We start from the raw sequence: 68,493 nt of genomic DNA on the forward strand, positions 1-68,493 counted from the left end.
TGAATTATTATTAGTGGATTTATGAACTTTAACAAAATATTATTCAATTTTCAAAAATCTACGCATTAATTGTCTTTAATTTATTATACTAGTAGGTGCGGGGAATTAAGCCGAGCAATCGTATTCCAAAAGTGGATTACATAATTTTTAATAAAAAAAGATTATATTCTGATACTACTGAACCGATTATGACCAAATATAAAAATATTAAAGATAGCTGAAGATAACTGATAAGATTATAAAACACTTCAAGAACACTGGATTCCACAAATGCTTATTTTAAACTAATCAAAACAACGTAAACGACATTAATTATTGCTGAACCAGCCGTTGACCGTTCGGTATTTTCTTTTTTTTTCAGAGTCAAATTTATTTAAATAAGTAATAATATATTTTTTTATATTATATAAAAGCCACTTCATTTAATAATACTTACTTACTTATATAAACAGAATTTTATTCGACTTTGCACTCCAAGACAAATGCTTACTTTTGTCAGCAAAAAAAATTGTTTTGTTTTGTAATCTCTATGGTTTGGAGTAAATCAAAGAACAGAAGTGATTATTATATGTGTCTTACTGATACCAATAGAAATATCTGTACCTGAAACGTATCACTACTACCAACCCTCAAAGTGAAATTTTTCTTACCAAAACTAGCTTGAAATTTGTATTGAACTGAAAAATTTACGATAAATAATTTTTTTTTTTTAAATTAATTAAAATAAATTTTTAATCAATTAATTCAAAACAAATTGTCCTCAACACCATTTAAAAATAATTTACATCAAGGAATAGCCCTTGAATGAAGTTATAATTTTAGCCTAAAAATATTTTATTTAATACTTTTATTTTATGTAATAAGCTTAGTAAAAAAATAACATCTTACTCCTAGTATGTTAATTATTATATTCGTCAAATAAAAAGACAAACAGAAACGGAATAGAAAATAAAACAATCAAATAGGAATAAAAAAATAGTACCTAGTTGATTTTATCACCTATAGTAGATCTCTTTCAGATAATCGTAGGATTGGTAATATATATGAAAAGGGGAAAGGTGAATAGGGCGCAATAAGAGCATTAATAACAAATAAACATGTCACATACATATAATTAATTATACATGAACATTTACGTTATATACAGACGGAAAGCCAAAGAAAAACCAAACACTACTCTTAACTATAATAATTAATTAAAATTCATATGAATGCTAGGGATGATAAACGATTTAAATGATGTAAGATTATAATAATTATTCTAATTTACTGATTTTAGATAACCCATATAATTTCGGTGGTTTTGCAAATGACGGTACGATTTATTTTATATCTAAATTGAGTTTTGGACTATATTTATTCAGAGTTTTGTTTCCGCTAACATTTTTTTGTCGCCTGTCACAATAAACAAATGCATAAATGATGTATGTACTTCCTACAAGTTGTCTTTTTGACCGATATCGATAAATTATACATTTATGTGTCTATTTATATAGTAACGCTCAAAGATCGAAAACGCTAAGTGAGCGGAAAAATTGCTGACATTGCCTTGTAGTCATAGTAAAACATCCGCATGGCGAAATCCGTGTAATGGCTCTAATGAAAACGCTCACGACGCGACGCGTTGTGGCAATCAGAGAAAGACCAAATAGCTAAATTCGTGTCGTGGCTTACATGCTATTCGATCTCAATACGTTGTGGCAATGAAGAAAAGCCATGATGTCTTGTGTTAAAAATTTGAAAAACTGTTATCTTTGTTTATTTACACACCAAATAACAAAACAAGAAAATATAGTTTATCGGAAAGTTTTAAATTGATCGACAGACTTTGTTTAAAATCACAGTTAAAAAGTTGTGTGTATGTATATAAACAATATTGACATTTTAAAATTTTATATGAAATATATATATTTAAAATATATGAAAATATTGGTTCACACCCACATCTGGCAGTTCCCATATTAATGCTTGTTTGAGAAAAATATTTTTTTTAATAATAAAAAAAAAAAGTGTACGTTGTATAACATTCGGTTATGAAATCCAAATGTGTATGGTTAAATTGTCTGTTTCAGGTCACACGTGTTTATCACGATTAAATTAAAAATTAAAAAGATGCGGATGTACTCATGAAAAATTTTTATAATAACACACCAGCAATTTCTAAAACCACGAAGTAGGTTAAGATGTCAAAAGCTTTATATTTTATTATGTTTTATTTTTAATTGAAGTCTATTTATATTATTTCTTTTATTATCGAAAAAGTTAGAGTAGTGTAAAATATAATCAAACCATTTTTCCCAGATACATTTCCCGTATACATAATATGTGTTTTTGCAACATTTTAATGTAGAAAACACTATAATTGTCTAATCTTTTTTAAATTGTTTAGTATATGCGGACTCCGTTTTCAATATAAATTCATTGCCTTACTATTTTAGTAATTTAATTAATCGATGTTTACCACATTGTCTCCCACACAAATCATTTCAAAGCATTAGGTGCAAAATTCAGTTTGAATATAAGTATTGTCTAACCCTCTTCAACTATATCATGTCTTTATAAGCGAAGGCTTTGTTATCTTGGCTATTATAATAGCACTTCCTTATAATCACTATCTTAGACTTTAGCTAAGAATTATTTGTATGTTACATAATTACAAGAAATATAAGAATTAAATAAATTTCAATTATTATTATCTTTTATAAATGATAAGTGTGACATCATAGATAAGCAGATATATGCTTTTTAAAAAATGTGCTATACATTTTAAAAGTTAAATGCGGAATTTAAGACTATGCGACGCAGTCTCTTGGAATTAAAATGAGATTTCATTTCAATCCAGGTGTCTTATTGAAAGAGTCGAGACTAAGAAAATAAAACAAGTATTCCTTTGATTCACCGATAGAGCGTCGCTTCGGTCTCATTTCCATTCAAAAGGATTTATTGTTCAGTTTGCCGTTTATAATTTCAAAAGACTATTGTGGTAAAAATTAAGCAAAGTCTGGTGCGATTTAGTCTATTGTTTAGACACAAAAGTATGCATTTACCGTGCTGGTCTTATTGATATCTAATAGTTTAGTTTTTCATTTGATGTGATGTGACGGTTATTATCTTGTTATCTTTTTGTCATGTTATTGCTATCATTTAAATTACAGGGATTGTGTAAGAATCATAAACAAAACAAAAAACATTTAATGAAGCTCTTATTTACACATATACCACGAATTTGTTATATTATCATTTTGCTCCAATCTGCTGTCCAAGTTCTTATTTCTGTTTCTGCAAAGTCCTTGATATATTAAAGAAATGTTGACAACACCGTAACAATAAAAATAAAAATTATCAGTGGTATATGACAGATAACAAGAGTAACTGACAGACACAATTATCTCGTCTTTCCGTTATATCAGTGGCCGTAAATTAACTGAAACGTTGACTTAAATTTAAAATAATATAGTAAATAACGTAGTACACCCGAAAATCATAGTTTCATTAAAATAATTTGAACTTTATTCAAAATGTATTTAAGATGTAATTTACCTGAATTACATTTTAAATAAAGTTCAAATTGATTATATACAGGATTTAATTTATAATTTAATTCTGAGTTTAATAAAAGGTAAATAAATATTAAATTATTGTTATTAAAACATCTCAGGACTAGTTTACTTTGTACGTCCTAATTGAATCTCAAGATGGTTCCTTCAAAATTTCCCAACGAGTTTAATTTCCACTGGGACTAGTTTCTCGAGATGTTAAATTTAAACTAAAATTATGCATCATATTCCGCTATCATATATGAAAGATCTCACGACGGTACATAAAAAGTATAAAATTTAGTACGTTAAAATTCACTTATTGCAATTTTCAATTTATTACCTTCTTTTATTTAGGATTTTGTTTTATTTAGTTTGTAAATGAAAAAAACTAAAAAAAAACTAGGATCCATTGATTCATACGCTTATTATTTTTTAAACTTCAGCTGTACTCATAATTTAATGAATATACAAAGGAATGATTACGTTATATTTTTAATTATACATTACATTATACATTATATTTTTAAAAGAAAAAAGAAATTAAAGCACTTGTTAAGCAAAATTTCATTTTGGGATTGGGATTTTTCTATCTTCTTATAAAAATATGTGGCCCAGTCCGTGCGCATCGTGCCCGAGATCACGCTTGCTGCAAAGTAACTGAAATCTCGGTAGTAATTAGTTTTAAAATAATTAAAAAAACACGTTTTCCTGAATGTCTGCCAATTGATCTAGGAAAAGTTGGGAGTATTTTGTTAAAAATAATTATAATCGCGTAGTTAATCCGAAAAATATTCGTTTTATTTCAATGAATATTCGCAAAAATCTTAGATCTAATGCCCTGAAGTGTTCTATAAAGTAGAACATGGTAGCAGAAACAAATTGCTTACTGTATGAGATAATGTGAGCATTCTTAGAGAAAAGAAAAAGGTGGTTTTAAAAGTTAATATGAAATATTGTATTTTATTATTATTAATATTTGCAAGGACAAATATAAAAAAATGTACAAATGTTTTGAGGTTGTTCTAATTTGCACTGTTAATCCTTGCATAAATTAAAATATAAATTTATGCAAGGATTAACTACTACGGAGAGGAGAAGTAATTGACTTTATATAAATTTAACCGGTACTTAAAAATTATGTATTATGTAATTCGTCCCAATGCGTTCTTTATCGAGAGTCTTGTTAATCTAATATATGTGGCAATCTAATGCCAGGATTGGTAAAGGTTTCTCTTTAGACTGGGCCTGAAACTGGCACCTTTTCTAATTATTTGATTTTAATTACACCCATATCATCACATACACTTAGAAAGTTTTTTTTTGGGTTTTTAAATTATTACATGTTAATTTTATGTGCAAAGTTTATAAAAAAATACAATAAAATATAACATTTCTATTCTTTAATTTAAAAAAATTCAATGAAAGTTTATAAAAATATAACAAGGTAAACTATGGCCGACTATGTTTCTGTACCGACTATGTACACTTATTCATTAATGTTAAAAGTTAAAAAAAAACAAATTTCTCTTCTAACTGTGCTGTATTCGACTATATTACCCTTGTGTAACTAGGTATAAAAATCTCAATTTTAAAATAAAAAGATTACACCAAACTCTAACAGTTCATAGCCTAACAGCTGGTGTCAGTGAGATGCCTATTTGTACATTAAATTTAATTATTACAATATTTTGTTAGAACTCACGTTTATTCGTTATTATTTGTTTTTTTTTTGCTTCTTAATTACACAGTCACTGGCTGTAATCGGATGCAGCAGTTTGTGATGTATTAAACTAACAAATATTTGCTAAATAAACTAGACCTTATGAATCAATTCTTAACCGTGTTTCATATTAAGCTTTCGGAGCTTTAATTACTCAAAACAATACCGACTGTAATATAGATTAACGCGGATTTCCTGTTAAACTGTTTATTTTCGAAATATATTTTAAAAGGTTTTATCACCTCAATTTTATTTTTTCACAAACAATTCTATTGAGGGATGCACTGAATTTAACTTATAACTGCATAGCGGTCACAAATAATACTTTGAAATTTTCCTTATTTTATAGCATTATTAATTGAGATTCCACCTATTTTTTTACGATTAAAATACAGAAACACAAACTGCCGTAGGTTTCTTAAAGTCTTTAAAATCCTCGTTAATTGACTTAGTTGAAAATTTAGTCTTCATTTAAAATGGTTGTTTTTAAAACTGAGTGGCCGATTTTATATTGTGTTAACATTAATTTCAAAAATGAAAAATAAAGAAACAAACCCTGTATTAAATAAAAGCAATAACATTGATATGTAAATCAACTATAACACACTTTAAGGGTGTTTCATCTAAATAGTTGTAGAATAATTAGAATAAAAATACAAAATTCAAAATTGTAATTAATCTGTGAAAAAATCCATTTTGTCTTCCTTTTTCTGATTTCGATACTTTATAATTGTCTTTTTACTCCATTTTTGATCTCACAAAATAGTAGCAATCAAAAATCCTTCTCCTTATGTTAGAGCAATCCTTCTCCTTATGTTCTTTAAATGGCGTTTTAAATGTGAATAAAAATCATAAAATGCAGACGATCTGAATTAAATTAACTCACCATTTCGTTCCAGGTGTCCTTTGAATTTTCAATAAAGCAACGCGTCGGTCGCATTTGCATTCTACAAGGATTTATTTAACAGTTTGTCGTTTATAATTTCAAAAGGCTATTGTATTAAAATGTACGTGAAGTCCACTATGATTCGGTCTTTTGTTTCTGAAATTATAAACCAAGAGTATTTAACAAGTTTGTCTTGGTATTATTATTCTTAGTATATCGACACTACATTACACAGGTTAATAATATTGGATTAGTAGACGAACAGAATTAATGGAACACAGTTTTCCTTTTAATGAGATAATTACCAAAAGCAGAATTTCCTTATTTATTTTTTTGTAATCTTTTTTTTTTATTATTATTATTATTTGAGCATCAATTTGTAAACAATATGACCTTGATTGTGGGATTGAGAGAGAGGGAGAGGAAACGGTAGAAAAAAAGAAAAAGGGCTGGAAAGGGTGGGAAAAGGGAAAGGTCAACGCCGGACGTCTAACTCGTCGGACGAAACTCAGCCCCTTCAAACTACTTCATGCTGCATGCATGTAAACATATTGGTGTTTAGATGAAAATGGGTGAAAATTTAAAACTTCCTCTAATGTACACATTCTTGGTGCTATCTATTCTCGTCGCCCACACATTGATGTCTTTTGGCCACATTCAAGCGTTTTTCACAAGAAGTTTTGTTGGCCCAATAATCAGATCCATGAAACACAACAGGTTTAGTGACCGATTTGTAGATTTTTCCCTGTAAAGCGATTTGTTATTCGAACTAAATCAAGTTTTGCCTAAAAAATTGTTATATTGACTATCTAAATGTACAAAACCCACACGTACCTTTTAATTTTTTTTTATTTCACACTTAAATAAAATTTTGAAATTTTCAGTATAAGTAAAGTATGTATTGAAATGTATTGTATATCTTAAATTATTAAAGCAAGATCACGATGAAATACCTTTAAAATCAGTTTAGTTATCTGAAGACTATCCTGTACTTATAGTTTTTTATATACTATTATTACATCATTTTGACTACTTTGCTTTTTTAACTTAGTATTATAAGCATAGTTATTATTTTTTAATCGATCAAATTGTCTTATATTATTTTAAAAATCAATGCGTACAAGACAAAAAGATAATAAAAAATGTAACTTTCTAACAAAGAAAATTCAATACGTGAACAATTTTAATTGCCATAAAAGGCACAATCCGTGTATCATAAGATAATTTAAAAGCAAATAATTATGATAAGAACTATATTGAGAGTTACAAAAAAGATAACAAACGGTAGGAAGACTTGCAGAAGACTTTGTAACTCTTGGTAACATTGTCATTCAATAACACTATATTTTTTCAACTTACTCCTTATTTTATTATTCTAATTCCTTAGAGACGTTTTGATTACGAGTAATTTTCTGCAAACATCGCCCCTAGGAGACGAGTTGAAAGTATGGTCAGTTCGTCTTGTTATTATTGTTTTCCCTTCACTTAAGAAACCAGGTCATTGTCGATTACATAATTCGATACATTAGGTAATAATGAGTAAGTTATCGATGTTGTCCTAATTTACCGCCAACTGTGTTTAACTTTTTATCTATATTTTTTAAATATAGTGTTGCGTATGCTAAAATATAAATATATACAGTTTTATGTTCTCTCAATTAACCAATATAACAGCAGCTCGACTGTATTCATGACAAAAAATTTGAAGCAAGAAAGAAATTTTTAAGGATATTTTTTTTATTTACATTGACATTAACAATTTTTTAAATTATTTTTCATAGATAGTTAATTTGGTTGGATCTTATGATTATCTTTTTTTTGGAAACGTAATAAAGTTGTGTTCAATTATATAAGTGTAAAATATTTATTACAAGGACTAGAATTTTATATTTGGAAATAAAAGGGGGACCAACTTATACCTTGGTCGCATACCGCCAATCACATTTGTAAGCTATTAAACCTGTGTATTAACAATTAAGGTAATAGTGATAGATTGATGGTATATTCAAATAAAGACTAGAAACAGCAAATATAAATTGATAAATAGAAGTTCGTCAATAAGTCGGTGAACTGGATTTGCTTCAACAATTACGTTTAAAACAAATAACTTAAAAGTACCTTTAAAATATTTTAATTTTTTAGCCAAAAGTTAATTTCGAAAATTTTATGAAAGCATGTACTTGAAAATAACCTATGTTAATTGTTTTGTCTAACTAGCCTAGACTCTATCGCGATGTGATAGAGTTAACGGTTAATATTGTTAATCGTTTTAGATATAGACCTACTTTTAAAATAGATCATAATCTAATTAGACCTTTTTATGGTTAAAAATACTATTAGAAAACTTAAAATGAGATGTATGTATGTATGTATGTATGTATGTCGTTATTTTTTCTTGTTTAAAGATGCTTTCGTTTACAATTTTCCGATAGTAAAAATAATATTGTTAAAAAATCAATAACTTGTTAAATCTCATATTTTAATTTAATATTCCATTTAGATATAAGACCTAGTCAATATGAACTATAATGATTTACCATTTCAATCCGGGTGTCTTGCTCACAAAAAGGGACCTAAAGAAATAAAGGGTATAATTCCTTTGTATTACCGATTCATCGTTGCTTCGGTCTTATTTTAATTCTTAAAGGATTTAAAATTCGGTTTACCGTTCATAAGTTCAAAAGGCTTTTGATGTAAAAAGTAAATTAAGTCAAGTTAGATTCAGACTTTTGTTTCTGACTTCAGTGAAATATTCTGAACAATTTAAATTTTCGTATTGGCTACTAAATTGGGTCCATTGGAGAATGATAAAGTTTTCTGTATCTGGAAATTACTGACTATTTTACTTTGGCTCGTGGAATATATTTAATTTAGTTTAACCTCTTTTTTGTGCACCGCAGTCCAAATCTCATTTATATGAAAATATTCAAACATTACAATGTGTTAGCCTCAAATCCGTTGTTTCAGATACGTGTTTTTTAAAGTTACTATACGAGAATTTTTGACTGTTTGCGGCTTTTATTTACTGCATAAGATAAGAAATAACTTGTAGTAAAGAGAGGCGTAGTTGTGCTAGTACGTGGTTGCCGAGTACTGATAAACACCACAGAACAGATATTTCGTGATAATTACCTACCAATATTTTCGTCAGTTGTTAAAGATAAAAATAAAGATTGATAATGGGTATCTTATATCTCTACACAGTTATTATTTTGCTTGGCACCGATTTCAAAATTATAAAATAATTATTTTATATTATTTTCTATCCAACTAAATGAAAATACGTATTACTTTGTACGAAGTAAATTTATTTTTTACTTTTTAGTGAAAAATAAGTTCACTGCTTGAAGTCGGATTTCTTTTTTTGGTTAAAAATTATTTTATTTTACAATTTTATGTGATGAGTAGACCGAGCAATGATCTCCATCATCAGATATACTGCAGACCTTCATTATAATCCATATAGGTGCAAAGTTCTCATCAATATAAATGGATTAAGTCCATATACAAGGTAATTATTGTAAACCGTTAAGGAATTCCCTGCACTATCCTTCGTCTTCATCATCAGACCCATAATGACAGTCACCGTCTATCTATCTGTAAAGTTCTTATCAATACAGATTAATGAAGCTGAAGTTGAATCTGAAACACAAAGTATCTGCTATTAATCGTTGAATAATTCCTTCGACCGTCGCTCATCTCCGTCCTCAGATCTACCCCAGACCTTCAGATCAACCCCAGATCATCAAATGGTTGAGCTTTAAAATACTTAATGAAAAAACTTACAACCGTACTAGTCACCTCTAAAATGTTTGACAGTTTCCCGCGATTTCTCTGATCTGTCATTATCAAACCCCTGTTTCTTTATAATGAGACCGCCTTTGAAATATCTATTTTTCAATAAAAAAACAATAATAAAAATCGGTTCATAAACGAGGAAGTTATCCACGGACAAACATAAAAAAAGGCATATATACGGTCGAATTGAGGAACCTCCTCCTTTTTGAAGTCGGTTAAAAATTACTAATCTGTTAAAAATATTATAATAGTACTGACTTTATTATCTTTAAAAATATAATATTATATAACAATGAAAATCGAGGCCATCTCTATGTTTTTAAATTTATATAACGATAACATCCAAACACGATTAAATTTCATTTACTATGTTAGTTTTTTATACTATATTAAACTGTAACGACGTGTACGAGTATGTTATCAATATAATATTAATGCGGTTTTAAGAACCATAACGATACTTAAATTTATTAAGCAATATGGAGTTGTTAAGAATCATTTGTTTCTTATTTTTTTTAATAAAATGTGAATCTGCCAGAATACTAGCAGTGTTTCCAATTCCTGCGTATAGTCATCAGGTCACATTCCGACCATATACACAAGAATTAGCGAAACGAGGTCACGAAGTTACTGTTATAACTTCACATCCAGCATTTCCTAAGGGTAAAACGCCAGAAAATTTTACAGAAATAGACGTTCATGAAGCAGGAGAAGAAATAAGAAAAGAATTTTTCTCTGAAGTGGTAAAATTTAATGGTTTGATAGAGCAACAAACGATGACGATAAATGTTTTCAGCCGCGCTATGGAAAAATATCTAAGTTTAGGCCTACTGGACGAATTTTTGAATAACAAGACACATCAATTTGATTTGGTAGTAGTGGAGGCTAGCGTAAAGCAAGCTTTAGTATTTTCCCATGTATTTCAAGCACCAGCTATTCAATTGAGTTCATTTGGTGGATACCTCGGAACATTTGAAGCTGTGGGAGCCTCAACTCACCCGTTATTATACCCATCTATAGTAAGACAAAGATTTCAAAATCTAACAATGTGGAATAAGTTACTGGAATACTTTAATCATTATTATATGATGTGGATATATTATCGTGCCGAAAATTATAACAATATGGTCCTTAAAAAATATTTTGGCCCTAACGTTCCAGAATTATCAAAATTGAATAAGAACATTGCCCTACTTTTCTTAAACATCCACTCTGTTTGGGATAGTAATCGTCCTGTACCACCTAACGTTATATATTTAGGTGAATTGAATAAAAACAAACCGAAACGCTTACAACAGGTACTAAGAACACTACAAGTCAAATGTAAAGTTTTCACTCTATGAAAAGCAATGTTATCATTTTAGGAAATTCAATCGTATTTAGATTCGTCTAAGCACGGAGTTATATATGTTAGTTTCGGAACAAATATTAACAAAGGCATATTGACACATGAAAGACTACAGATTATTATAAAAGTATTATCTGAACTACCCTATGATGTATTAATGAAGAATGACGGCGTGGAAGCTATGGACCCTTCAATTAAAAACATTAGACTGTTCGATTGGGTTCCTCAGACCGGTGTTTTAAGTACTTTTTTTAAAAACATTTTATGACTTTATTTATGCATTATTTTAGATTCACCATAATTTTTAATAAATTTTAGATCATCCAAAAGTAAAACTGTTCATCACACAAGGAGGACTGCAATCATCACATGAAGCTATAGAAGCCGGTGTACCATTGATTGGTATTCCATTGATGTGGGATCAAATGTTGAATGTCGATAAATACGTCAAATTTAAAATAGGACTTCAATTAGATATATACTCTTTAAATGAAGATACTTTTAAGAAAAGCGTAGAAACAGTTCTAGGCAATGGAAGGTAAGTAGTAAAATATAAACGGTTATATCTAATCTTTACGATAAATTATGCTAACAAAATAAACTTTTTATCTAAAAGAAGTCCGTTAAAGTTAATTGTTTAAACATTACTTTCAGTTTTAGAACAAACATAGAAAAACTTCGCACTATAATGAATGATCAACCTCAAACACCAGTAGAAAAAGCTGTATGGTGGACAGAATACGTTTTAAAATACGGTGGCGAACATCTTGGATCAGAATCAGCGTACGTGGAATGGTCTGAATATTATGAAATCGAATTAATAGCTTCTGTTTTAACAGCCGTTATTGTTATAATAATATCCGGATTGTTATTGATGAAAAGGTTTCTAAGGTTTACAAATATTGATAAATGATAATGTTAATTGTTATTCCGTTTATTTCATACACAATTTATAGGCATCCTTTAGAGTAAATATACAGGTCACGTCACAAAAAAAAAACTTTTTTTATATTATAACTCCGTAGCATAACCACAAGTCTTGAGTAAATATTTATTAATATGATATAAATAAAATGTTAGTACTTTACTTAGTACTTTTATAACAGAAAATATTATTCTGATATTGAAATAAATATTGGAAAATAATTATAACTCACCTATCAATTAAATGAACATGTTGCAGTTGTCAGAAGTCTTCTAGTTTATTTCAGTACACTCCTCTTACTTTCTATATTCTTTGTAAGAGTTTCGTCTTCTATTGTTAAATAAAGTTATCTTTTCAGTTATAAAATAAGTTATCTATAAGAATAATCTTATTAAAAATACACAATTTTTACGAAATGATCAAACTATTTCCTGAAAAAATGAAACATGAATAAAAATTTATCCTTTTAACCATCTGGGATTTCTCGCCTGACAAATTTTATACTTTATTTTTTTGACATTCACACCATAATATTTATATTAGTTCACTTAAAATATAAATAAACACAATAGCATATATAGGTGTAAAACACACTACAAATCGAGTATGCTAAATTTGAGGAAATTTTTAACGAGATAAAGTTTAACAAAAGAACATGAAATAGAAATTATATACTATTAAAAAACTTATCCAAGATGCACGGATAAAAGATTATTGTTAAATAACAGAATAGAAGAAACTTATAATGAATTTTTTTGCACTACACACACTCATCTAGTAATACTAAAAATAATAAATAAAATGATATATGCATATGTTAAAATTATATCAAGAAACACAGGAGGAAGGAGGAAGAAAAAAGAATGTAAAAAAACATTAAAAGTAAATATTAAAGCATTAAACAGCAAATAATAGAAAAAACGTAATAAGGTGTTCATATATAGAAATGACATAGCAATCAAGAAAATATATGTATTAGTATACCGAGTAAAATTGAAACTTTAGAAAAATTCTAGACTTTAAGAAGAGTTTAAGACAAATTTTGACAGATTTTAGACTGAAATAAAACCATAATCCATGATTAATTACACAATAATGGCTGAATGCATTTAAAACTCGTTGAACTGAAAAGTGTGAGTACAATATAAAATATTTGCTTAATGTATAACCAAGTAACTGTGATAAGTTATGAAGACAAATATAATATTAATTATAAATAGTTAAATATATTTTGCTAGCTACAATAATAATTCGAGGTTTTCTACTCTGTATTTATTTTTTCGTAAGGAATTTGCTCAGTTGGACTAAATGATTCTGTAATCCGCATATAAAGAATGAAATATATAATAAAATATTTATTATTTGTTACAGTGTCTCATTTAACAACAAATTCCGTTGAACATATAAGAATTTTAATGGTGCCTTTGTTTTTGTTACAGTTTTTTGTTCTTTGTAAAAATACAAGCATAATGTTATCTAAGACTTTCGCGAGTATTCATTTAAATAAAAATAAGATTTTCAGATTTTTTTATTATTTTAAAGCTACAATATACACCCGACGTCTCGGTACCTTTGCAGCGATCGTGAATACAACAGATGAGATGAATGTTCATTACATTGATTATGGTATTAACACTATTGAGGTAGCCTAATCTATTTTGAAATAATATTAAAAATGATACATGCATGACAAATTCAACACTACGTAAATAAGCACCACGTTAATGCATTTTCTATTACCGCGTTTATGAAAACTTTCGGAACAAAAATAACGAAAATAATGGTCGCCTCTATCATCGTTGTCTACCCTTGTATAATTTAATTGGACATTAGTTTATGATTAAATTTGTAAGAAACTACATTGTACTATCTTTATATCTTTAAATATATATTTACTTAACAATTACATAAAATTCAATATAAATAAAGAGATAAAATTTTTATCAAATATGTAATGGTTTCTGTTTACATTCGTTTATGTGATGTTTATCTCATCATACTGGTTAGTTTTATCAGTGCATTCACTAAAATAAACCGTGTAATATGTGACAAATAATAATTAATTGATTATAATTTCAACCCACACTATAATTTTAAAAAATGAAGGTGTTGCAAGTGCTTCATATTTTGGTTTTTGTCGGGATATGTGAATCGGCTAGAATATTAGCTGTATTTCCGCTTCCTTCATATAGCCATCAAGCCGCGTTTCGACCATACACGCAAGAATTAGCAAAACGTGGGCACAAAGTTACCGTCATAACGACACACCCAGCTTTTTCTAAGAAAGAATTACCTGATAATCTTACAGAAATAGATATAAGTGGACCAGGTGAAGAAGTGAGAACAGATATTTTTTTGAAATTAGATAAAGCAAATAGCTTATTAGAACAACAAGCAATAGGTATTAAATTCTTAAACGTATTAATGAAAAAATGTTTAGATTCTGGTTTACTAGATCAGTATTTAAACAATAAGGTGCATAAATTCGATTTAGTTGTAGTGGAAGCTACAGCGACACAAGCATTAGTATTTTCGCATGTTTTTAATGCACCTGCTATTCAAATCAGTTCATTTGGTGGAAACTATGGGACGTTTGAAGCAGTAGGAGCTTCATCTCACCCTTTGATATACCCATCAGCAGCAAGGCAAAGATTTCAAGGTCTTACAATATGGAATAGATTGTTGGAGTATTTTTCTCATTACTACCTTATGTGGACGTATTACGAATCTGAAAAGTACGACGATATTTTGCTTAAGGAATACTTTGGTCCTGATACCCCAGTAATGGCCAAGCTAAAACATAATATTGCTCTAGTATTACTAAACATACATCATGTTTGGGATGCTAATCGGCCTGTTCCACCCAATGTGGTGTACCTCGGCGAATTGAATCAAAATAAAAGAAAAGAGTTACCAAAGGTATATATAAAGATAATATTCATTAAATTATTTTTTCATGTTGTAACACAGATATAAATAAATATAACTTCTTATTTAAGGAATTGAAAGAGTATCTAGATTCATCGAAAAATGGAGTAATATATGTGAGTTTTGGGACAAATGTCAATAGAGGTATACTCACACCTGAAAAATTAAAAATTATGATAAAAGTATTTCATGGTCTACCGTATGACATTTTAATGAAGAGTGACAACACAACTGATATGAATTCATCAAAAAATATCAGAATGTTTAATTGGATTCCTCAAACTGATGTGCTACGTATGAATTTATATTCAAATTCCTTGTTTTTTTTTCATGACACCATATACATTTTATCCTTTACTCTTTGACTATTTCTAGATCATCCTAAACTTAAATTATTCATCACTCAAGGCGGCCTGCACTCATCGCAAGAAGCTATAGATGCTGGAGTGCCTCTGATCGGCATTCCAATGATGTGGGACCAGTGGCTTAATGTAGATAGATATGTTAAATTTAATATAGGACTTCAATTAGATATAAATACACTCAACGAAGAAACGACGAGAAAAGCTATAGAAACAATTCTAAACAACGAAAGGTAACTTATGTAATTATATACGTAGTTATATGTTTATAAAATGACTTTTTTATCAGATTTTTAATATATACATTTCAAATTTTAATACTATAAAACATAGAGATAATTATATCATTTATAAATATACAAAAATTCAATGATGGAATCTCTTTGTTGACTTATTCACCGATTTTATTTTACAGCTATAAAAATAATATATTGAAATTCCGTAATTTCTTATATGATCAACCTCAAAAACCGTTGGAAAAGGCTATTTGGTGGACGGAATATGTTTTAAAATATGGCGGAGAACATTTGCGTACCCCAGCGGCAACAATAGAATGGTCAGAATATTACGAAATTGAGATAATAATTTCTATTGCATTGACGATCTTGTGTGTTGTGTTTGCTAGTGTTTTTGTAGTAAAGAGATTCATAAGTTGAGGTGATAACTTCAGCATTTAATTTCTAATTACCATTGACAAAAGAAAAATATATGCGACAAAAAGCTTAAAATGTAATCGTATTCTCAGTTCAAATTGTAATATTGCTGTTAAATTTGAAGTCAAATCCAATAAACTTTCATAAATTACTCTTTTAAAATGTACTTAATTAAATATTTCAACATTTTTAAAAGTGGCAAATAATTCTGATTACTTTTTTATGGTTACTTTCTTCTATTGGTGCTTTTCTTGTCATTGCTTGAACTACGATGGCTGGCTTAAAATAAAATTTTTATTGTAACCCGTAATATAAATTTAAAAAAATCCTTATTGCATTAAAAAAGTTGTATTTTACTTTACTGAGTAGAGTAAGAATTTATTTGTGTGTCTTCAATAAAGTACAAAAGACTGTAGAATTAAAAAAAATATCAGTGGTTTAGTTTTTAATCTACTACGAGTGAAAACTTATGCAAAATATTTTGTTATGTATATATAGAACTATAGTTTTTAATAAATAATTTAAAATATTTTTTTTACCTTTTTTCCCATATTTTTCCAAATTAATTCAAATAATATTACAACAAAGAAATTAATGCGTTCATTTTTCAAATGTAAAGTAAGTGCACTAAAATTTATTCAAGTCACAAAAATATATTAATTATGGAATATTAATATATATATTTACGGAAAAATTGAGTCCTTTAAAATATCATTTTGATTTGTTTATCATTTGCCACAGCAGTACTACGTTTGATGTCGTCAATTAGGTTGAAAGTCAAATATTAACTGTAAGATTATAGTCTTTTAATCTTATTATAATTACTTTTTATGTCAACATTCTCTATACTTAAATGATAACAAGTTATCAGTAGAAGAGATACTACTACTAAAATATTTGAAACAAGAGACTATGTTATTAACTGATAAATAATATACCGTGGTCTTTGTGATGTAATTTAAAATTAAACGCCGATCACATGGACTACTTCTTTATAAAATGCGACTAAAGGTTTGGTTGGACATAACCACGCTCATACCAACTTTAATTGAAAACAAACCGATGTGCTTAAGTTTGTTATTTTACAAATAATTGAATAACTTCTTGGAATCCAAAGATGTAACATTCGGATATACCAGAACATTTTAAGACAAAACTACATTTAAATGAAAATTCTTTCATTAAACCCTTGTGAATGTTAAATCAAATATATATTGTTGTGTTAAAATGTTACACATTTTCTGTACAAAGGTTTAGTTCATTATTTCTATTTCATAATATTTTAAATATAATAAATAATTAAATATTGTATTATGATGTATATTTATGGTGCCTTTGACTTAATCTACAAATGGAAAAATAATCCCCTTATTCTGAAATTACGGTTAAGGTTTTGTTTGTAGATAAAAATAAAACTAAAAATGTTTTATTATTTTAATGTTTAGCTATGGGATTTATGCTTTTATAATTTGTAGATACTACGTTGTTTTCTTTTAATAACCAGTCATTATTTTTATTATTACAGATAGATAGTTTATTATGAATTTTAAAAAATATTTAATTATCTCTTATAAATTCCGTGTACTAAACGAAACTATTTTCATTATTTTTTTCCATTTGTTAAGAAAACTTATTATCTCTTGAGCGAAATTACATATTCTGATATAAAATTTTCCTATGTATTTGCCTAAATTCCATTTGGAACATAGGCAAATACATAGAAAAAATCTCTTTATTGAAAATGTCTAAGTCAATTTGAAAAAAAAAATACTTTGATAATACAAACAGACACTTAAGTTTTATTTATGTAAGAGGAATATTATTTTCACTTTTTGTTTATTTTTTGATATTTTTCAATAAAAATCCATTATTCAGATTAATTATCGTTATCATTTACATAGTTATAGCATTTCTCAATGGTTATAAATGTCATTGCTTGTTAAATTCTTACAACAAAGATAACCTTTTCAAACCGAGTGACTTACAAAAACGTGAAGTACCCAATCAATTTAGTTCAAGGTTTATTCATTTAAACATTTTGAACCTCTGAATACTATTGTTTAACCTCAGATGTACACACATTCAAATATTAAGTTGCTTTTAAGTTATGCCCCATAATTTACCGTCACGGTGTTGCTTTTGGGACAAGTCGGTACTTTGTCAACTGTAATTTAGTTGACGAGTCTGTTAATTCTTCTTTATAAATAGTTCATAAAATCATGTCTTCTTACGACTTCGTGAAAATAACACGAACAAAACAAGATAATCAACATTATCAATATTATTACGGATGTTAGAATAAAATATGATTATAGTTCATGTGGTCTCAACACGAGACACTTTTTTGAAGTAATAAAAAAAATGTTAGCTCATTTCTATTTGTTCATAAAAAAATAATGTTTTTTTTTTTAAACACATTAATGTTTCATTCAATATGCTCTCTTTTTTGTTAATGTTACAAAAGTAGAGGGGAAAAACATTTAGTGTATAAAAAAGTAACATTATAGATTTTTTCTATAATTAAATAACGAACTATATGCCTGGAAATAACAATAAATTTATCATTGTTTATTTACGTGAATATCATAAAGAATGAAAAAAAAATTATTGTGCGTGGAGTTCCTCCGCGCGGAAGAAGTGAAACTTCGTAACGTTAGAATGAAAAAAAGAAGGGGTATAAATAGATTTTTAAGAAACTTTTAGTGTTTCTTGAAAACAAACTTTATTAACATTACTTAGAATTCAAAATGGATTGCCTGCATGCATTCGAGCGCCACGCATTCTGTCTCGCTCTATTTCTTTTTATCCCCCCAAAGAGATAAACAGTTTCACTTCAAAAATATAAAGTAAAAATCTTTTTATATATGGCTTAGGGAACGATATGATATTGATATATTGTTTTGTTTTCATTATAGCACGTAAATGTCATGCTACTTAAATTATGAGTCATACACGCAATGCGTGGACAGTAATCGGTCAACTGTTTGAGATAAAGCGGAACTGTTGCCTTGACCAATCATTGTTAAGATTATTTATTAGCGGATTTATTACATGTTTATATTTATTATTTTACAAAGTCCATTCATTCGATTTTCATTAACAGGACAAAAAAGAGGTAAATGTTTTAAAAACGTGACAAAAAAAAAATACTTAGCTTTTTTTTTATTTTGCTGAACTTATTTCCAAACTGAATAACAATTATTATAATCTTTCAATTATATTATAAACATGTTATTTATTATGAGACAAACTAAGAATCTGACATATATTTTTAATTTTTTCAACCGAATTCAAAAAGTAGGAGGTTATTAATTCATTTATATTTTTTTATGTTTGTTACCTGATAACTTTCAACTAGGTGAAGAGATTTTAATGATTTTCTTTATTTGAAAGGTGGTGCTTACCATTAGGTCCCATTACAATTTGGTCCAGTAATTACATGGTTGCCATGAGAAAAGCATACAAGTCTAAAATCAGCATTAAGTATGTGTGCGACAAATTAACGAGTAACTTAAACGTCAACCGATTTCGATTTATTTATTTATAACGTTAGAACTCCTTGATGGTCCTGTGATGATTACATCAAAACCTGATTATGAAATCCTGGGAAAATTGGGGAAATAATTAAAATATGTAAGCACACATAATCCACATAAGTAATGGCATTACTTAAGGTGTATTAATTTTGTGCGAACTTTATTGTCGGAAGACAAATTTCATAATCTTATTATTAACTGACTTCAAAAGAGGGGGTGATTAGAAACTGTATATTTTAAATTAGGTATTAAACAGGATTATTGAAAAAGAAATAAAAATAGTGTTTCTTTATCAACATTAGCCGTTTAGTAGGTTTTTGTGCTTATATTAAGAATTTATTATTACATAGGTTAAGTTAGAAAATAGTATTTAAGTGTAATTTTTTTTTTAACTTTTTAGTTCCTATGTTGATTTTTCGGAGTCGGTTTTTTTACTTTTGTCGGTCATACATAGTTTAACTCGCTTGAATATGTGTTATCGATAATATTTAATCATTTACTTAAAATAAAAAAAAATTTTCATTATTTCAAGTAAATATAGTTTTATTGTAATATCACAAAAAGTGAATATTATTTAGTGCTGATATAATTTGAATAGAATAAAATGAAACCTAAGTAGTATTAAAAAAATAAATATATTTTAAAAATTACCTCAAACCAAACGATAGTTCAAAGCTTTGCTTTTTATTTTTTATTCAATAAATTTTACTAACATTACATTTACTCAATCTTGTGATCAAAAATTTTATTGACATTAGAATGAGCTTTAATATTTTTTTATAATACATATATTGATTAGGTCAGAATTAATTTTGACGATTGATCACGAACAATGATTACTACAATTAATATTGGCATTAAACCAATCAAACATTGCTGTGGTTTATTGAAATATTAAAGGCATTAATTCTGGCAGTCACATAGGGTCATAGGAAATCTATTGCTGAAGTATTAATAAGTCTGAATGATTGTGTAGTGATGACATTAAAACATTTTAGAAAAAAAATCAGGTTTGACTAACGTATCACAGGTTTCTTTATTAAGTTGTATGTGTCTTTTAATTCTTGTTTATGTTTATGACAGGATGAAACCTGATTAAAAATCAACTTTCAACATTATTTAGGGACAACCATTCACCTTGAAACAATAAAACTCAAATGGATGCTCCATGTTAGCTGTGAACTTAACAATCGAAATTGCATGATATTGAATAAGTTGCTCTTAATCCCCTTAGAAACTTTCTATAAATATGAAGATTTTCTTCATATATATGAATTTAGAAAGTAGGTATATATGAATAGTATAAATATGCGTACGTTAAATATTCTCCCGAACCTGGAGTTCACCGATAGCAAAGTACATAAAATCAAATTATGCACAAAAATACGAGTGCTATATATATGGTAAACGTATTTTGGATAACGGCAACATTATTTCACTTTAAAGAACTCCTTACGACCTCATAAGATGTTGTTGCGATATACGTTAAAGGATTTGCTGCTTTATGTCTTGGAATGTATGTAAATATTTACGAGGAAAAGAGACTTACATAAAGCACAGTTAGAAAAAGGTTGTTGGCAATATTATCAATCTTTAAAGATCCTGATATGGAACACGTTATTTACGATTATAATGGCTCGTTTTCAGAAAGTTTATTGCATACATTTTTTTTCTTTCTTTATAAATTATATGCAAAGTGATAGACTTTTGAAGCGAAACAAAAATATAAATTAAATAAAACTATATCTCCGGAAACTGTTCCTGCATTAGGTTATGACAATCATGGTCACAGGAAGCCGTGATGGGACTAGTGAAGTTGGCAAATTAAGAGAGTCTAGGCTCTCTTAAACGTGTCGTGGTCACAGCCGCATGGTCTACAAGATCCTTCTTGTCGAGTAGCCAAGATTCCCCAGCTGTGAGTATGTCTTTTGTATCCAGTGTCGAGGCAGAAAATATGTTTTGTCGGTTAAAGGAGGTCCGGGGGTGATAGTGGCTTGTTAAGTTCCTTCTGCGCCCAAACATCCTAAGCAAATTCTACCCTTACGTCGAAATTTATAAAGCAAGCAACTTGCACCAGGCAAGTATGTTGCTTATAGAAAGATACGCAGGAAGTCTTACGGACTTAAGTTGAAAGACGAGACAGTTCCCTTGATTTTTCCCGATTTCAGATACGGGTTCAAAACCATGCCACCAGGCCATACCAAGACGCAACAAACACTGACAATGTCCCGGATATTCACTCTTTGAGGGTGACGGCAAGTTTCTAACTAAAGTGAACACAAAATCTGACACGCTGATTATTTCGGATTGGAATGATTCCGTCACTAATCAAGAAGTGTTGTGAAATACAACATTTTTCGAAGGTTGCTGCGTTCATTGAATTAAGACTATCCAATGGAGGTACAATTCTGGGGCATGGGTACAGTCTAGTTGTCAATTCCGATAATGAAGAAGGAAATAAATGCCACCTTCAGATTGGATTTAGTACAGCTACAGTATATAAAATTAATAAATGGACACTTCGTTCTATTGTATTCATGGAAGTTGGCCACCCCAAAGCCTTCTGTTATTCATTTTAGGACCGAAAAGCATTTTGTCGAGTATGTAAAACATCGGGAAATAAACGGGTTTATTTTCAAGCTAAACTGCTAACTGTAATCTGCGCAAAAAAACAGAAAACTAATGTAGCATACTATAAAAAGGACTAAACGCAACCTTCTCCCAGAGAAAGTTAGCGTCAATAGTACTAATAAACCGGCAACCGTTATCCAGGACTATCCTCCCAAAGAGGTTGGTTCCAAACAGATACAATTCCAAGGTGATAATGAGTGTTTCGTGGTGATCATCAGATTACCATCTGATCTACTCCCCTTACCATAACAACATACACGCGTCATCAGTTAAAGATCAGCCATCTTTTACTGTGCTACGCGGCGACAGCATGTGTCATTCCAACTGCCAGTTTACCTCCAGGTGGAGGCATTACAGTATTTCAAAGTGCCTTCTTTTTTGTGAGCCTTATTGACAAACTACTTAGGAGAGGAGTAAGTCTTGTATATAAATTGGGCGGAATAAATCACTACTATGCCCTGACGTTGCATTCCGTCTTTTTAGCCGTCGGATTTACCTATCTGCAAAAATGCTAGTTAAATGTAAGTATAAAAGTTTATAACAGTACAATATACAATTGAAATTGGAGTAAATCAAAATAAGGCTATTTGACTTTACCAAAATAAATCACATATTAAGATTTTAAGAACAATTATAATTTGAAAACACAATCACTTTTAGTTTTTATACTCTTATAATTTTTTTATTAAAAGTTTAACATTTTTAGAAGAAATTAATAAAATTTAAGTTAATTTAATTTTTTGTTTAAAGAATTTTAAAATACAGTGTGTAATAAAATACACTAATGCCAAAAATAGCCCCATTGATATTAAGATAATTGCAACAGCTATAATAATTAGTTCCAGCTCATAATACTGCTGCCACGTTAAATTTGCTGCACCAGATCTCATATGCTTTGGTCCACCATGTCGAAGAGTATATTCTATCCAACGGACAGCTCTCTCCAATGGTTTTTCCTTTTGGTCCTGCATTAAAGCGCGTAAGCGCAATATATTTTGGCGATAGCTAAAATAAAATGCTTATTCAAATATTTTTATACACTTATGTTATTTGTGTATGTCACTCATTTTTGAAATATGATTCTTACCTGTTATTTGTTATTACTGTTTCAATAGCATTGATTAAAACTTCTTTAGTTAGCGTAGATATATCAAGTTTGAGGCCAATTTTATGATGTACATACTTCTCAACATTATACCATTGATCGGCTATCATAGGTAAACCTATAAGTGGTACTCCAGCGTTTATAGCTTCATCTGTAGATTGAAGACCTCCTTGGGTTATAAAAAGTTTAACTTTTGGATGTGCTTAAAAAGAAAATAAATATTTTTTTATAATAATGAAATGAATTTCAAAACAGATCTGACAATAATAACGAATTCCCATAAATGAAGTAACTTCTAAGTAACTTATAGGTACCTAATATATTTTTTGATTTCACGGAAAATCCATGTATATAAAGAGAATTATTACCAAAGTTATAAATCTAAACTATCTTACCTAAAAGATCTGATTGTGGAAACCATTTCAATATTTTGATATTTTTCGAAGTTATTTGTATATCTTCATCGCATTTCCATAAAATATCATACGGTAAGCTTGAAAAAGTATTTATAAACATTTGGATTGTTTCAGATGGTAAATGTGACTTCTTAATGTTAGTACCCATACTAAAATAAATGACCCCGCTTTTTGAAGAATCCAATACTTTACTTAAATCCTGTCACATAGAAAAATAATATTTCAATAACAAATTAAATCAAAAAATACTAATACTTCTATAGACATAATTTAGTACTAACCTTTGGCAATTCTTTTCTAGGCTTTATATGTATCCCTCCTACATATATGACATCGGGAGGAACAGGTTGATTATCAACAAATATCGGATGGATATTCAAAAACAGCATGTCAACATTTTTTTTTAACTCATTAATATTTGGAGTTTCTGGTCCGAAGATGTTTCTTATTATTCTGTTTTCTTCTATTTCGAGCTCCTGTCTTACATTTTTTATCCACCATTCATTCATCTGAAGTTCTTTAACTTTTTCAAAAACTGTTAGATTATAAATTCTACGATTCCAAAATGATGGGTATAGAAATGGATGATCCGGGATCCCATATGAATCTTGATTATACGGAACAGGACCCATAGAACTTATCTGGATTATTGGTCCTTTAAAGATATGTGAGAGCCCTAGACACACTTTTAGAACAGCTTCTACTAGTATTATGTCAAAATTCTTATTGACTACCTTGAGTATTTCTTGAACTTGTTCATTTAACATTTGGCCTTCAAACACCTCCAACGAAACCTCAAGAGTAAGCTTTATTTGATTAAGTGTATCCCTTTTCTCTTTATATAAATCAGAATTAAATATTTTTCGGTATATTTTATAACTTAGATCTTGCACATCTATTTCTTTTAAATTGTAAGGGGCTTCTTCCTTTTTCTTATATTGAGGATATGGAGTAATGACCGTCACATTATGTTCCAACAAAACCAACTTTTCAATCAACGGCTGAAATACTAGTTGGTGACTTATGGAGGGATATGGAAACACTGCCAAAATATTTGCAGATTGCGTTAAATTTATTTCAAATAGAAGGAAAGCGACCGAAAATAGTTTCAACATTATCAATGTCTGGTATGATAAAAATTATTTTGTGAAATGAAAGAACACGTCACTTCTGTACTATGTATCGAAGGATTTTAATTAATAAAGAGACACCTGTTAAAAGACAATGAACAAAGTTAAAACGCACATGTGCATATAGACATTTAATATACCATGTTATGTGCCTTGTTGTATTATTTTCTGGTCGAATAAATTAAAATATGTTGGTTAAAAACCCATATTGTCTAATATTTAGCCATGTTTTTTAATAGTAACCCAAGAAATTTAAACTATTACAAATTACATTTCATATTTTGTATTCAGAGATAGTTAATAATATATATGAACCTATTGTACCTTATTTTGTTGTCCAAAAATAACTTATCTCTTATTTTATGTTCTTCCCAATAATATTTGCAGCCCAATTAGCGTTTAGTATTTTTTTAGTTTGGTTTATAGTCCTTTTGTCTGATTTGTGTGAAAATTTATTAGGTAAATATAATAACTTAAAACTTTAGTAATTCCCTTAACCGCCTACTAAGTAGTTTTAATTTTTGTTTATATATTGTTCTAGGTGCTGATAAAAATATAACTAGGGACTTCTTTAAAATAAATAAAACAAAACGCCTTTATTCTATATTTCGTGTTTTCTCCACACAGTATTCTAGATTATAATTCGTTGACATTGGCAAAATATTTCATGATTTCAGTGCGATTGAAGCCATAGCTTAAATTTTGATATATGTATATATTATAGTTAAACAAATTAACAAAAAAAAAAGTATTCTGTACACACACATATACATATATATTATTAAATGAATTATATTATATTTTCAAATATTAATCCTCATTATAGTTTCCAAACGAAACGGAGTATGTGTGACGTCACAATTTTAATATCACCTTATTGCGACACAACTGGTAAAATTTAATTACTTTTAATTGATAAAATTCGTCAATATATCAATAAACGTAAAAAGTAATCATGACTGCTTTGTACCATTATTTAGATACGAATATTAAAAGAAGGCAAGCAAAAAATTATTTGTGTGTCGTATTAGTTATTAATTTTCTTCATCTATTTTTAGATAATCGTTACCAATAAAGACAAACATTTTATACAATATATTAAATATTTTAATTATTTCAATAAAAGCTTGTATATTCTATGTGCTTAAAAATCTCATTTTTTTTACTTTGAACAATGTTCTCAACATTTTACATCAGAGACAAACTGTAAAGCGATTTTTTGTGAAATTGTGCACAATGTCATTTTGTATGTAGATCATATAATTGTCAAATGTTGAAGTGGCAGAAACAGTTCGAAGCTGTTTGTGAAATTTATGAACGTCTGCAACACGGGTTTCTTTTCCTTTCAGCATGGCTGGTACATGTTTATAGTTTTTAGTCATCCGTTTAGTCAAAATTAAAATGTTCGAAAACGAATAGATAACTTTCCTTTAAAAAAAAATAATTGAGAAACCAACTTGGCGCTGTTTCAGTAGTGTGAAATGAATATTCGAATGAAAATAAGAGAAAATATTTTTGAAATTTCAATAATTTCTATATTGTAATGTATAGTTTGCATCGTTAGCCATACATAACATCAAAAATTCTTTTGATATATAGATATTTTTTTTTGTGTATAAAAATAACTATAAATTAATATTAAATCTTACGCTTCAGTAATTGAAGCAATAACAGTAGCTTTATGTAAGTCATTTGTCATTCATGTCAATTTTAGTTAATTAATTATTTATAACAAAGTAAATAATTTCAAAAGACTAAAAAAATTAAGCTGTTACATTAGTTTTGTAATTCATTCTAATGATATTATATGAATATTACACAAACAATTCCTAACAAACTTCTGGTGAGCTCTGCCAATTAATGAGGAAAAAATTTGAAGTTAAATTGGATGTAATTGAAAAAAGATGCTTTCTGGCCGTACCTAAAAGTTATTTTAATTTATGCACTGGGACTTTGTTGATGTTTATGTAAGAATTAAAAGAGGGTTTGTTTGTTTTGAATGTGTAACAAATCAGTTATATGATGTGAATTATATATTAAAGTGAAGAAAGGGAAATTTTTAATTATTTAATTTTTATTAATGAGGGTCTGATTATTAAATTGAGTTTTTTTATGCTAAAGGGGGCAAACGAGTAGTAGTAGGGTAAGTGTAGATAGTGAATATTTGTATCTTAAATACAATAAGCGTAGCAATAGACATATAAAAAGTCTTATAGACAGCTAAAAATATCTAGGTATAAGTACTTACTATGATTGTACTATTTAGTTTAGTTTTGTAATATCTATACTTTACGAAACTAATCAAGTAAAAAATAGGACTAGATAAAATATTTTTCTTTCGTTTCTTGTAATTTTTTCGTAAGGAATGGCACGATGTAAGAAAAGAGTCAAAGGGTTTTAAAGAAAGATAGACTGAACTATAACATATTTAAAATATAGTGGAAATAAGACAGCTATCAATTGAATAGAGAATTAAAATTAAGGAAATTACACCGTTCTTTGTGATGTGATAAAGCTGTTGGATTTGACAGTATATATACAAGAGATTATTAAAAATATGAACAGTGGTACGAGGCTTGTTGAAGGGGACTTGAATTTTATACGAAATATAAACATGACTTTGAGTAAAAGGAATTTGTTGAAGCTGACCTTTGTTGAAATAGCAAGTACTGATGGTATCAACTATTTATAGAAGAAGAAAAGCAGTAAAGTATTCTTTGTAGGAATTGGAAGAAAGTTACTCATCTCTCAGAGCCATGCAGCGAATACACAATGTTTGAAATGTGATGTCGAAACATGGTGTGGTGATATTTCAAAGAACCCAAGTTTATAGACCCTAAAGCATTACTAAAAACAATCAAAGTTTACTTATTATTTGTCAATAATTTCTCTTAATGTCACCATTTATATAATAATAAATAGTGATTATTTAAGGAAGGAATGATAAATTTAAATTTTATTGAAAATTAGATCAATTTAATTTTAGTGAGAACTATCAATACTGTTTTTAGGATAACATAACAATGACTTAGGCAATAGCACTATATAAACAATGTACACAGCTGTATGTAAATTTTGAAACAAGGTTCAATTGTTAACTGGAAGTGTTTACTAAGTACAGTACGTAGTGTGCAAATAATTGACAATAGTGCTGGACTACAACATAGTGATTATTAAACAAAGACCCGCTATTAGAATCTAAATACAATTATGGTTGTAGTTTATAAATTAAAGAAATTAAATTTGAAACAAATATATCACTAAATTTCATAACAGTTGCAGTAGCTCCTAGTAACTATCATAATAATAACAAAAAAAGGAATATTCAAATATCCAATAATATCAAAAATACACAAAATTGTTCTTGAAGCTAACTTAAATTTACCATTTTGGCAAAACGGGATTATATTATTTTTTTCATCTATTTAATAATATATATCCATAACTACATACATACTTTAAATAATTACATTTAATATCTTATATACCATTTTATTAATACTTTTATATTTAAGAATCTCCTTTTCTTGGACACAGCAAAAGGCTATGCAGAAAAGCCTGAAGACATTTTCATAGGTGCCAAATGTGTTCTATACCATAAATATAAATAAGGGTATACGTAAAGAATGTTTGATATCTTCTAGCAATAAAATAAACTATCGGAGAAAAGAAATAATACCTTTTTGATAATATTTCTTTTTTCATAATTGACTTAATGTTTTTGTTATTCTAAACTCAAACTGAAAGTAGTGAGCGTATTCTTAAGTACCACTAGTTAAAAAACTCTTGTGATTCTTAAACAACTAAGACCTTTGAAGACCAAACTATAATTAATAGCAGGTATTTATATTATAACAAAGTAATTAATCGAAGTAAATTTTTATTTAGAGAACATGCAACATGCAAAATACCACTAATAAATACGCTGGGCTATTGAAATTTAAAAACGTTGTAATTTCAATAGAGGAGACGACAGGCAATTATCTAACACTTGGGTTCCGGTCATCAAAATTATCAATTTTCTATACTTGCACTATAAATAGAACCCTGCATACATATATTCACTGTTTAATTAAAACCTGATTACGCATGTTAACTCGTATAACAAATATAATAGAAGCGACAAGAAATAAATAAATCAGTGATATAATCAACTTTAGAATGTAGAGCGCGTTTTGATTAATAATAATCTTATTGTAAAGACAAATTGCAAACTATTAAACATCCACTTGAGAAGCATTACCTATGGCATTGCAAATAATCTTAGCTACATTTAGTTTGACTTTCGAAGGTTTGAATATAGAGCTAGCAAATAAAGTAGGGACTAGAATGTTTGTTTGTTTTCCCACCGGCGCCAATAAAACAAATAATGTAAAGAAATGCTTAAATATTTTTATCATTACATCAATAACATAATATTCTTTTTATTTTCAAAAAACTAATTTGTAATTTAATATAGGATAAACTTATATGACAATTTAATTTACAAATAGGGATGGGAAATATATTTAGGATCTTGATACGACCTAATATGAAATTGATAACATCCTGTATAATAGTTATTGAACCTCGCTTCAATATTTTGGTCACGTACCCTTTAGAAGGTAATTTCATCCATAAATAACAAGGACGATCTAATATTGAAATCTATTATGTGCTTTATTTTGCCTCCAAAATATAAAACATGATTAAAACAATCAACATAAGCTATAAAAAAAATATTAACTATTTTTACAATAACTCATTTCTAAAACGTCATTTAATTATAAATCGATATAACATTTTTGAGTTAAGATTTCATATATTTTTTAGTCCAATTTATCATAAAATTCAGAAGCTTTGTATTATAAAATATAATTAATGATACTATAATTTTATAAATGGAACGTTTTTTTAATTAATTATGTGTTGGGTGTAATTTACATGAAAGAATCACATCATCATGACATGTAATCTGGACTGGACAAGAATAAATTTTACATTAAATAAGATATAGCCAATGACTATACTGATAAGTAGTATATGTTATTTTGCGGACGAAAATTGTTTATGAATGCGTTTTTGATATCGCAATTTTTATTTATCTATAATAATATGCTCGTTCGTTGAAATCAAATTTAATTATATTATCTGTAAAATATAAATATTTATTTATACAAAAATAATACCGATAGATTTGACATAAACCTCTTGACACTTAAAGGTTCTGCATCAATTACCCTTATGAATAGACTGTTATCTTTATTTACCAATAATTAGAATGATTTCATTATTTTTAATAACTCTTATACACAACATATTTTAAATTTTGAAAATTAAGGTTAATTAAAAAGAAAATAAATTTACAATACCGTTTTTTCATATCAAGGCTTAAGTTCTATGATTAACTAAGAGACATCGAACCTAATACAAACTACGAATGACTTGGATTATTGCGTTGCGATTATTGGATTATTGGATTATGGCGTTATATTACATCGATTTCTCAAGTCACTTCACAGTTTTTTCAATTATAATGTTTAATATAATGCTAATGGTCTACTACTATTTTATATGTCAATTTAACTGTTAATGAGAATTTTAGCAGCGCAAACTTAAAACAAAATTTAAATTACACAGCGTGTTAATTCACATAGGACGAAAACATATTATTTTCTTTACAGATACCTTCGAAAATTTCGATACTTTGGAAAACGAAACAATTCGGGTAACAATTATGCAAATTGAAATAAGCCTCTGGTAATACATATTGCGTGATTAAGAAAATACATATAGGGTTTTCCAATAGGGACGCTTAAACTTTGACAGCTGATTGCGGCCATGTTGTTTGAGTGACAGCTGTCAAATGCAGTGTGTTATATTCATTCCGTCCTCCCAAACCACCATGGCAGGTTACAGTGTCGAGCAGCACGTGCAAATCATAAAATTGTTTTATGAAAATGGGTCTTCAGTTCGAGCAACGTTCCGCGCACTTCGCCCGTTTTACGGTCGCGATCATCGTCCTGCCGAGTCGACTATCCGTCGATTGGTGGACAAATTCGAGTCAACCGGGTCAGTTAACAATCAGCCGGTTCCCGTGCGTCAACGTAACGCGAGATCTGCCGAGAATATCGCCGCTGTGCGCGACAGTGTCCTCGAAAACCCGCGGCAGTCAATTCCGCGTCGCGCACAGGAACTCGGCCTTTCGCAGACGACAACTTGGCGAATTTTGCGTTGTGACTTGAGCCTGCACCCGTACAAGATCCAGCTGACCCAAGAGCTCAAGGTTAATGACCATAGACAGCGCCGTGTGTTCGCTGACTGGGCATTAGAGCAGTTGGAAGTTGACGCCGATTTTGGCAAAAAAATCATCTTCAGCGACGAGGCGCATTTTTGGATGAATGGCTATGTCAACAAGCAAAATTGCCGTATTTGGGACGAGACCAATCCACACGAGGTTCACCAAGTGGCAATGCACCCGCAGAAAGTGACTGTTTGGTGCGGATTTTGGGCCGGAGGCGTGATTGGTCCGTATTTTTTCGAAAACGATAATGGTGTGGCCGTCACCGTCAATGGTGAGCGATACCGGTCGATGATAACCAACTTCTTTTGGCCTGAAATCGAGAATATGGATCTGGACAACATGTGGTTTCAACAGGACGGCGCTACGTGCCACACAGCATACGCTACGATGGAAGTTCTGCACGAGCAATTTCTGGACATGGTCATCTCGCGCGGAGGCGACGTGAACTGGCCACCGAGATCGTGCGATTTGACCCCGCTGGACTTTTTCTTGTGGAGTTTTCTTAAGTCGCAGGTCTATGCCAACAAGCCGCAAACCACCGATGCCCTCAAAGTCAACATACGCCACGCCATCGATCAAATACAGCCCGATTTGTGCGCCAGAGTCATCGAAAATTGGACCTTTCGTGTGCGCGCCACCAACCGAAGCCGTGGCGGTCATTTGAATGATGTCATATTCCATACATAATGGGGTCGATAGACCTTCCAAATTAAAAAAAAATTTTGCAAATATCTTTCCTACATGTATTTTTTTTTGCATTTCAAAGATCAAGCGCCCTTAATGGAAAACCCTATAGTTGACGAAGAGGATTATTATTTGTAACACTTGTTTAAATAAAGCACTTTTACTATAAGTGTTCACACGTAACTTTAAAATTGTTAAATAGTGCTTTAAAAGTGTTAACAATGTAAGATCCTAGGACTCCGTCCCCTTGAGCCTCAGAGAAAAATGTACAAAGTGTGTTTAAACAATACATATAGCAATCTATGGTGCAGCCTTTTCATTTTAAATAATCTAGACAGCGACTGCGCGCCAACCTCCAGGTTTATTTGTGAAACTAAAAATCGGGGGCGCCACCCAAATCGTTCAAATCCAGTTCTTAGATCAAGTTAATTATTCTAGAGGGATCTTTGTATTAATGATAGTAGATGTATGTAGGATCTCATATCGCTTTAATATTGGCTGTTAATAAAACCACATCTCATCTCCATTAAGAAAATGTTTATATTTATCAACTATCATAAAATACTTATAAATGACAAATTTATTCTTACTAAAGTGATTATTGCTTACTGCTTTCTAAGCCTATTCTTTCTTTTAAGCCTATAGAATAACATTTAGTAATAAGGAAATTGGTCTGAACCTATCAAGAAAATTATAAATTAACTAAGTCAGCAATTAAACTCTGTTTTTTAGGGTTCCGTAGCCTAATAGCAAAAAACTCGTCATCGAATCGTCATGTTTGTCCGTCCGTCCGTATGTTATAGCCATTTATTTCCGAAACTGTTGGGCCTACATGGTTGAAACTTTGTTGGTTCTGGTAACTAATATTAGAATATTAAATCAAAATTAATAAATTTAAAAATTAAAGGGGGGTACTCCACACATAGTACTTATTAAAAAAAAATTTTTTTCATCTAACCTATACGTGATGGATGTCCATGGATAGAAATTTAAAAAGATATTAAGGTTTCTAAAACCATTTTTCGTCAAAATCAATTGTTTGAAAGATAGACGCTTCCAAAGTGAAAAAATGAGTGCCGCCCTCCCCCAACTTTTGAAATAATAGAGTGAGAAAACTAAAAAAAATATATGCTGTAGATTTCAATGGAAACTTTCAACAAAAATGAGTTTGAACGATATCATTATTAGTTTTTAAGAAATAATAAATTTTCAAAAAACGCATATACAACTTTGTTGTTCATACTGACACCATATTAAACCAAGTTATTTTTTTTATAAAACATCGATCAAAGTTACAACGCACTACAATAACTTTTATATTACGTCATCTACTTCCTGCTACCAAACCCTTCATGGGCGAGTCCGACTCGCACTTGTTTGATTTTTTTTTAATATTATAATTATTTTACTAAAAAAGATTAGGTTGAAGTAACAAACAGCAAGGAATTCCGGTTAATATAAATGTACAACGTTTATTTACATCAATCTTTTTATTTGTCAAACTACTTCTACCTCTTTTTTGGAAATACAAATTTCAATATTGTTTCACTTTGAAAATGTCAATTCTGTTATGTCAGTGTAGAAGATGACTATAACGTAATGTTAATAATTCATAAGAGAGCATTGATCTTCATATAATTTGGATTTTATTAAAAATTTTACAAGAAATGTGTATAATACATGGGCATACGAAATGCAAGTGTTATTGTTATTCATCTTATCGTCTAGTTGGGATGTTTTGAATGCATTTTGTAAGTATGTAAGCATGGCTATTTATTATATTAAGAAACATAAGTAATAGATGGGTTCGCTTAAAAATAATGAAATAAAGTTCTTGTTTAAAATGCAAAGTCTTACGCATCATTTAATTCCATTTTATTTTACATAAATCAAAAAAAGGCAAAAATTAAAAATATCTTTTATTATATTTTTGTTCTTCTAGAAAAGTTAATTTCATAAGATATGTATTATTATTTAGTCTTCTTTTTGTATAAAGTTACAAATAGAATAATTTAAACGTAAATGTTTTGCATATTTCCATATTTGATTTCAAACGGACTTTTACCTGCGGATCGATTGTGTATTTTTAGTTTATGAATAATTTTACAGATCCATTGAAAAAAATTTTAAAGATAAAAATAGGATTTTGCAGTTAAAAAAGACCAAAATTTTATCCAAATATGAATACGTTACAATTTTTATTTTAAATAATCGTTTTTTTTTAGATATGAATTATGAAGATGAAGCTTCTAAACATAGAATACGTAAATTTAATCAAGACCTTAAACCTATAATGTTATCAAAGAATAATCAGAAATATCATACAGAGCCGTCAAAAAATTTCAACTGCGATGAATTTTCAAGCTATGCAATCAATTGCACAATTGATGCTGCTTTCATTTACAACTCCACTCGAATGTCACCGCCTTCGCCAACGAAAATTAATGACTGGTGCCGGTTCGTAAAAATAGCTTTTAAATTGGATTGATATCGCACTTTGTGCATTTATTCGTTGATTTCTGAACAAACGTTATGTGTAATAAGTTTATCGATTTATATTGCTTCAATTTGATTTAAAATTAAACAATATGAATTAAATAAACTTCTTGCTTATTTTAGTGCTATCAAACATTTAACAAATTGTGCGATTGATTGGAACACAGATTGTAAGGATGTAACAGATAGCCATTTCAACGAAGAGAGCATTAAAGGGCACATTCATGTCGTAAATAATATTTGCGACGATGAATGGTTTCTTATACGTAAGTTGCACGTGTTACCTAATGATGTCCCTCTTATATTAGAAACATCTGTAGTTGTTTTATGTTATCTAAAAGTATATTAAATTTCACTAAATTTAATAATCATGTGTTACATTTCATCCAAAATAATAACAATTAATTATATTTTCTTAAACTGGTGATTATTTCAGTGTAGCCATTGTTAATACGTAATTGTATCAGAAATAAAACGATATGACTTTATCTAATTAACAATTCATATTATGAATAAATTTAAATTTCGAATTGTAGTTACCAAACTGAATGTTCTATGTTTTAATGTAAGATGCAAGGGTGGAAATTCCTAAGTAGTTGTGAGTGTCATGTTAACAGCCACAAAGATCCTCGTTTCTGTACGTGATAAAGCTACAAATAATCTTTCAGCTTTAAATTCTACATTCTAGTACACGTTATAACCGAATTTGGATGTAAAGAGATTTTAATCTTGGAGTGTCGTCAAGTATATAAAGTTATACAGGATAAACTTACCAATATAATTTATTTCCTAGCTTAGCATTAATATTTTTTCCCTATTTGAGCAATTATCATTGCAATTAAGGGTACGAGGAACTGGAAGTTTGTATAGAAGCTGCTTCACAGCCTTGGGAGTTCTGCTATTTAACCTTTAAGAATTCTGTGGAGGAACAAAAAAATATTACCCAGGAATGGACGCATTATGAAGTACACTTTAGACTTTGTTGGTTAGTCAAACTGAGTATTATCACTTTATGCAGATGCTTAGCGGTAATGTAGAGTAACAAAGCCAATTTAAATGTTTATTTAACATATTTTAAGATTTTGTTTTATTTTTTTTTAATGTATGATTCACAAAAATGTGATTGTATGATTCACGATAGTAATTATTGCTATTCATCAATTATGTATAAGTCTGATTAAAATAAATTCATAAATATTATTTTTTCTTATGTAATTCCCACATTAAGAAGAAGATGATATTCTTTAACTGTATATAAGTGTACAAGTTTATTTATTATCCGTAATAAATGTTGAAAATAATGTTCTGATTAAATATCTCATAGAGCGGTTTCTTAAGGCACAGTTTTAAACTAAGATTCCTGTTATCTTTATGAGTCTGGAACACAAAAAATGTCGATCATGAATATTGTTTGAGAATTTCCTATTCATACTTGGAGCATTTTTAAAACTCCCAAACTCCGAACTTTTCTATAGTCAAAAAACACCGTTAGTTGGTTTGAATAAAACATGCGAGTTCCAAATGGCCAATAGTGAAGGCAGATTTCTAAAATAGTCGAATTCCGATTGGAATTAGATTTTTCCAATATTTCATTCAAATACCTTTTCACAAAGATGATAATACAGACTATTCAACATTATTTATATTTTTTTTTCTCTATGCTCGTTGTGCAGGGAATAATAAATAGTATAGGATACCTATAGTACGTTCTGAGAAGGTTTTCATAGTTAAATTGTAATAAGCCTCATGTTAAAGCGCAAGAGCACGGTTTCGAAGATGCACTCTTGAAACATTATTTACGCTGCCACCAGAATGTTCTCACAACCATGCGGTTACTTTACAAAAGTTCTCTGTCGTTGTGTCCGAGGGCAGCGTTTATCAGGTAATATATTTTGTCAGATAAAGTTTAAGATAATCCATCTTTACATTGTCTCTTAAAACTCTTTAAAAATCCTTATCAGTCATTATTTACCATATTTGGATTTATGTGTAATCACGATTTTTTCATTATCTTTATCTTGCGATGTCCCCTATGATATTACATACAATCATATTGTGACAGATTATGAAGATTGTTAAAAAAATCAAATATACTCGTATGATACGGAGAAATATTTTTTAACATTTCATTAACTTCTCAAGTCAATAAGACTGAATATAATATTAATTTATCGCCTAAAACATTTCTTAAAACATTATAGATATATTAACGTTATTCCAAACTTTTTAGGAAATGGATTAAATACAATGTTGCTTCATAGAATTCAATTTATAAAAAGTTTTTGATATGGGATATTGGATATGTTTTTTTTTTTATATTTTTGTAGACATAAAAATTTTCAGGACTGCGATCATAACATGATGTATGAGAACTGTCCCGGTGGAGATCCACGGCCAAGCAGTGCGATGCTTAGGCGTCTGATGAGTGCCGACATACTGAGTTCAGCATCCGGTCGACAATATGGGTCGATTATAACTTCCTTATGTGTGTTTATTTTGTTTGTGGTGATAATACAATTTGTTTAGTTTCTACGTTTTTTTATTATTAGTATAATTACCTTATCAATGGTGTTACATAAAAACAGCGTAGTCATATAAAATTCAATGTTAATTTGTATTATTTTATGCATAAAAACATTTAGTTTTACGTGATTCTTCGTCTTAAATGGGTAAAACAAAAAGGAAAGTTATTTTCCTCTAAATTATTGAACAGGATAAAAATGTGTTGCTTTCAAGTAATGAAATGAGACTGTAATAACACTGAGAGAATTTAAGAACAAAATAGCAGTTTTAAATCAGAAATTAAGTTGTAAAATTTACTATTTATTTATTTAATCATTAACAAAAATAAATAGTCAATTACAACTTAATTAATTATTTATTAATAACTATAAATTAATACAAGTTTTTTTTTCTCTTGGTATTAATTACAGCAGTTATCAACATAAATATATATTTTTAGTAAAAAAAATTCTGTATATTGTGTTTTTTTTTTGTTGTGGTTTGAATTGCCTTTTTCATTTATCTATACACACATCTACATTTAAATAAAATTTAAGTGTCTATTTAGAATATTGAATTTACTGATGTTTTCTACTCGCATATTAATACATACACGGTGCATACACCAAACTATTTTTTTTATAATTTTTGTTTTTCTATCTGTCTGTTCGTCCGGCTAATATCTGAAATGGCATGACCAACTTTGACGGGACTTTTATTCGCAGGTAGCTGAGGTAATAAGGAGTAACTTAGGCTACTTTTTATCCCAATCCCGAATCCTGATCCCAAAATTAAGTATAACCACGCGCAAGTGGGAGGCGAGGCGTATGCGGCGCTTATTTAATTTTTTTTTACGCAGACAAAGTTGTGGGTAACAACTAGTAATCAATATAATAATAGAAAGCATAAACTACCTCTTTTATAATTTACAGAAAAGATGGAATTTAACTGCTTACAGAAGATCAAATTAATTTTCTTATAGATTTAATTTATTTGCAATGAAATACATATCTTGTCAAATAATTGAATGCATTATAAAAATCATTTCGGGAAATCATTTAAGGAAATTCATCAAATAAGTGATTTTTTTAATTTCATAATTCATAATTTCATCCAAAAATGTAATTAAACGAAGTCTTATTATAAAGCTTAAAATAATAGTAAGAGGTGGAAAAACATAATTCATTTATGTGAAAGATAGTATAAAGATATTATTATAATTAAGTTTGTAATAAAAAAGCTTCTAGGAAATAAATTTACTAAAAACTGTCACTGATTATGGAATTAATAAGTCAAATAGAATAGATTTGTTCACTAGAACAACTTCTAAAAAGATTGTTTAATTTGGTAACACTAAATCTTCCTTATAAAAAGAAATTAAGGTTTTTTTTTAATATGTTATTACTTTTCTAATATATTATAAGAAAATATATAACAAGACAAAATATTTTGCAAAATAAAAGAATAGTTGCAATTTTAGCCCTGAGCACAGAAGTTATATAAATACTTTTTTTCAGTTTAACGGAAACACGAAGACTTGATAATTTGCTAAAAACTTTATATTTACGTTTTATTTTCTATTTTAGTTGGAATAGTGATGAGCTGGTAACATTTTGTTCGTGCCGTATTTCATTTCAAGTCACGCCTGACTATTCAGACTTATTGAGCTACGTGGCTCGAATTTATCTGGTCATTAAATACTTTTTGGCTTTGGATATTCACTTTCTTTTTATAACCTAAAATGGTGTTCATTTTCAGGATTTATTTGACTGACTTCAATTTAGCTTCAAAATCTTAGAGTACATCGTAACCGTTTTGTTACAAACGGTTAGATTAGTGAAAATAAACTTATTTTTCTTTTTATATAACTACTGACTATTTTAATCATTCTAATTAATAGACCAAAAAGGCCCAACATAATTTTGAAAAAAGAACTGATACTCTTAGAAGCTGGACCAATATTGACCAAACACAGCTTAGAACCAATTCTTTTCCAACAACCAGAATCAGAAAAACTATTACCAGCTCTTCTCCAACTAGCTCTCAAATGGTAAGCCCGCTTCAAAAACTTTTACTACACCCCTACTGTTAACTAATTAAACCGTTAATTAAACAATACTTAACTATAGAGTAACAACCTATATGAAAATATAGAAATAAAGATAAGCAAAATTATAACAACTATAGAAAATGTGACTTAAATAAATGATTGAATTTAGGGACGAATGAGATTTGGTAATAAAAACAATTCAGTCCCAAGAATTTGCATTTTAATTAACACTATTGGATAATGTTGTTTTCACCATGTATGATAATGTCTAATATAAAGTTATATTCGGAATCTAACGTTAAAAGACTACGACATTGTGTACTTAAAATATAATGAATATTAAAAGAATAAAGCACATTAAACAAATATCAATGACAAGAATTTTTAAGAAACAAAATAAATATAAACTTAAATATACATCCTTCAAATATAACAAAAGTTTGTAATGTTGCAAGGACATATTAATGTTTGGTACATTTTGACACACGACGAAAACTTCTAAGCATTCCATGTATTCACCGTGCGGATGCCGGGTCCATCGCGTTGCTGGAAGAGGAGTTTTAAGAGTGCCTGGGATTTGCAACCCAGGTTTAGGTTTAAGGGCCTATCTAATTTGCCTTAAACGCTCACTTTCGCCATCCAAGCTCCTCTCTCTACCTAACCAAATTTGTACAAAACTACTAGAGCTGCCTTTGAAATACGTTCTAAGTATTAATTGATGTTAGTTCTTGACTGGCACAAATCTTCTAGTAGGTTATAGAGAGGGTTAGCTGTTATACCTCCTTCTTTTACCAAAATATACAAATTTATGAGGAATCTATTCATATTGAGTTTGTTAGTTAGTTTGTAATACATATTGATCTTGATAGCATGGTCTTTGTGGATGTTGGTTTTCCAAGTAACCATAACTACTTAAATTGTTTTGATGACACCAAACACTGTGATGTTGATTATAAGAACAAGTCTATCTATTCCTGATTCAAGGCATAAGAATTATATGTGTATGAAATAACGTGGCACATAGTATAAATGTCGCTGCCGTCTGTTTGCCTTATCTATTGTTTTAACAAATTTTATACATTTTTTTTAAAACCTAGTTTTGAAACCCACGCAGACGCAATCGGGCGCAAAAAGCACACTCGTAGAAAGGTACTATTGTTCACACAAATTTCTATTAAAGTTTGACGATAAGTATGAAGAGTAAAACGAGTAAAAGTGCAGATTCTTCCTATAATTCATATTTAAAAACCGAAATGCAAATTATGTAACACATCAAAGGTCAACTTATATTACCTGTAAAGGTTAAACATAAAACACGAGCTGTTGTTCCCTGAGGGACCATCTGTCCTCTGTAATGAATTAACTTCATAACTAAGAACCTGTTCACACATAGAAGCTGAGCGGTCTAAGGGTTGAGTAGATAACCAATTTAACAAAGAAAATACATGCTCAGCAATAAAAAAATATTTGATCTCTTTATTTGTACAGAATGTTTACAATTGCATTTTAATAATACAAGTTGCAAAATATAAAAATAAATTTAAACATAGAAGACGAGGTGTTTTTATTATAGAAGTGTCATAAGGTTTTGGTCAGGACAAAACTTTAATTAAGCGTCCGTTTATGCTCTCAGTGTTGTGTACGCCGACCGTAAGGGTTAATGTAGCCAACAGTAAAATTGAGGGTAAAAATTTTAACAATGTTTTTATGGTGCAAATTAATTAATTAGTTCTAGAACTATTACTATGTAAATATTTAATTAAATGCGAAACTACTAAATATTCAACACGCGAAGTAGTGTTTAAATATGTACATGGTATTTTAGATATTAAATAATTAGTTTAGTATTTGAATAATTGATTGCTTTTATAATATAGCTTTCTAGTTGGAACTTAGAAATCATAACAATTTGTAACAGATTTTTTCAAAAATATACACAATCTGTTATTGACTTTTAATACTAAGTATTTTTCTTTTTTTCGGGTTGGAAATTCCTCTTGGAGTCGCCCTCGGGGTAGGGCGACGGGGACTGTCAGACTCTTACTGACTAAAAACCAACCCGTGTTCCTCATGTACCCGTGTGTCAGAGGGGCCGGTATAGCCGAAGCATTCGTCGCTCCCCCCGACAGGTATTAACCCACCAGATGGTCAGATGGGTCGCATTACCCACTCTGCGGCCGTCACTCAACTATAACTATGACTAAACATAACTCAACTATGAGGTGCGCGCGGAACACACGCCGCCGCTTCGAACTTTGCAACTGTTATCAGACAACAATATGCCACGAATCTGCCGTCCACAGGCCGCGCCTTATGATGGCCGGAATTCGGCCACCCTACGGCGCCCAATGCGTCTGCTGCGGGAGGGGAGAGAGGAGGCAGCCTCTCTCTCCCTATCCACCATCTCTTTTGCGAGCATCACAGCCTCGCAAAAGGTGGCGACGATACACCACCCCGACTCGCTCCTTACCATGGCACACATAACAGCTGGAAGCAAGAGGTTTCCTGCATCACGGCGCTGCTTGACCCAAGCTGGGCACTTGGCCAATATAAGCAACGCCGTATCGTTGTGGCAGTCACCACAATGGTGGCACTGGGACGGCTGCTCCGGTTGTAACTAAGTATGAGAATAACGTCGTATAAATATATATCACGCCCATGTTAAATATAATTACATAGTTCATTATATTATTGTTTTATTTATTTTAGTATTTAATAAACCATATTATTATTTTACTTCCATATGAATTAAATTCCAATTGACGTTTGAATAACAGGAATTTCTAAATGAAGTAAATGTTACTATCTGACTCATGTGCTTTAGTTTATAAGCGATTTGTTTGATTTTCGAAGATTGTGATAATCTTTACTAATATTGTAAAATTGATGATTTGTAGTTATGAATCTATGGATATTTGTTACACTATTACACAGAAACTACTGAAGGAGTTTTACTAAATCTTTACATTAAACTCAGGTCATATAACAGAACCACATCTGGGCTACATTTAAATATCCCTTGTTCTCGCGTATACAGAATAAGAACCAATATATATTTTATGACGTCATGTGACAGACGATAGAAAGCGTTGTCGAATGGTTACATATATTTTTGTGAGCACAAAGGATTAAATTCTCATTAAACTTAATACCGTGGTCCACACGGAGAAAATCGGGGAATAAATTACTACCAAATATTTATTTACATTGGTGGTATTATCGCCGAATAATATATGCCCGTTAATATATAATATAATATGAATGATAACTTCCAGTTTACAAAAAAGTAAAAGTAGTATAATATAAATAAAATAATACGCTCGAAACTTATATATCACAACGCTGCCAAAAGCAATAACTCTTAAGTCAGTGACAACTTCTGTAGATATTCCACCGATTTCAAATCTCAGCTGTCTTCTGCTGTCCTTTTTTGACTATTAAATTCCTATCTTTTATAGGATTTATTTTAATTAAATGTTTTTGGAATACGGTATAAGGTTTGTAAGATTAATCTTTTTAAAAAACGTATTACTGCTTTTATAATTTTATATACAAAGAAAGCATTAAATTTGTGAATACTTGTGGTAAGTGCGTTGAAGTGGCAGGTCACGAAAAAGTTATCAACTCTTTTCATTTTCCGCTAAACTTTTAAGTAATCAAAATATCATTGAACTATATATGTAAGTTACACGTGTTGGTGCCAGTATATAGTGACTACTAAAATGGCGATTCGAAGGATTGATCAACACTTCTATTCGACCCGTTGGACTGAGAGGATTATTCACTAAATCCAAATAGTCTTAATTCTTTAATCACCAAATCGATTTTGTGTTTACGTATCAGATTATTTCTGTAATACCATTTGGCACACTTTCGATTGCTGGGAAATAAATAACAAAATCTTTTTGTAAATAAAATTATTATATTATTTATTTTTTTAAATAATCACGAGTTTCCTTAATAATAAACGTGGTTAAGATGTCAGCTAGGATGACTTCTTGGAAACATATGTTTAAGAAATATGCACCCGTATGTATATAGATAGATACATATACATATGTGCATGTTGATTTAATGTTAATTTTGATTTTCCGTATGTAATATCAAATTCTGATCTAATTATTACTTTGAACAAGTATTTAATTAACAACTGCGTGGAGTAGACAGGTCCAATCTTGAATTCTGACACCAGCCTTCCCCATGACAATCATCGAGAGTGAATTTATATCTCTTAAAGTAAATAACTTACTATATATACGCAATACAAAAATACAGTTTGCTATAGCTATATGAATAATTATAGTTCCTAACTTATATGCATATAACAATTATGAAAAATCTGTTTTTACCTCATTATTATATTAAAGATGAAAAAGTAGTACTAAAGGAAAAAACTAAATACCTATTTTAGGGGAAACAATATAAAGAATAATGATTTAAAATAACATTTTCCGGTGCTATAACAGCAATTAGTCAGGAGTTTGCAATTAATGTAATTTTGGCAATCTTATAAATTTAAGAGAATTTAATTGATCTACTAAATTGTTAATCTTCATGGATGTAATAATTGAATTTTGTATGGGGTCTGAATAATATTGATTTCGTGAGACCGTCACTATGTCTTTACAAGTTTAAGGATGAATAATCAAATTCATAAGTAATACTTGAAATTTCAGAAAGATACAAAATGAACTGTAAGTGAATATTTATTAATATTTCAATAACAATCGTTCAGAATCGTTACATCCATCTCTATGATGTAGGAAAATGTTTGTTTATTTTTCTATGATAAGGTAAACAAATATATCTTAAATGTAAAGAAACTGTCTAAATACTTTGACAATAGATGGAAAAAATAGATGCTAGAATGAACAGAACTGCGAGGAAAAAGGGCGAGAGGCTGAATTCACACTTGTAAATTGTAACAGGGGCCAGTAAAAGTTGTCTGAACACTTCCAGGGATAAAAGTAAATGGTATAACTTCGCGGGAGTTTTTACCCAAAAGGTTTGCGTACAAAAATAAATACATCAAGTAATCAAAAATATCTAAATATTTATTTGAAGAAACAAATTCCAATTATTTATCATAAAAATGTTTGTCAATTGATTTGTCTCAAAATAATGTTACTTTATTGTGTAATAAAATTCTGAATTACTAGTCGTGTTTATAACATTAATAAAAAAAAAAAAAATTTTTTTAATTTAATTACTTACATAAGTAATAAATAAAGCTTGTCATTGCAATATGTTATTATATAATGACACAATAATCTTCTTTTCTTATATACATATTTATTAACATCAACCTTTTAATTTTTATGGTATTATTTATGTGTCAGAATGTTCGATAGTTAACAAATTAAAAAATGCAAAAAATAACCGACTTACTTTTCTAAAATACCTATGTCCTCTTATAAATATGTTTCCTAAAATATTTTTCTTTTATAAGTGTTCAAAGTAATTGTTTTATTATAATAATATCTTATATTTAATAATATAAATCCAAGTGAATATTTTGTAACTTAAAACCTCTGTAAAATGGAAAAATCTTGTACAACAATGTGTTAGGTCCGAACTAATTTAAACAAGTGACATTAATGAAGAACATATACTGCCGTTGATGTATTAAAAGTAAACCAATACTGTTTAATCACTAACCAAAAATACAGAATGCAACATATTAAATAAAATAATGAAATGCTCTGAATCATTTTAAATTTATATCAGTCCATTAACAAAATCGCATTTTCAAATTGATAGGTATCACGTTTTATCTAGAATAAAAATATTTTTTTTTTATTTGTCCCTTATATTTTATACTTCTTCTTCTTCTTCTTTCTTGGTCCTATGTCCCCTAGATGGGGCAGAGGGCATCCACAGTACGTCGCCATCTCGTTCGAATATATTTTATACTGCGTTTCCTAATATTTTGTAGTTTTCCCAGTATTACGGTTGAAGTGAGGATGTAATAAATAAATTTTTATTGTATCATTGTTTTACTTATTCCTTGCACAATTAACTATAATATAACACAATAATAAGTCGTTTGTTTCATTGTTTTTTTACTATGTTACGGCATATGTTTGCTATACAATTTCTGTTTCTGATTTTCTTGATATTTTTTTTAAACAAGTAATTTTTAAATATAATAATGATATCCAACACTTTCGCGAGTTTTATTCATTTAAATGAAAATAATATTTTTCGGATATACTACGCATGCTTTATTTTTTGTTAAAACTACATACTCCGGACGTTTCCCGACGAAAATGTAATAAAAATCTTTTTAATTTAAATTTAAAGTGAAAATGATTTAATATTACTGAGAAGAATGAAGTCAAAGGAAATTTATATATAGCCTAATAAAAATTTTAATATCATGTGTCTAACTATAAACATTAATCTACAGTCATTTCACCAAATATATTGCAAAATTTTAAAAAGGAGTCCAAAGCATCAATAAACATTATTTTAAAATAGGTAACAAGACCTAACCTAAATATACTTTTTTAATTCAACCTAAATTGTGGTACAACCACGTTTTAGGTTTTCGCTAAAAAATATTTTATCACCTGCGTAATTCCTTACTCAATAGATGGGGCTAATAATTCTACATTGTCCCTGAAGATAATATAGAAATTGAATTTACTCATTAAAGCATCATGTTTAAATCGAGGTTTCAAATCGCAGCTACTTGAGTTTAACTACATATAAAAATAAGCTAGGTACCTTTTACGTCTCAGAAAAGAACATCGGCTCCTTTTATATTGATTTGACTGTTAAATGCCTTCTTTAACAGCTCAAGATTGAATGTTAAAATTTTGTATTTTATTTAAATGTTTTTCCTTTTTTAAAGACACTTAATCAGACTCTGAAATTTTTGTAGGGATATATAACTAAAACTAAAATTTTATTTTGGAGGTAAACTTTAAAGGTCAGTACGAAAAATTGTATATACCAAGCAATTGGTAGCAAATATTAAAAATAGGGAAAAGGACAACCAAAATTAAATTGTCAAACTTTTCTACGGAAACGTGCAACAAACTTTTGTTTTACAGTGTCATTATAAAGTAGAAGAACAAATCCTTATATAATTAAGGCTAAATTACTTGGGAAGTATTAAACTCAAAAAGCTTAAATGACACAATTTCTTATGATTTAAATAGGAGCTTATTAATTCGAAAAGTTTTAAGACTTTTACTCCTTAATTTACTGTGACATGACATGCCTAAAATTAATAATGTTGTAAATTTATTGCAAAAATTTTAAATAAGTAGAGTTTGATTTTTAGTACGTACATCCAAATTATACCGGACTTAAATAAGCAGAGTTGTGTTTGTTGGTGTTGCGTACACAAAATAATTGCTCACATCTTCTCGATAGAGCACGTTCAGGAAAGACGTTAGTCAATGTTTAGGACTGTACTTAAAATGCGTTATTCGAAAAAGTGGCAATATTTTATTAAGCGATTATCGTCCATGCGTATATTTTTATAAAGCCTTTTTCGGTAAATTTGTTTATTTGCATTTGACAGAATTAATAAAAAAAATCATCCATTTCTGGAACATGTAATAGATTTCATTGGCTATTTATATTTTTTTATTATAATTTAATTTATAAATAATTGTTCAGTTATTATTTAAAGTATATGGAAATTTCATACTACTGAAACGTGCACAAGAATATTACTTTATTTCTAAACAAATAACAGAATATGTTCTTAAAATATAAAGTAAAGTTTCAGTTGTATAAGTATAAACTGTAAGATGTTAATTAATACATTAAATAAAAATGAGTTTACACGAAACATTTTTAGTTAGAAACAACTGAAAATTATATTCATATCTGATTATAACAGAAAATCCAGTATATTTTAATGTAAAATTACTGCTCATTGTTGCATTGCGCTGTCCCTCGCTCGCGAAAGCGAGATAACAGCGTGCGCTAGAATTAATTAGCCAACTAAAAACTTGGCTCATTTCGGGTAATACCATCCAAGTACAAGATGTTGAGTCCCAAAAGAAACTGTCTTATGTTAGAATCTCTCGAGTTATAATAAATTTGTTTAACAATTGTATAACTTAAGAATAAATTTCAATAAAACCTTTGAGTGAAACGAAGAACGAATAAATGCAATGAGACAAATTTAATTATATATTAATATAAAACGTTACAATTTTACTAGCTGTCATTGAACTTGCAAATAATTGTATGCGAGTTTTTGTTTTTAAGTTCTAAAAAACGATGTTTGACAAGTAAGAGCAAAAGTGAACTATACAATGTTAATCTTAGGTAAAGTTTACTTCCAGGTAATGGAGTAAATAAAATTTACTAAACTTGTCACATTAATAAAGTTTAAATTTTCTTTTAAAAAAACCAACAGACGAAAAGTTCACATTTTATTAAGTTATACTGTTAACAAATTCAGACTTTATTTATAAGTGCTGTAACTGTGACTATTGTTTCAAAATATGTTAAATTTAGTTGAAACTTGTTTTTATATGTGTTTAAATAAAATTTATATAAATTTTGCATTTATATTTCCTTATACATAATAATTAAAAATTAAATTTTCAATACAAAGGAAAGATGAATTGCATTGTCTCTGATATCAACGGTATTATCAGGTAACCTTATTAAAAAGAATATGCAGTTTTATATTAGACTGTTATAAATAAATATAGATTTAAGTAACTAATTTACTGTTTATTTCTCTCTCGGCATCCAATTTGAGCTCAAAAAGTATGTCAAATATATTTGTCATATTTTAGTCATAGGTATACCAAATAGCATGTATTATATAATGAGATCTAAGATTTTCGCGAGTATTCATTTAAATGAAACTAGTGTTATTCGGATTTACTAAGCGGATTTTATTATTTAAAAAACGAGGTCCTCGTCTGCCCGTGATCACGGTTGCTGCAAAGTAACCGAAACGTCGGGATTATGTAGTTTTTTAAATAATAAAATCCGCGTAGTAAATCCGAATAATACTAGTTTCATTTAGCATGTATTATAGCCGTCCGTATTAAATGTCATCGAGGAATCTCAATAGTATGTAACATTTCCTTGTTACACTCCATATATGGACTATTAGCTTGGGAATAGATGTCACTTATATTAGAGTTTGCTAGAAGTTTTTTATTATTAAAAACAATAAATGCTATTTTAAATTAAAGTTCGGTTTAAGCAGAACCATTATTAAAACCAGATACTGTTGTAAGTACATAATAAAAAGTAATTTTAATCCTTTATTGGCGTTTTTTTTTTTGGAACCAAACCAAAAAACAAAATACACTGGACTTATTATAATTAAGCTGGTTGCGAGTATTGCATTATTTATTTATCGCTTTTATGACATATACTTTTTGGTCATATATTCCCATACATCTGTTATTAAAGTTTTGTAAATTTAATTTATATATAGTGCTCTTTAGTACGCGTTCACGGTGAATGCAGGCCGCTTCCGACCGAAGCGCTTGGAAGTCGATGAGAGAAGCCCATGTCCAGTAGTGTACCTCACATGGGTAAAATGATGATGATGATGATGATAGTGCTCTTTATGTTCAATTTATAACTTAATTTAATGTTAATAACAGTATAAACTCATTTGTGTTTGGCCTTAATTTATTATTTACTTTTTTTTTCACATTTCACCTCTATTATAATCATCAATAGATAGACCAAGTCGTTAGTTTACTTATCCGGCAATTTTTTTCAATCTGTTGTATTTTCATATTATTCTAAGAAAACGCATTGATTTGAATCTCAAAACATGAAAACGTACAAAACAGAAAGTGGCCGGTGACATGTCAACCATAATATGGAATATATAATGAAAAATGAAAAATCGAGCACCCCAATACAAACTTGTACGTATGACATAAAAATAAATGACAAGTAAAAGCTTGCAGAAATTCAATAAAACAAATTTATTTTTCTACGCAAAACATAATGTTCCATGAGGATTACGTTTTCCTCAATAGATAAATTCTATTTTATATCCCATACGGTTTTCCTAGACCCATTCATACAAAAACGACACTGTTTTCTTGTTAAGGATAATGCCAACATTTCTCTCCTTCGTGAGTTATACAATTAAGCACGTACAATACTAAAAAAACGAACTAAATGTTTTTTTCTAAATTATATTTGAAGTTTTTAAGTCTAGTGTAAGCCTAGTATCAGCCGGAGCATATTGTTAATAGATATTATTCTGTTAGATGTGTATCCAGAAAAGTTATAAGGTTTTATTAGTTTGTTAGTTCCACACTAGCTTCCTTTAGAATCTGCATATTGAATATAATAATAAATTCACGTAGCGTAGTTATTATGACGATAAAATAATTCAATTCTGATTACAAATTTAATAATATTATAAATGGAAATAACTATAAATTATAATCAATTAATACGCTAAAGCTACGATAATTTGGTAATGGACACATTTAAATAAAAACTTTTATTTTAATTGTATAAATACTGGCCTCGGATATTTATTATATATTAATATTTCATTATAATTGCTAAATTAAACGAGCCATTTTGAGCATCAAGGTTTTAAAAAATCGACATTTAACCAGAACCAAGAAGCTTGATATTTTTTTACACTTTGTATGCAACGTTTATTGTATCCAACAAATACTGATATATAATAAATTTTTAAATATTATTTCTATCTTATTGGTCCTTTTCATACAACTATAAAACCCTAAGAAATTGGACAAACAAATAACGAAATTTGTTTGAAGTGAATGACGTTGAAAATGTATTCTACTTCCTGTGCTATGATAGTGCATTAAATGTGATCTGTGTGCCTTACAGAGACCACTAATGACGTGGATCTCGCTATCTCATTCCGGCTCACTTCACGTCAAGACCACTAACTATGAGATGGGTGACATTTTATCATCACACTTCTATGTTCGTATATAGTTTGTTTGGTTAAGAAACACTTGCAGTATTATGTAACATGTTTATTATTACTCGAAGCGGCAAAGATGATGTGAAAGATAATTAAAAAAAGCAGCAGAAAAGAACGAAAAGCGAATAATATAAAATTTGTGATTTAATATCCATTTTAGAAATTTACTAGTAAATTTAACATCCATTTTAGAAATATACTCGTATCATAAGATTGTATGATAAGACCTAAGGAAATAGAAAAATTGAAAAATGATATTCATTAAAAAAAAGAAACTATCATGTTGAGGATATTGCATAAAGAAACCTATATAAACAATAGTGATAGGAAACAAAGACTTAATAGCCAAAAGCATACCCAGATACGTGTATAAATAACTTGCAAAAATACACACACACACACACACTATATATATAATATATAGAAAAATTAGAACCAATACATATAGTAACAATAGCAATTAAAGTAGTAGAGGCAATAGTATTTGTATATGGTGAGTCTGATAATGCCTGTCTCTGTTGGTTAGAGATTAGGTATTAGAGATATAACAATTTCTGCTGGTGTGAAAATTTATCATATCAATATAAATTTTAAAATATATATATTGAAAATAATTGTTCATGTTTTAAGTTACATAAATTAAGTGTAAGCATTAACAATAGGGTTTGTGAGAGAAGGCACTAGGGCTACAAAATCAAACGTCAAGCCCTACTCTATTATTAAAGCGGCTTCGGATTAGACTACTATGATGGATACGTATGAGAAGCAATAAATAATCCCACACGATATTTGTGCGTCGGCCTCCAGAACGGACATATTTTTATATTCGCGAATTTTAAAGCGCGTTGTACTAATAGAGCTCACGGTTTCTTGGGAAACCAACATCCCCAAAGACCATGCCATCAAGGTCAACAAGTATTATGAGCTCACTAACGAACTCACTAAGAATATGTTCGTTGTAAATTTGTACGCGGTACAAGTAGGAGCGAGAGGTATAACAGCCAAATCTCTCTACAACTTGCTCGAAGACTAAGGCCTGTCAAGAACTAATATCAGTTCATTCTCGGAATGTGCGTCGAAGGCAGTCCAAGCAGGTTCGTTTCAAATTTGGTTAGATAGAGAGAGGAGTTTGGACAGTAGAGGTGAACGTTTAACGCGCGTTAGATAGGGGCCCCTTAAACCTACACCTGGGTTGCAAGTCCCAGGCACTGTTGAAGCTCCTCCTCTCCCTGCAACGCGATGGACCTGGCACCCGCACGGTGAATCCATGGAATACTGAGAGGTTTCGTCTTTACTTCACATGAGATACGATTCCAGTAAATCTGATGTGTTGTTCATAAAATTACAAAATTATTCAAAATACTTAATGATCAGTATTCCATGCATGTTATACATTGTTCGATATTCCATTTCTTAAATATTAAAGACGTATCTTGTTTCTGAAATGTTCACATATTATTTTATTAGAGATATTATTGTATATACTGATCTTATACTGACAACAAATTGTTGCCCATTATTTTATTTAACAAAAGGTACACGACACAAATTATCGTTTAGACTTAAAATAAATTTATTTCTCACTAATTTTATTTTATATTTATAATGTCAATTATAATTAACTAACATACACTCATCAAATCCCACACCACATTAAACTGATAAAATGGCCACCAATTCACACGCAGAGGCTAACACGTGAAGTGGGACGGAATGAGATAGCACAATTAATGTTATGTTATGTTTTGTTATTAATTTTGTTTTGAATTTAGAATTCAACCCCTTTTTTTAGTAACATCGTAACATTCTATTTTATTAAGTCTCAATCAATTAGCATTTTAATTAAATACGTTTAGCTGTATCTAAACAAAATCAATGAAAATAAAAACTGTGTTTCTTTTAAACATAATAGTTTATGATAGTAAGCGTGTGTATACTCTTAACAGTTCTAACAGTAGAGTTCTGTAAAACGAAAAGCTAACTAGTGTTAAATTGTTATTGAGGGTTAATTTCATTTTGATAATAAATTCTAAATAAACCTACACTTGATGTTTGTCGTTCTACACTTAAAACACTTTTCCCAAAATTTTTACCTATGAATGGTTACAATGCAAATATTTCTGATCTATGGATTAAAATTAAAACAATTTATTAACGTCTTTTTCCATTAGATATTCATGAAGGTTATATTTAATGTGAAACAACTAACTGGCTAATGGAGGTATATTATTTACATATAACATAAATAATTACTTGGTTAAATTTGTTGTTAAATTTTAAAATAAAAATCCAAGAACCCAGTAAAAATTTCAATTTAATTACATGTAATTTATTCGCTTATTTATACCGGAATAAAACAAACAGTCGCTGAGTTAAATAAACGTTACGACTTTGTTACAAAGTGTATGTCACTAAAAGCAACAAATAATGTTATTTAATTCATCCGTATTAAATTACATCTATAAAAAACAAAGTAAAAAAATAACAAGGGTTCAAAAGGGGTACTATATCCGTAAAAGTCAGACATAATCACAGTCAGCGACTTTTAAAATACGATGTTTAGATAACAGTAACCCTTCTAATGGGGTAACTCGTTAACTACATATGAACGAGTTGAAATGTAATGTTGTGTAATCTAAAAAAATGTTTTGTCAAATTTAATTAAGTACCTTTGTTATTATAGAATGTGCAACATTATCTAGGGTAGTCATTAGAATACGTGAATACGCTTGAAAAATCATAATCGAAACATCGCTAGACGTTTTAAGAATAAGAAATAAATAAACGGACGTTCAAACTTATACAATAGTTACATTAAACTATATAACATTGTAATAATGATTTGGTATCAAAAGTAAGGTATTCTCATTATAAAACCGTTTCGTATATCATCTATTTGACATCAATCATATTCAAGCAAATATTTAGATGACTTAAATTCTTAAGTCGCCTAAAACTGTTTACATAGGTGTATGAAAATTAATGCTAAGAATACATAAGGATGAGGGATAACGATAACAAGTGGAAAATCTAGTTTCTTCTTGGTATTAAAATTACTTTCTTGTTAAGAAGTATTAAATATATATATATATATATATATATAACGGTCTAGAACCCTTAAGCCTCTGAAGGTATGTGAGCTCCCACCGTGTATTCTATCGTCTGTACAACGGGGAATGTTCCGAGGAATTGTTTGTCGTAGTGCCATCGTTACCCTTTTATCACGCCACTACTCGCCGTAGGGATGGATTTCATCCACATCACCTGGAAGCATTCAATTGATAGACTGTGTGTGCGTTGCTGTAATTTTTTCCACGTACGTGCAGGATGTGGAAGGAACTTTCACTCGAGGTTATCCCAGATAGCTACAACATGAGGTATTACAAATATGACGTGTTAAGGCACCTCCTTCAATCGAGGCAAGGCAATCAAGGGCGACAACGCATCCGTAACAGCCCTTATGATGCAGATGTAATGGGCGCCGCTGACTACTTCCCATCACGTAGGCAGTCTGCTCGTTTGCCCTTTTAAATCTCACTCTGTAATTTTTTCCGACTCTCTTGAGGCGGACGATCACTAGTCCATCACAGTATTGTTTTTTACATAACACTCAGATACAGGCAATGTGCGAGTTGTCGTCATGAATATTTAGCTATCGCAATTCATAAAATATTAATTTAGTAATTTGCTTCTAAAGTTATGTATGATGAATCAATACTAAATTTGTATAAACAATTATACAGAACATCCAAAATTAAACATGAATAAACGAATGAATCATGACTGATTTTGTTTAAAAATATTTATAAAGAAAAAACATGATACTTTCATAATAAAATAATTATACAATGAAATTAATAAATAGAATAAAAATTATGACAGCTTCGACTTACAAAATAGTGCTACTTACATACATGTTTTTATGATTTTTATGTTCTATTAAATTAATATATTATTTGGAAGTGAAAACAAAACCTTGCAATATGATATTTGTCTATTTATTAAATATTTTCCCAAATTTTTACTTTTGTATGAATTTTTCCAAAACATAAAAAAGCTTTTACACTGATAACTAAAAAAATACAGTCCTTTGTTTTAGTTATGACATGTAGGATATCAGTCATTAATTATACTTCGTTAAAAAAAGTTAATGAGCGATTTACCTTGAAATATATTTTAATTAGTCTTCTAGCAGATATTAATTATATTGTATAGATATGCTTGTAAACCTTTTTCTAAACATTTAAATTATTAAACATCGATCGATCGTGTATCGATAGAGGAAATATGCTTCTATGGCTGAAAATTGGAATTTGGTCAAGTTTTCCAATCAAATTTTTGTGCCTAGATTGGAAATAAATATTAATGAGATTGATTTTAATGGAAATAAATTTTTGTGACACTAAAATTTCGCTGGGCTTAAAACCTTTCATAATGAATGAATACAAAAGAACTATATCCCAAAAATGGAATTGCTGACAGTCAACACATCAATTATGCATAAATATCACTCGTGAATTTGTATTTTCGCTACTGCTATGCACTTTTTATATCTTTTAAATTCCGAAATAATGTAGGCTAACAAAGTTATCTTACTTTAATAAAGGAATAATTCGCTTATAACTCAATGATCATAAAAGACATCTCTCACCATTACGTAACTGATCGTTTGCAGTAATGATCGGCCATGGACGTGTTGAAATTGGGCGTTAGGATGTAAACTACATTATAAATTACTAGGATTCGTAGTATTAATATGGATCAATACAAATAACAAGATTATGGAAATAAAAAGGTAGTGTAAAAGGAAATATGTAAATAGCACTATTAATTATTAATTTTGATTTTATATCGTTTATTTTATTTGGCCCCTTTGTTTGTTTATAAGCATAATATTTTCAGTATTATAGTAATTTAAGCTTCATAATAAATAATTTATTGAATTGGTCTTGCAAAAATGGTGTTGTATATTAGTGCTTAAAATAACTCATCATAACAGACACATAAGACTACAAATTATTTATAGCCTTTTTAAATGATTTTAAAAAACTTAGCAATTACATATAATTAAGTTTAGCTCGTCCAAAGGACTATTTATATCCTTTTTTCTTTGAGTAATACTATTTTATTCAAAGATAACATCAAGTCATTCCCAATTTCAATGTATTAATAATGTTTTATCCTTATTTATCTTTTGCTTTTCAGTTGGCGTCGAATCTCCTAGTAATTCGCCAGATTCTTTTACTCCTGGTCATCGAGACTTTGATTTATCTAAACCAAAGTAGCGAACATCAAAAAACACCTGTTCTTTAGGTCGTTGTTAATCAAGGATATGCAACTCTCTAACGATTTTTCCAGTTTATCTGAGCGACCTCTGATTAGAACGATATAATTATTTTCTGAGGAGAGCAGGCCCCAAGGTGGCTGTTCTTGTGTACTTTCTACCAGGTTTTTCAGGACAATAATTAAAGAGCAGTGATGATGATTGATTCCTGACGTATAAATATTCTTACCAGCAATTTATCGTGTATTCCAATTTCTAGTGGGGCTCTATATTGCAGTTCTGATAAAATTTTATATATGATGTTGCTACAAAGTATTCTGTTACATTTTGAAACCGCAGACACTGCCAGGTCAGTTTTCGCGTTTAATAAGGGCCAGGTGTATGTCCTATTGCATTTCTCTTCATTTATACAATATGAATCTAGCACTCTGTAATGCGTCTGTTATTAAATTTTCTACTACAATGCCTTTTTTTAATTAACCAATGTGATCTTATATGTCCAAAACATAAACTTCATTAAAATTCTCTCTGGAAAACGGTTTACTTAACCATCCCTCCAAATTCAGATGCCTCTTGGGATGTTCTAAAATGATCTCTGGTTGTTATTAGATCTTCTGTTTTCAGTTTACATTACCTATTCGGCGGCTTTAACTATTTTGATGTAATACATACTATTACAAAATACTCTATGGCGGAAAATGACGATAGGTCTTTTTACGCTTATTTTCTTTTACCTCTATGACCTTGAGAAAACCGAATTTTATTCCTTTAACATTTTTAAAAATATTTTCACTTAAATCTTGCCATTTTTATTACCAGAATTTTTTAATATATAACCTTAAATAACAGTTACCAAACAAATAGCAAATTATTAATAGCCATAATATGTGTTCAAATAGACTTAAAAAACAAATCTTCAAAACAAATGTCTTAAAATTTACGGGACAATTTAAAATATTTTTACAGAAAAAACTTAGCAAATTATGACTGTGTTCTTTAACACTTTTACGTTATCATAACGTTACCAGATGTCCGTTCTTTGAAAACCTTCTTTATAAGTTTTAATTATATTTGCAAAGGTTATTCAAATCACATATCATTATTTATTGTAATTAAATACCATTACAAATGGTATGAACAAACTAACAAGATTTGAAATTTAACAAACAAGAATAAAATAGCATATAAGAAGTGACGATGCTGATTCCTCTGAGGGAACACCTAGCCGTGTGAATTTTTTTTTTTATATTATTGATATTCTACAACCCCGAGTTATTACCCGGGGTAATAGAATAGCAATAGTTTTAGGTATAGTTTATAACATTTGTCTATATAATTTTTGCTATAATATTCGTCTTAGTAAGTTTCGTAGTTTTCATGATCTTTGGCCCGCCGTGAACGGTGTCCTATCATTATCATCATCATCATCAACATCATCAGCCTATGGGAACCCACTGCTGAGCAAAGGCCTCTTCTTACATGGACAAGGTTAGAGCATTAATCACCACGCTTGCTCAAGACGGGTTGGCGATTTCAATTTTATAATTTAAAATTATAAGACCAGGTTTTCTCACGATGTTTTCCTTCACCGTCTGTCAGTGGTATCTAAATACTCTTAGAAAGTACATATGAAAAGATCACATTGGTACTTGCCAGGTTTCGAACCCGCGCCCTCGCGTGTGAGAGGCGGGCCTTTAACCTCCAGACCACCACGACGCGGCATTTATACGTGTGTCCTATATAACTATTATAATAATATTAGTTCAATTCTGGCAGCGGAATCAGTATATGTTACAACAAATAACAAATCAAGCCTACCCTCATTATGACAACATATAAAAAGGTGAACTGTAGTTGTTTATAACTACTAGGAGTCTCTGACTTCTATCACGGTCCATTGGATAGTATAATGCTCATATGAAGTATTGGAGGAATAATAGTGCGTTTAAAATCTCTGTACTGTGTAATTTATCAAATAATTTGTTGCTAGTAGTAATGCTTACAATATTTTTATATAATGTTTTATAGTATTACTTTTGTCAAATTTCGTCAGTTTTATCACAAACATAATATAACTTTTGATTTATCTTTAAGTCGTATATCTCTTTTATTATCAGAATAGGGAGGAACGAATATATGGCTGACTTGAAGGTGACAATTCGCCTTTAGAGTTCCGTAAATTAAGTTGATCGTTGCAAATTTTGTTTTTATTAATCTTATTTACATTAAAATAAAAGAGACTACCCATAATAATGTTTCGTATTTACTTAACTATATTTAATATTAAAACTAAATGTGAAATATGGTCTCCTAATATGTGGACAAGTATGTATGCAAGTACAAGTTATTCATATAAAATGCAAGCTTGTTAAAGTTACCGCTATTTAGAAACTTTGTACAAACACAAAAGCAAAACTTCCAACAACATAATGCCACACTACGTCATAATTTACTTCACACAATCTTAAGCATTTGCTTAATAAGAAAACTTTGCGTTATGCTAGAATTATTCCTAGCTTCTAAAGTTGGTTAGGTTAAGTGACGTTTTCATAATAAATTTAACACAAATATTTTATAATTTTTTTATTCATATAAATATGTTATAATTTTTTGACTCGACTTTAATACAATACAAAACATCATAATCGTTATAAATAAAAAAATAAAATTATATATATATATATATATACATATTACTTAAAATCTATAATTTAAGAGAATATAAAATCAAATAGAGCAATCAAAATGAACAAAATAAATGGGGTGTGTCATTCAATTGTATCAATCACAAAGGACATCAAAGTCAGGCTCAGGGGAGGAAGAAAATTGAAGTAATAATAAAACCATACTTATACCGGCATAAATTGCAGATATTAACAATTGACTCGTTGTCCCTTTTGAAGTACACTTTTAACCAGAAATTGGAACTTATAGAAGGGTTTCTTTCACTTTGTACTAACAAAACCTATGCTTATTGCAATGGGAGGAGGTTTAATATCGTATGATAGTACAAAGCCATCAGTTTTACAGGATGGCTAGGAAATGGTCAACTCCATTCGAATTCAATGGAATAGACTATTATTTGTGGGGTTTGCAAAGTAACGACCAACTTTTAAGCAACATTTTGCATTCATCAGTCAATTTATTTTATTAAGAAAATTTCAAGACATGGAAAAGTGAATTAATTTATTGTCTATATTGTATATTATTTATTGATGATTTTCGTCCATTATCTTGTTTTTTATAATAAGAAAATGTTATTAGCCTTTGGCAGTAAATGTAAAAAAATCTTTTTTATTCGAATACTTTAAGAATTTCGGAGCTTACTATCCCACCCACTAACTAATGTTCGATGAAAATCTGGTAATATTAAGAAAAATAAGATGTCTTTCGAAAACTTTGATAGGGTCTACGTTCATATATGGTTTCAAATACTTATTAGAAATATTTTTACATACCCATCGAGGGTATCAAGTATTTATTCATCGATAGTCAAAGATATTTTGATAATATTTTTACTGAATTCTTTAAATCGTCATTTCTATCAACAAGTGGTGAAATTGTGGTCATCGGAAAGGTTTAAAAAATCTCTTAAGTACTTGTGTTTTGAACGTTCTTTGTCCTGACATGTTTTATAAATCGATGAACTTCGACTGCACGCACTAAAACACATGATTCATTTTCAGGTTCCGCCCGATACGAACCTGGATCCGCTAATACAGAACAAACGATATATAATGGTAAACCGTACTAAGTTCAGTGTAGTATACAAATATAAATTAAATTGATATTAGTATGAAATTATACATGAACATTTTAATATGACGCTATTGCGTTAAATTGTCATCCGTGAATCGACTTTACAGACGACCATGTAATTTTTATATATTTTTTAATTACATATAAACAAACATACCAAATATATATTTAGTATTTTCTATGTAAAGTCTTCGTAAATACGTATTATATCGAGGTTTGTTGTTAATACTATTAGATTAATTTTAAAGCGTCTGTTGTCTAAGGTCCACTTTCTACAACAAAGACCAGGATATGAATGAAAGCGTTTGATATTCCTATTGTTGAGTGAACAATACTAGAACGTGTTTGTACTTCGTTGACAACTAAGCCTTCAACTTTTGTGCAGTTGTCAGACGGAGTCAATCAACTCTAGTGAATTTGGATCTTGTGACCATTTTGTTAGACGCTTTGTTGGCAAATATAAATTAAATGTGTATTTATTTTAATAAAAGGCATTCGAATTAAAAAAATATATCTTTACAGTGCCAGGGTAGTTAATGGTAGTATTTTTATAATCATGCAAAATTATTGTAAAAATAAATATAAATGAATGAATAAAATTTAATAAAATTTAATTTCAGAATTATTATCATATATATTATTGAGCACTTCCAGAGTTAACTACAAGCACTTTCTAAAGCGGTCCTATCAACTAGTTACTAGTTTTGAACTAAGCTATTATTACATAACTGCAAATGGCTATGAAAATGTCTGAAGTTTGACCTAAATGCAGACTAATCATGCCTAAACCTCTTGTTCGCAACTTCGAAGAATTCACTTATCAGTAATTTTGTGACCTTACGGGTCGTTACTTGGGATAACGGCAAGGAATTCGGATTATGGACATAGGTTTATGGCACGGCTGGGTAATGTTAGCGGAAGTTATTAAGATAAATAATGAATCATTTACAGTTCCGATTGATGCCTGTCATAGCACGAAGGTATAATGGAAGGTAAATTTCATAAATATATATAATATTTTTGTTTATTAATTTTTATGTAATTTATTTTGAGCCACTGTAAAAGGTTCATGGATACAAAAGTTCCATCAGTTACCTAAAATACTACTATGTTTTTAAAATATACTACGAAGTTTTTGTTTGTTTTATTATTTTATAATACATTTTCCCGATGTTTCGACTAATTCACACTAACCGCGATCATTGACAAACGGAACGAAATGCAATAAAACATTTAATACAATTTATGATTTTTTTTGCTTAAATATGTATATATATAAATATAATAAACTAGACATCAGCTGTTAAAAATTTCCTAAGAAAAAAGTCGAGTTTTTAAATACCTACATTAACTTCCCAACTGACTGGAAAAACAAACTGTCTCAATCGTGAAACATGGTTGCGTCTAGCTGAGATTGACAGTACCTTAATTTGTTACATATATTTGCTCCAACTTAAATATACCTTGCGACTCAAATAATAAGGTTTACAATAGCGTATCGTATTTTCTAAATGATACATCAAGTTAACGGCTGTTGACAGTTATAAATGAAGGTTGAAATTTTCATTTTTGAAAGGAGTCGTTTTACAAATTATATTGGATAACAGTCAGCTCTAGTTTCATCCATTGTTATGCTTTACCTCTAATGGTATTATTTATTTTATTTAACGGTATTGTATGAAATAATCTAGTATTTGTCATTTCGCTTTAATTCACTATACTATATAGCCATAATTGAGAGTGATGACAATTGTAAAGACAATAATGAGTAAAATCTTAAGAGTAATTTGGAAAAAAAAAATTGCATATATGCATTTTTTGTGTAAGGCTAAGAAGTTATCAACATAAATAAATGACTTTCATATTGCACTTAAGTGTTATAGCAACATTAAGTAATGATGATGCATTTATTAACTTTAACTGATTGAAGCAATTTAAATAATCTGTACTAAAATTTTAATGATTTTAAACAAGGCGAGAAAAACCCAAAATTATTTTTAATACCGTTAAAATAACACGGAAATCAATTAAAACTTTGCGGGTGGCTCGAAGTCAAATGGGGAGTCTTGGTTTATTGAATACTAGTAATGGAATGCTTTAATATTTATTAGTAATCCCCTGAAGCCTTCAATTTAATATATATATGACTCCGAAGTCGGGTTGTCACAAATAGTGTTTTTAATTTTAAACAATATAATATTAGGAATGAATTATAGTGACACATCGTCAGCCCGTGATCACGGTTGCTGCAAAGTAACCGAAACGTCGGGATTATGTAATTTTTTAAATAATAAAATCCGCGTAGTAAATCCGAACTAGTTTCATTTAAATGAATAGTCGCGAAAATCTTAGATCTCATTATGAATTATAGTGTTTTAATAAACATTATTAATCGTTTACCCTATAACCGTATTTAACATATTTTTTGGTATCCAAAGTTATGTTTGATGTAAATTTTACATATAATTGATGAGAAAAGGTCATCCCTAGTTTGGAACTTTATTAATCAAAGTTATACATCAATTGATTTGGAGATATTTGCTAATACATATCCTGTGGAATATTGAGATGATATGAATCTTTGAGAAAGATATGCTGAATTTATATAACATTTTTTTTATTAACACAGTTTCCTACTATTTTTTACTATATTCATACATACATTTAATAATTTTACAAGAATTTAAATTAAACCTTTTTGACTATAATATATAACTGATCAGAAAACAAATTAAATATTAAGTTTTAAATCCTTGTAATGTTATAACTTATAAACATAAAATTTTGTATTGTTGATTCCTAGAACGATGACGGTATGTCTGAACATCTTTTTTCTTTAACGCAAAAAAAATGCTGAACAATTTTGATAAAATTTTACAATGAGACTCAAACGAAAAGTATCATTTAATATACAAATTCGTATAGTTTTCTCGGGAACTTTTCATACAAAACACTTAATTTTATATCGACGATAGACAATGCTACACTTTATTTAACATATATTTTTTTTAGCCCGCTCATTTTTCGTTTGTTTTTAAACTAAAATATATGTGTATGAACTAGAGTAACAGATGTACAAATAAAAAGTTATGCAAATATTGGAAATATGAATTAAAAATCATTTTTTTTTTTTTAGAAAACCAATTTCCAATTAAACTACATGAACCACTAACCTTTCGGGATCAAAACAAATTTTGTTTGACAATACGGAAGCTATATTTTTCAATGAAATAAAATTTGATTTAAGTTTTGCTCCATTAATCACAGGAGATTGCCAGAAATTTATGAGAAAATTGCGTCGTAATTGTCGCGAAATCTTGTTACGTTGGTTCAACTAACTTTGTTTACGGCTTCTTGTACGCTTATGAATTTATAATTTCTTAGCCTTGACGTTTTTTAAAGAAATATAAACTTAAAATTAAAAAAGTAACAGCTTGTCTTAGATTTTTTGCGTTAATTTTCACACATAACTAAAATTGGAGTATAATTTTGTCATAACAATTGTGGCTTTTTGTCATAAATCGTGGATATATGTGAAATGCATATACCATAATACTTCTGTTTTAAATTCTTTCTTTTATCTGTCGGTTAAATTAGTTAATCTTTCACATGGATGGACCATTTTAGGTGAATCTTTTACTGACTAATAAGGTTAATAAAATAAGTGAACCAAAAATAAATTCTCTGCGACATCAAAGTCAAAGGAAGAAATAGACCGGAAATAAATAAATAAATAATATAAAACCAAGGAAATATGTGTAGTAATTATAATATGGTACGTTGCGGATGCGTTGCCAACTTTGGTTGTTGAGGAAAACGGAGGGGTGGGAATAAGGAAATGGCAGGAAAGGGTGGGAATGGGAAAGGGCAACCGGCTCTCTCACTCATCGGACGAAACGCAGCCACTAAAGGCTACTTCACAAAGGCCGATCTTCTGTGAGAGAGTGGTACTTTCCCGGTCGAGCCAGCCCATGTTCGAGCTGTAGTAACTTGACCACAGCTAGGCTCTACCACCACATTATTATTTTTGTGTTGGCTTCAAAAATTAATTGTTATCTGTGATCATTGGCAATAAAAACAATATAAATTTTTTTGTGTGTTTAAAATCGGGATTATGAAATAAAATTTGAATTAAAGTAGATAGGTTTTTTTTTTATTCCAACTTAGTTGATAATTCGCTTTTTTATTCAATGTTTACAAGACAACAAATTTCAACATCGCATCCAAACACTATTAGCATTTTTTGTCGTTTCTTCTGTGTATCGTTAAAATGATAGATGATTCATTTATTTAATAAAATAAAAATAATTAAAGCAACAGTATGAACATAACTAAAACCTTAAAAATTACGATATAGTTTATTGTTTTGTTAATTTATATAGTCCACATTATATACCATTTGATTTTATTAATTTAAAATTTTGTTGCGACAGTATTATATGAAAATTATAAATTTGCATAGAATATGAACGCACGGAAGAAGATTCCTACATGTTAAACGAATGGAAATTTGGAACGAATTTAGCAATTCTACTGAAATAGTCTGCTTATACAGCTTAATTGTCGTCTGAAACTCAAATATAACTCAACTGCAAACAATAGTAGGGACTGTGCTTTAAGAATGATTTATAAACAACACGTTTTGTAATTATTTTTTTTGGTTTTTAGTTTCACAATAACCTTTGTTTAATTTTTGTTAGAATTTTAAATAATTATATTCTATTCTATTTATAACATTTCATTAGTTTAGTAAATAAAAGAATTGGTGTTACAGATTTAGTACGAGTGTTATTGATTTCCTCGAAGTCTTGAATAATACATATAATTTTGCCTCAAATTAACATCTTAAAACTTTTAGTAGGATTTGCTTACCCTTGTTATGTTCTTTCGTTTTAAAAATAAATATTTTTTTATAGACAAATTCTGGTTCAGTATTACGTTTAAAAAGTTTCGATAATCACTCATATTATATATATATACTATTGGGATCAACAATCGATATAGAGGATGGACATATTAGATGGTTGCCAAATGTCAAATATTATGGTTCCGTCCAAAAATTTAAAATTGATCTGTCAACATAAAAATAATCTGAAGCATATTTAACAACTTATTATTCTTTCGACTGTTGTTAGCAAAAAAAATTAAGTTTGTTTTTTACCTAAACAGTATGAATGTGTAGTTAGAAAGATATAAACATTCTAATTTTAAACTATTCTATCAAGTTAATTTCTAAACGACATGACGGGAGACTTATCAAAGGGAAAACGAAATTATTTTTAATTAATTCCAGCACTTTCATTTCTTTTCGCCTGTTAAACCTTCCTTGGACTGCCACAAATATTTCAAGACCACAAGTAGCCAAATCGATCCAGCCATTGTTGAGTTTTAGAGAGTTTAACGAACAGCAAGGAAGGAGGCTTACATTTAGGTTCGCCATGTTTTTCTTACTGTCAGCTCTATGTGGCTTACTCACGTAATTCCAAAGCAGAATATCTCTATATTTATGCTGAGGGCAAAAAATCATTAAATGTAGTTTTCAACAGCATACAGCTGTAGCTACTTTTAGGGCTCTGCGATGATCTAAAACTATTTCTATATAACTATAAGTCTATCTTTGGGGATTGACTCGCTATATCTTTTTATACAGTAATCGCGACGGTGTTTTCGACATCTAAAAAGTCGCGGGCACTGCTAGTATTGTATAAGAAGAGTGTATGCTTAAATATGCAACCAGAATTTATCGTAGTTGAATTCTGACACTTATTTTCAATATTAAAATTTAAATCACTACGAAAATTTATTAAAGAGAAGTAGCAGCATTCAGAAGAATGTATTTTCATATGATTCTGTACACCGTCGGTTGCATTGTGCATGAATAAATTATTCAAATATTATTTTACTATGAAACAATGACAAAATAAACCAAAATTGTATATTAAATATGTTTGTAATATTTTTGAAATAGTATTCTAATGAATTCATATATTAATTTCAGAATACAGTAGGAAGTCATATTAAATTTTATATTTAAAGTGTTAAAACACATGATATTTCATAGGCGGTATCAGGAATCTTGTCGTTCACACGCTAGGGCCATCCTTTTACGGATTCAGCAATGTTACATGTTATTATAACATTACGAGGATTTTGACTTCGTGGTTTTTTCTTCTATTATGCAATAAATATTTTAACATTTTTAGGAAATATTGCCCTTATTCACTTTTTAACTTATAATGTAGAAATTGTAAACCGGCTACTTTTGTATGAGCGATGCAATTCTACACTCTGCGAATCCGAACATACGGGGGCAACCTTCAACGGCGCTTCGTTATAAAATATCGGACTGTAGTCAGTATAATAATGATAACATTAGTTTGGTATCTTCAATTTTAGGAAATATAAGGTATATATATATATTTATAAACACCTTTCAATTTAAATAGCGCTTTAGTTTTAATAAATACTTTTTAGACGCCTATATTAAATAATGAAACATAATATGGGTTACAAATAAAGAAAAGACAAATATTTTTGGAATAAGGATAAGAGGAACAAAGAGGAGCAAGAATAAATTAAACTTTAGGTAATGCCTATAATTATCTGGAAAGATGATGAATGTGTATTAAGCTAAACTTCCAAGTAAGGCACAGTTTTAGTAGAAAAGCGGATAAAACTAACGATCACAGGCGAAGGCCTAATCCCAAGACGGTGAACAAAACTTTGCAAGTGGTTTACAAGTTCTACCGAATTGCGCCCAATAAGTTGGGTAGCTAATATACGTAAAGATTGTTTGCTGTAAGAACTTTCGCGTTTCCAATGTTGTTTGTAGTTGACGGTTGCTTTAAAAGAATTATAGCAATCAATCCCAATGTTATTATAATATTACTCGTAGGTCTAGGAGAAGGAGAAATAAAATTAAAAATATGATTTTAAGTAATGCAAATTACGTATATTTCTAAACCTAATTATGACGTACATATTAAGACATTTAGTAAAATGGGCATGTGCAAAACAAATGAGCACTAAGTTAAATAATAAAGTATTATTAAACCAGTAACAAAGTATTATTTTTTCATTCGAAAATATATTTTTAATTTCTCTTGCTGTATAATGGAAACGTTCCTTAATAAGCCCTTTTAGAACTTTGATGAGTAATTTTCTATTTCAGAATGTATATCGAGTAATGTTCGTAAATCTACGTTGGTACTATTTCACATTCAAATGCTGAACATATGTACCTACAAGTTATTAAGTTATTGCAGTTTATGTAGTCTTGTTTTAATATTTGTTTAGTTTCAAACAGATACACACGTTAATTTATTTATTTATACATTATTTTTATATACATATATAATTTTAATATTCGTACAGTTTTGTCCCTTGATATATCACGTCATCATTTTAAAAATATACTTAATGCGTTAAATATTTGTCTCCAAAAAAAAGCTCAATAGAGTATGACAGTTTCCTAAAAGTTTTATATCGATAATGCATTAAATATGCCAAAATAAATAGCCGAACCAAATTGCCTACGAAGATGTATAACAAAACTTTTGTTTTACGATGTTCTTATAAAGTTAATGTGCGAAAGTTTATGTAATCAGTAAAAAGTTCCTTCTGAAGTATTAAGTTTGAGATGTTGGTTAATAGATTTTCATATATTAATTTGGTAAAAAAAATGTTAATGATAAATCACTGTTGTTATTAAAATAACCTTTTTTATACTTCTTTTAAAAGGATAAAAATTTATTTGATATTTGGTAGTACTTCAAAAACAAATCCATTTACATATATGAGTATATATGTACCATTATCTGTCTTTATCTATATTTCCTATTATGTATCGCTGTCGTCTAGGTCAAATAAGATATCTTGACAAGTTCTCTTTTTCGCATTTTCTATTCTAGCCAGTTGTTCCGAATTTTTAAAATAATTTGCCCTAAACAGAAATTCTGCACTATTTAAACTACCAAAATAATTAAATTTAAATGTTACGTATGGTGCATTGTTTATAGTCTTTATATTGCTATGATTCAGGAAATAAATTTAAGATCTGTCAGAAGATTAATGTGAAAGAGGAGTTGTTGTTGTTGTGTTTATTCTAAAACTCCTTTTGTTTCACAGCCTTCAGTCTAACGCCTCAGTACATTGGAGTTTTTAATATTAATGAGTTCATGTTATCCAAAGAATCTGTTCGCATGTATTATTTTGAATATAAAATATTAAAAAAACTTTGGAAATAATAGAAGTAATTAGTTAGTAATTGCTGCTTATTCATTTGATACTGTGGATAGGTTATTGTACATTTTACTTGGCTTCAAATTATAAAATAATTCTTTATTTTTTTTTAAATATCCATCATCTTTTTATCTATACATTCCATCTTAATTTCTCTCCATTAATGAGCATAGCTCAGTAGAAATTTTGAGCACATGAGCAGTAAGCACAGCTCACTTTGCCTCTCATTCTATAGTAGACTGAATCTTGATATTGATAGAATTAAGGTGGTTTAGAAAAGCAGATGTTTTATTTTTATTTAATATTGTGAAGGTGTCATCTGCATATCGTTTATATATTAAAGGTTTTATAAGAGAAGAGCAAAGGGCTCGCTCCTTAAAGTCCTCCATGACTATATCAGCGACAAGTCAGCAGTGTGTGAACACACAATGGACAAACCAGGCCACTATATTCGTTTTGATAAACCACAAATCCTCGCTCGTAAAGACAGATACATACCGAGGTTAATTCGCGAGGTTTTTGAAATTAAAAAACATCCCAATTTCAATAGAGGAGATGGCTGAAATCTATCTAACACCTGGGACCCCCTCCTTAAAAATATAAAATCCCATGTCCGTGACCACACCGCAGGACCTCGCGATACTGTAAGCGGATTTTGCCGGCATCCAGAGTGGTACGCCAGAAAGTTAAGAAATCGATGGGGGTAATGGTTTAATCCATTATAATAATTCGAAGATATAAAAACATTACAAGTAGCACAAAAAGAAAATGTACAAATTAAACATAAAAATAGAGTAATTTTGTAAAATAATATCTCTATTCTTAATAGTCCATATCCCGAATGTGTATGTACATAATATATATTCTAAAGTGTGAGCTGTAAGATATTTATCGATAAAATTAAGAAAAAGTGAAGGCGAAAATAAGACGGTAGTCGTGGTGGCCTGGAGGTTAAAGGCCCGCCTCTCATACGTGAGGGTGCGGGTTCGAAACCTGGCAAGTACCAATGCGATTGTTACATATGTACTTTTTAAGTGTATTTAGACACCACTGACGAACGGTGAAGGAAAACATCGTGAGGAAACCTGGTCTTATAATTTCAAATTATAAGATTGAAATCGCCAACCCGTCTTGAGCAAGCGTGGTGATTAATGCTCTAACCTTCTCCATGTGAGAAGAGGCCTTTGCTTAGCAGTGGGCTCCGATGAGCTGATGATGATGATGATGATGATGATGATGATGATGATGTAGACGAAAATATACTACGAATATAATAAGCTCGTGTTGTGTATA

General features: G+C 29.4%; 4 protein-coding genes across 4 annotated transcripts; 3 read left to right on the plus strand and 1 right to left on the minus strand.

Annotated features, from left to right (window-relative positions):
• Positions 1-10,309: 10,309 nt before the first annotated feature.
• Positions 10,310-13,581, plus strand: LOC133320404 (UDP-glucosyltransferase 2-like). The gene is made up of 4 exons (XM_061528741.1): positions 10,310-11,241; positions 11,308-11,533; positions 11,610-11,829; positions 11,946-13,581. Exons 1-4 carry the CDS (start codon positions 10,423-10,425, stop codon positions 12,202-12,204), a joined length of 1,524 nt encoding a protein of 507 aa, XP_061384725.1. The 5' UTR covers positions 10,310-10,422; the 3' UTR covers positions 12,205-13,581.
• A 628-nt stretch (positions 13,582-14,209) lies between these two features.
• LOC116773643 (UDP-glucosyltransferase 2-like) lies at positions 14,210-16,855 on the plus strand. The gene is made up of 4 exons (XM_032666135.2): positions 14,210-15,135; positions 15,216-15,438; positions 15,520-15,739; positions 15,922-16,855. The coding sequence occupies exons 1-4, from the start codon at positions 14,317-14,319 to the stop codon at positions 16,160-16,162; spliced, it is 1,503 nt and encodes a 500-aa protein (XP_032522026.2). The 5' UTR covers positions 14,210-14,316; the 3' UTR covers positions 16,163-16,855.
• Positions 16,856-23,027: 6,172 nt separating this feature from the next.
• LOC116773527 (UDP-glucosyltransferase 2-like) lies at positions 23,028-25,040 on the minus strand. The gene is made up of 4 exons (XM_032666001.2): positions 24,129-25,040; positions 23,827-24,046; positions 23,414-23,633; positions 23,028-23,331 (listed from the first exon to the last, which is right to left on the minus strand). The coding sequence occupies exons 1-4, from the start codon at positions 24,960-24,962 to the stop codon at positions 23,049-23,051; spliced, it is 1,557 nt and encodes a 518-aa protein (XP_032521892.2). The 5' UTR covers positions 24,963-25,040; the 3' UTR covers positions 23,028-23,048.
• An 8,488-nt stretch (positions 25,041-33,528) lies between these two features.
• LOC116773615 (uncharacterized) lies at positions 33,529-36,972 on the plus strand. The gene is made up of 6 exons (XM_061528729.1): positions 33,529-33,695; positions 34,170-34,401; positions 34,564-34,706; positions 35,284-35,425; positions 36,196-36,322; positions 36,784-36,972. Exons 1-6 carry the CDS (start codon positions 33,638-33,640, stop codon positions 36,964-36,966), a joined length of 885 nt encoding a protein of 294 aa, XP_061384713.1. The 5' UTR covers positions 33,529-33,637; the 3' UTR covers positions 36,967-36,972.
• Positions 36,973-68,493: the final 31,521 nt, after the last annotated feature.

This window comes from Danaus plexippus, assembly GCF_018135715.1.
Source record: "Danaus plexippus chromosome 22 unlocalized genomic scaffold, MEX_DaPlex mxdp_27, whole genome shotgun sequence".
NCBI classification, from domain to species: domain Eukaryota; kingdom Metazoa; phylum Arthropoda; class Insecta; order Lepidoptera; family Nymphalidae; genus Danaus; species Danaus plexippus.

Coding starts and splice junctions, on each gene's coding strand:
- LOC116773527 (XM_032666001.2), bottom strand. CDS start 24,962: ATGTTGAAACTATTTTCGGTCGCTTTCCTTCTATTTGAAATAAATTTA. Junction 24,047..24,128: donor CTAGAAAAGAATTGCCAAAG/GTTAGTACTAAA, acceptor TCTATGTGACAG/GATTTAAGTAAAGTATTGGA. Junction 23,634..23,826: donor TCCACAATCAGATCTTTTAG/GTAAGATAGTTT, acceptor TTTCTTTTTAAG/CACATCCAAAAGTTAAACTT.
- LOC133320404 (XM_061528741.1), top strand. CDS start 10,423: ATGGAGTTGTTAAGAATCATTTGTTTCTTATTTTTTTTAATAAAATGT. Junction 11,242..11,307: donor AACCGAAACGCTTACAACAG/GTACTAAGAACA, acceptor TTATCATTTTAG/GAAATTCAATCGTATTTAGA. Junction 11,830..11,945: donor ACAGTTCTAGGCAATGGAAG/GTAAGTAGTAAA, acceptor CATTACTTTCAG/TTTTAGAACAAACATAGAAA.
- LOC116773643 (XM_032666135.2), top strand. CDS start 14,317: ATGAAGGTGTTGCAAGTGCTTCATATTTTGGTTTTTGTCGGGATATGT. Junction 15,136..15,215: donor AAAGAAAAGAGTTACCAAAG/GTATATATAAAG, acceptor TTCTTATTTAAG/GAATTGAAAGAGTATCTAGA. Junction 15,439..15,519: donor TCCTCAAACTGATGTGCTAC/GTATGAATTTAT, acceptor GACTATTTCTAG/ATCATCCTAAACTTAAATTA.
- LOC116773615 (XM_061528729.1), top strand. CDS start 33,638: ATGCAAGTGTTATTGTTATTCATCTTATCGTCTAGTTGGGATGTTTTG. Junction 34,402..34,563: donor AAAATTAATGACTGGTGCCG/GTTCGTAAAAAT, acceptor TGCTTATTTTAG/TGCTATCAAACATTTAACAA. Junction 35,426..36,195: donor GTACACTTTAGACTTTGTTG/GTTAGTCAAACT, acceptor CTCATGTTAAAG/CGCAAGAGCACGGTTTCGAA.